Genomic DNA, 72,089 nt, shown 5'->3' on the forward strand with positions numbered 1-72,089 from the left:
CATCACAGGACTGTTAAACGCCTCCCGGCCCCTTGCCACGCCTTGCTCTTGCTCTGCAGACCTGGACACCCCTCTCCCGGCCTCTCGCCTGCAGCGACGCGCCCAGCCCCCGACACGGAAGCTCCGCCTCGGAATCTGCGCGTGCGCAATTTCCTGCGGAAGCGGAAGGCCGCGAGAGAAGGTCGCCGGGTGGCCCTTGAGTGTTTTTTCTCTTAGAGTAAACGGGTGCTGCGCGCCCCTCGCCACGCCCATCTTCAGTGTCCCGCTGGTTCTGGGGCAGTAATATCCCAATACCCCGCCGACCGCCCCAAATAAACCCAGAGGCCGCGGTTGCAGGTCGAGTGTTCGAAATCCCCCTGAAGCTTGTCCTTGCCGTTTGCTTTTTGGCCTTCGGCCCCAGAGACACCGCCTTTCGGCATATTTTTCCTGATAAAACTTAACCATTAGTACCTACGCCCGTTCCTTGTAAAGTGCCCGGGCGCGATGGGCATTCGGGCACGCCCACCTCCACCGCCTCACCCGGTCGGCCCCTGGAGGTCGCGTGGACAGCCCCGCTCCCGGAGAAGCCGCGTCCTCTCCCCGGTCCTGGGATTCTGGAGAGCCCGCCCGGCCCGAGACCCCCTGGCTCCCAGCCTCTCTGCCCTCGCGTCTCCTCAGGCCGATCGCTCTGCCCCGCAGGCCTCCCTTCCTGGTCAGTCCCTTTTCCTCACCCCTGGGCTGGATGTGTGACACCCAGTGTTTTTCCGTCACGAGTCCGTCTCGTTGGAAAAGGGGCTCTTTTGATAGGCGGGCGTTTCATTTACTCATCGTTTCTGTGGATACGTGGGCGAGGGGGATCAGAAGAAGCAGTGACTGAGAGTGAAAGGCAAACTCAGAAGTGGAAAACAATGAGAGAACCGACGGGGTCGCCCAGGATGGCTGAGGCAGTTGCAAAGGGATGGTAAAATGAAATAGAGTTAGCTCTTAACGTAGCGGGTGGGTGAAAGAATAATGGACAAAGGCGTGGGATCTCCAGGAGTTGGAGACAAGGAGACAGGGGCCCCGCGTCTGCGGTAGGAGGGCTGACAGGGGTGATCCTAGGAGAGAAAGAGGGATAGGTGTTGACTAGAAGAGAAGAGAAGGAAGTAAGCCTAGACACCTGGAGTGCCCCAGAGTGGGAGTGTAACAGGCAGAGAAGGGGTGTGACTAGAAGGCAGAGAGGGAGCAGAGTTGGAGAAAGAAAGAGACAGATGTATAGATGTTTAGGACAATTAGAAGGGTGGGGGTGGGGAGAAGAGCAGCAAGAGGAGAAACAAGTTGTCGAGTGGGGCAGGACAGGTGTGAGGGAAGAAATAGGAGGGCAGAAACAGCATCCCACCTGAGGCAACAAAGGACTGTTCCACATAGTGAGGTCTTCCTGTTTTTGTGGTGTGGCAAACGAAGGGGGAATGTTGATTCTAAGACTTAAGCAGCCTGTTTTCCACTTGCAAGATCAACTTCTAAAAACTTAGATTGTCTGAGGAAGAAGCTGGGAAGAGGAGGAAAAAAGGCAAGAAAAGAGGAATGGCTCTTTCTCAGGTAAAATCATATTCTCAGTTGATTCTCAGGCTGTCCTTCGTGAAATCCCTTCTTTGGACTTACTAATCATCTCTGACTCTGAAGTATCCTTCCTGACCCTGGTACGTGCACACACACCAGGGAACTTCCCTCAGGTCCTGTCGTCTCACTTAGATCCTATCTCCCCATGACCCAGTGTCCTGGACCTTGTGTGGAGGGCACCATCCTGGGCAGGGCTTCACACCCACTGGTTTGAGAAGGGGGTCTCAGTGCTGTTGGGCAGCAGGGATTGCCTGGGGTCCTTCTGGCTGTGCAGTCTGCTCTCTGTCAATCAGGAATAAGAAGCTGTAGGTGGAAGTCAGGTATTAACATGCACAGTATCTGGTAAAATCCGGAAGTAGAACTGAAGAGGGAAATTTGTTCTAAGGTAATTGAAGCGAAGTGAGTGAGTCACTGACTTCAAAATCTTGATTGGAAATGGGATGGAAAGTTCAGAATCAGGTATCAGTTATAGTGTGTGCTGTTCCATCATCTGCTTGAAACTGACATGAATCTAAATCTCTGAGAGCTGGAAATTCACTTTCATTGCCTTCATTCTTCAGATTTTGTCTTTTCACTGTGTTCATTTTGTGGTTTGGCACAGAGATGTTTTTACTTTTGATGCAGGTGAGGTTTCCTCTTCATTGTTTAACCCATAGATTCACCATTTGTTATGGCAGCTGTCTTTTTTCCACTGGGTTTTCTTAGCATCCTTGTCATTAGATTTTAAATACATGCAAATAGTTATTTCTGAACATTCTCTTCTGTTCCCTTGATGTGTAAATCCATGTTTATGCCAGTACTACACCATCTGGATGGTATTGTGATATGGCTTGAAATTTTAAAAAGGGTGGCCTTCATCTTTCATCTTTGTACTTATTGAAGAGTATTTTTGCAGTTTATGGTCCCCTTGAGATTCTTTATGACTTCTGGCAAGTTTTTTCTATTTCTGCAAACATTTCTATTGTAAGTTTCATAATGAATTCATTAAATCTGTGGAACACTTTGAGTAACTTGGAAATATAGAGTACTGGGATTTCCAGTCCATGAGTACTAGATTTATTTGTTTATTCTGGATTTCTTTTAGAAATGGTTAAATAGTTTTCAGTGTATATGTTTCACGTCCTTGGTGAATTATTCCTAAATATTTCATCCATTTTTAATACAATAGTAAATAAACTTGTTATGTGATTTTCTTTTAACATTCTTCAGTGTGTATAGAAATGCAGCTGATTTGCACGTTGACTTTTGTATCCTGCAGGTTTGCTAAAATTGCTATTTGATATGGCAGGAGGTTTTTTGTGTCTGTGTGAAATCTACAGTTTATACACAAAAGACCTTGTTCTCTAGGGAAGAAGGTAACTTTCTAATTTTTCACTTTGGGAAGCTTTGATTCCTTTCTCTTGTCTAATTGCTCTGGTTAGGGGTGTCAGTCCTTTGTTGAACAGTGATGTAGAGTGCACGTCCTTGCCTTCTTCCTGATCTCACTGGAAACGTTTTCAGTCTTTCACCATTGAGAACAATGTTAGGTGTGCTCTTTTCATACATCATATATTTTAGTTTAACATACTTGTTTTGAAAACAAAACAAAACCCCCAAATGGACGGGAATGTATCAAAAGTGTGAACAGAGATGAGATCTCAGGGCAGAAAGGATGTTCAGTTCAGATCAGTCGTGCAGTTGTGTCCGACTCTTTGCAACCCCATGAATCGCAGCACGCCAGGCCTCCCTGTGCATCACCATCTCCCAGAGTTCACTCAGACTCACGTCCATCGAGTCCGTGATGCCATCCAGCCATCTCATCCTCGGTCGTGCCCTTCTCCTCCTGACCCCAATCCCTCCCAGCATCAAAGTCTTTTCCAATGAGTCAACTCTTCTCATGAGGTGGTCAAAATACTGGAGTTTCAGCTTTAGCATCATTCCTTCCAAAGAAATCCCAGGGTTGATCTCCTTCAGAATGGATTGGTTGGATCTCCTTGCAGTCCAAGGGACTCTCAAGAGTCTTCTCCAAAACCACAGTTCGAAAGCATCAACTCTTCGGCACTCAGCCTTCTTCACAGTCCAACTCTCACATCCATACATGACCACAGGAAAAACCATAGCCTTGACTAGATAGACCTTAGTCGGCAAAGTAATGTCTCTGCTTTTGAATATGCTACCTAGGCTGCTCATAACTTTTCTTCCAAGGAGTAAGCATCTTTTAATTTCATGGCTGCAATCACCATCTGCAGTGATTTTGGAGCCCAAAAAAATAAAGTCTGACACTGTTTCCACTGTTTCCCCATCTAGTTCCTATGAAGTGATGGGACCAGATGCCATGATCTTTGTTTTCTGAATGTTGAGCTTTAAGCCAACTTTTTCACTCTCCTCTTTCACTTTCATCAAGAGGCTTTTTAGCTCCTCTTCACTTTCTGCCATAAGGGTGGTGTCATCTGCATATCTGAGGTTATTGATATTTTTCCCAGCAATTTTGATTCTAGATTTTGTTTCTTCCAGTCCAGCGTTTCTCATGATGTACTCTGCATAGAAGTTAAGTAAGCAGGCTGACAATATATAGCCTTGACGTCCTCCTTTTCCTATTTGGAATCAGTTTGTTGTTCCATGTCCAGTTCTAACTGTTGCTTCCTGACCTGCATACAGATTTCTCAGGAGGCAGGTTAGGTGGTCTCTTATTCCCATCCCTTTCAGAATTTTCCACAGTTTCTTGTGATCCACACAGTCAAAGGCTTTGGCATAGTCAATAGAGCAGAAATAGATGTTTTTCTGGAACTCTCTTGCTTTTTCCATGATCCAGCGGATGTTGGCAATTTGATCACTGGTTCCTCTGCCTTTTCTAAAACCAACTTGAGCATCAGGGAGTTCACAGTTCACATACTGCTGAAGCCTGGCTTGGGAGAGAGGAAACCACAGTATTAATAGTGGTTGGAAACCTCTTGTAATGGTATATAGAGATGAGAGCTTATGGTGTACAACGTCAGATTCATCATCTCCAGAGAAGAAGATATAGCTTTGGGACCAGGGACCAGGCTTGATCACTCAAGAGCTTTTGTGTAGCAGAGTTTTTTTAAAGTATGAAATGGGACAGAGAAAGCTTCTGACATAGACATCAGAAGGGGGATGGAGGATGCCCCCCTTGCTAGTCTTAGCAAGGGAGCTATATACTTTCTCAATTGGTTATTACAGGAAGTTAAAAGAATATCTCAAGTTTGTAAAGGATTTACGAGACCCATGCCCCAAATTTACATTTCAAGATCACAGGATTAGTCAGAAGGTTCTCAAGAAGGAGAAACCTGTCCTAAAGCAGGAAACATTGTTGTTATATTATCTTCAGTTCAGTGCAGTGGCTCAGTCGTTTCTGACTTTTTGCGACCCCATGAATTGCAGCACGCCAGGCCTCCCTGTCCATCACCAACTCCCAGAGTTCACTCAGACTCATGTCCATCGAGTTGATGATGCCATACAGCCATCTCATCTTCTGTCATCCCCTTCTCCTCCTGCCCCCAATCCCTCCCAGCATCAGAGTCTTTTCCAATGAGTCAACTCTTTGCATGAGGTGGCCAAAGTATTGAAGTTTCAGCTTCAGCATTGTTCCTTCCAAAGAACACCCAGGACTGATCCTTTAGAATGGACTGGTTGGATCTCCTTGCAGTCCAAGGGACTCTCAAGAGTCTTCTCCAACACCACAGTTCAAAAGCATCAATTCTTCAGCGTTCAGCTTTCTTCACAGTCCAACTCTAACATCCATACATGACCACTGGAAAAACCATAGCCTTGACTAGACGGACCTTTATTTGCAAAGTAACATCTCTGCTAAGTACACAGTTTAAGCGGAGTTGTTTTGTTGTGTAATCATCAGCTCTGGGCTTAAAGAAAAAAGTTTGTCCTTTTCTCCTCCTTGATAATTCCAGACCGCTTTCTATCCACCTCGAGAGCCCCAGACCTTTTTCTCCTCCTTGGGTACCCCAGACTTCTCCCCGACCCCTACCTAGGAATGAATCTATCAGATCTTTGGCCAAAGAGAACTTTGTTTATTAATGTCCCAGAGGAAGCTTAACCTTTCCCCGAGTCCTCAGCCTGTCCTTCAACATGTATTGTGTATTCTTTCACCTACCAGTGTTGCTGCAGCTCCATCAGACACAAAGGCAAGGTTTGTATCCTCAACACTGGCCATCTCCCTGCTGTGAGCTGGTTGTTCTTGAGTGTGAGGAGCATGAGGTGGGCTGCCTTGCCCCCTCTTCTCTCTTTGCGGGCTTGGATGTATTGGCTACTCAATTCTTAGTCCATGTAGATCAGAGCTGATGCCCCAAACGTCTAACCCCTGAGCTAGTGCTGTTTTCATCACAGTTGTCATATTTGGAAGATAGAATCGGCAAATGGGAAAGTACTGGCTGCTCTTTAATTTTATCTGCCACCTCAGAACCTGTAATGAACTGTCTTAGTTCCTGTCTGCCTCTTGAGATCGCTCAGCCGTTTCTGCTGTTCTCCTTTTGCTGCCATACATGTCAGGGTGTGTGGAATAGGCTGGTGGATTGGATCTTCTGTGCCTCTTACTTAGGAAAACTGTAAGGACAGCAGTCCAACAAAGGGAATACGTGTGAATCTTTCAGGCTCTTAGCTTGGCATCTCTGGGTGGACCAAATAGTCCCATCTCAAGGTCTCAGGATATGAGACGCCGACATCTCATAGTTTTCCACTTTTGTACTGGTCTCTCTAGTCTGGGAGTGTAGACTCTTCCTGACTTTGCTTTCTCCTTAGTTTGTAAATTTTTCTTTTAAATTTGATTTTGAAGTATGTGGCTCTAGGGTCTGAAGTCAGGTCCAGTTTCTTTGCTGTGGTAATCCGCCTGTGTTTAAGGGATAGCTCCTCATGGACTCTCTGTGGTGTGGCTTTACTGCGTAGGAGAAAATTTTTAAAGGAGAATACTTTCCGTTATTGGTTGTAATATTTTCCTGCTGCATACAGAATTACCACTTGAAGCTACTTAGTATAGTGGTCAGCGTGTTCTGTGATATGAGAAAGTATCCGAAGACCTTGACATGTACATCTTTTTCTGGGTTTGAGTGATGTCAGAAAAGCCTGCGTGAAGGGCACTGTGATAGTGTTCACGTGTACTATCACCATGCCCTTTGAGCCTCACCAAGAGGTGTAGGAACTTCTCCTGACAAGCGTACTGTCCAGGTTTACACCCTCATATTTGTGAGGCTGTTGACTAAACTGTTGCTGATGCTGCATGCTTGTCACCTGGGTGCTATTGATCATTCTTCCTCCACACTTAATTTTGTAGCAACTTAATGACAGAACTTATGTAGCAGAGTGATAACTTCAGTGATGAACCATCATTTGTTTTTTTTCAAGGCATAGCTACTTTCCTTTTTTTAATATTTGTATGCATTATAAATGATGGTCTTTTATTTTTGTCATTAAGTTTCTATTTTATGTTACTCTTTGTATTTTAATTGCCATATGTGGGATGGTTGGTTAAGAAAGCTCCCCCACCCCTATGGTGGAATTGGTGATCAGTACTTTTTAGAGTTTTTTATGTATTCTTGATGATTTAAACTATTTAAACTATTTTCTTTATGTATTCTTGATGATTTAAACTATTATTGAATATATGCTTGGCAATTTTTTTGTATTATAGTGTACATTGTTTTTTCACTGCTGAGGATGGTTTACTGCACAATATTTGATAATTAGGATGTGTGCAATTTACCTCTTTTTATTTTGTTGGTGTGAGTTTTTGGTTTGTATCTGATGTATCATTGGTGAATCCACTGTCAAGAATCACTTTTAGGTTATCTATTGAAATTATGAATGCTAGGCAAACATTGTGATAATCGTTTCACAGTATACGTATCAGTTAATTTTTTTCTCTGTAGCTTAAACTTACACAATGATATTTGTCATTGTAAGAGTTGTTTATACAACCCCCTTTATGTCACTGTTGAAAGAGTTGGGTTTAGAAAGGGGAAATAATTAAAACGCGTTGGATTAAAGAAACAATAATGCAGTTTATGATCATTTAAAGTGTCTTGCTCTTAAAAGGCTGTGGTTAGTGACCCAAATGATCACATCCCTTAAGTCCTCCATCTCAGACACCCAGGTATGACCCTGAGTTTATTGAACTCAGCACTATGCTAAGTTTGCTGTTTTGTAGGGTATGAGTAGGGAATAGCCCATTTCTAAGTTATGAGCAGCCTAGATAGCATATTCAAAAGCAGAGACATTACTTTGCCGACTAAGGTCTGTCTAGTCAAGGCTATGGTTTTTCCAGTGGTCATGTATGGATGTGAGAATTGGACTGTGAAAAGGCTGAGCGCCAAAGAATCCATGCTTTTGAACTGTGGTGTTAGAGAAGACTCTTGAGAGTCCCTTGGACTGCAAGGAGATCCAACCAGTCCATTCTGAAGGAGATCAACCCTGGGATTTCATTGGAAGGAATGATGCTAAAGCTGAAAGTCCACTACTTTGGCCAGCTGATGCCAAGAGTTGACTCATTGGAAAAGACTTTGATGCTGAGAGGGCTTGGGGGCAGGAGAAGAAGGGGGCGACAGAGGATAAGATGGCTGGATGGCATCACTGACTCGATGGACGCAAGTCTGAGTGAACTCCGGGAGTTGGTGATGGACAGGGAGGCTTGGCATGCTGTGATTCTGGGGTCGCAAAGAGTCGGACACGACTGAGCGACTGAACTGAACTGAACCCAGGCAGAGTTTTGTATTTGTAATACAGAGACTAGTCCCATTCTTCTTTCTTAAAACTGCCCAAGTCCCCAGATCCCTGAATTGCTTCAGCCTCACTAGCAGGATCTGAGCACAACATGCTGTGAAAAACTCCTTTTTATTGAGAATAAGCCCTTTTACTCTTAAGAGGAAGTATTTTGGCTTCCGACATAACTTGAAGCGTTTACCTGAGCAGTGTTACAGAGGGTAACTTAATGCTGTGAAGGTAGCAGGCCCCGCCCCCTCCGCGCCCCGCCCCTCCCACGAACTCTGCGCACAGCGGGTTCTCGCCCCGCCCCTGGTCGGAAGCCACGGCGGTAAATCCAAGAGCATTTTCACTCAGAGCCGGAAGTTGGAGAACGCGGAGCAGAGGTCCCCGAGCGGCGCCTACGCTTCCTTCTAGTGTAAGTTTGCAGAGCTTGCCACCCCTCCAGTCCCCACCTCCGCGCCCGCTTACTCGTCCTCATGGTGTGGGAATTGCCAGCGACCTGAAAACCCTGGCACCCGGTGCTCGGCCCCGAATAGACGCTGCCGCTGCTGTTGCGGCCCAGTTATCTTTTCGTTTGGGTTTTACGTGTTGCTGAGGCGGTTTCGGCCCTCGGTTCGCGTAGACACCGCCTCTGGCTACATACTCCTGCTTAAAACCCTTTTTGACCTCTGGCCTCGCCAAGTAAATCCCTCTCTCGCGAGTTGGAGTCGCGCCCGCCGCGTCGCCTTCTCGACCGCTGGAGGCAGAGCCCAGATAGGCCGCGCGCCCTCTCCCCGGTCCTGGGATTCCGGCGAGGCCGCCCCGCTCCTGAGCCCCCTCCCTCCCAGCCCCTCTGTCCTCGCGTCTCCTGAGCCGAAATGGGGGAAGAAAGAGGCAGACATAGGTACGGATTTTTGACAGACTCAGGAAGGTTGGGGAGAGAGAACATTTTGAGGGGCAACGAATTGCAGCAGCGTGGGGCAGGACACCTGTGAGGGAGGAAATAGAGGAACAGCAGGAGAGCAGAGGGGGAGAAAGAGACACCGAGACCCAGATGAAATAGGGAGCTAGGTGAACAGAGGGGTAAGCTCGATCCAGGTGTGGCCAGTTGTTTGGATACAGATGATTTTTTTGGTTGTACAGAGGAGGGTGAGAATTTCAAAACTCCTGTCTATAAGGCTTGGGTCTTTTTTTATTAGTTGTGGCAGAAGATGACTTTCATTTGCAAACCCTGTTGAGCCTGGGGCAGTGGCTTCATTCACTGAGTTGTGAGTGACCCCCTTCCCTTGTCCTATCATGAGATAGAGGTCAGGAAAGAAGAGACCTGGGGCAAGAAATGACTGAGTCTAGAGTGTCACTCTGTGGTAGCTTTTCTTTTTTAATGTATTTTTTTGGCTGTGCTGTGCCGTGGGCTCAGGAGTTGTGGCTCCCAGGTTCTAAAGCACAGGCTCAGTAGTTGTGCACAGGCTTAGTTGCTTGTACTTGTGGGATCTTCCTGAACCAGGGATAGAACCCATGTCCCCTGCATTGTCAGGCAGATTCTTATCCACTGTATCATTATTGGATGGCATTTTTAAAGGAACACTTTTAAAAAAAATCGGATTCACATTTTCTCCTTTCTTTATGTATGGTGCTTTTTGTAGCTTGGAATAGGTCTTAATTCATTCAGTTTCTGTACTCATTTTTAAGTTCAGAAATAAGCTTTTTTAGTTTCCAGTATTCTACTCTTATCATCCTTTTCTAAATATGATTATTCTGCACATTTTTTTAAACTTTGACACCAGATTTTTAGATTAAAAATAATTCTCAGGTTTTTGTTTCAAATTTTTTTCAGATTCATTCCTTGCCTGAGTGCTTTCTTCCCTTCATCTCATACATTTGAAATTTTCTTTGGTAAGTAGTAAGTCATCTTAGACTATTTTGTGCCATACTTAGCAAAAGTGTCTCCTCGTTTAACAGTTCTAATGAGGTCGATGAACCTAGAGCCGATTATACGGAGTGAAATAACTCAGAAAGAGAAAGACAAATACTGTATATTAATGCATGTATATGGAATTTAGAAAGATGGTACCAGTGATCCTACATGCATGGCAACAAAGGGAGACACAGATGTAAAGAACAGACTTTTGGACTCAGTGGGAGAAGTTGAAGGTGGGATGATTTGAGAGAATTAGCACTGAAACATGTAAATTACAATATGTAAAATAGAATGATCAGTGCAAGTTCAGTGCACGAAGCAGGGCACCCAAAGCCAGTGCTCTGGAACAACCCAGAGAGATCTGGTGAGAAGGGAGGTGGAAGAGGGTTAAGAATGGAGGGGCTGCTTCTGCTGCTACGTCGTGTCAAGTGAAGTCACTCAGTCGTGTCTGACTCTTAGCGACCCCATGGAGTGCAGCCTGCCAGGCTCCACCATCCATGGGATTTTCCAGGCAAGAGTACTGGAGTGGGGTGCCGTTATAGTCAATAGCACTCTGTTAATGAGGGAAAGGAAGGTTTTAAAACTCAGAATGGCACCAGGCCCCTCATCCATAAAATGCATTTTGGGATAGTCTTTGCAGCAGATGATTCATCCCAGGCCATAAAATCCCAAAGTTTTTATGAGGACCTCGGTTCCTGGCTCAAAGTGAGGCTTGCTTGACTCAGAGGCTGGGTCAGAAGTCGTCTCCCGGAGTTCTGTTAATGCCTGTTGAAAAGCTGAGAGCTGAGTTACATAACTAGTTAATTCCAAGGCTTCAGGGTATATAACGATGTCTGTGCATAAGAAAGGCCTTCCATTTAACTACATTCAAAGGGGGACAGTCCCTCCTTTTGGGGGGCAGTTCAAGCCCTCATTAAAGCTATGGGTAGGACTTTAATCCAATTGTCCTGCGTCTCTTGAGTTAATTTGCACAGATGTCTTTTGATAATTTCATTAGATTTTTCAACCTTTCCTGAAGATTGGGGTCTCCAGGAACAGTGCAAGTGATATTCTACTTCTAGAGCTTTAGATACCCCCTGAGTTACAGCAGCTTTAAATGCGGAGCCATTGTCACTCTGAAGGCTCCGTGGCAGCCCAAACCTGGGGATAATTTCATGGATTAAAATCTTTATAACCTCCTTAGCCTGCTTACTACAACATGGAAAAGCCTCAATCCATCCAGTAAAAGTATCTACCCAAACTTGTACGCAAGAATATCAATTAGCTTTTGGCATATGAGTAAAATCAATTTCCCAGCCCTCTCCAGGATACTTTCCACTTTGTTGTAATCCAGATATTGCTAGCTTCTCAGTCTTTGGGTTATGTTTCTGACGAACCTCACACCTTTTGATAATGTTCTTTAAAGTTTTCATTACATTTTTACCTTCAAGCAAACGAGAAGCCATCTGGTAGGTACTCTCTGCACCCAAATGAAAACTCTGGTGTACACTCTTAGGAATTTTCCATTGAGCATTTTCAGGAATTATTAATCATCCATCCTCAGACTGTAACCATCCTTTATCTGTAATCTTTGCTCGTCTGTTCACATATCTTTCTAATTCTTGCTCAGTATATTGTGGTTTTTCCTGTTCCACAGGATCTGTCCAGATCAAAGCCATCTACAGTGAAGGGGTTTCATAAAGTGCCAGCTTTTCTGGCTTGAGAGTCAGGCAGCTGATTACCTTTGGCTGCTTTACTCCCGTCTCTGCTGTGCCCTTTGCAATGCAAAACAGCTACTTCTTTAGGACAATATATAGCAGTTAATCGGAGAAGGCAATGGCATCCCACTCCAGTACTCTTGCCTGGAAAATCCCATGGACGGAGGAGCCTGGTAGGCTGCAGTCCATGAGGTCACTAAGAGTCGGACACAACTGAGCGACTTAACTTTCGCTTTTCACTTTCATGCATTGGAGAAGGAAATGGCAACCCACTCCAGTGTTCTTGCCTGGAGAATCCCAGGGACGGGGATCCTGGTGGGCTGCTGTCTATGGGGTCGCACAGAGTCAGACACAACTGAAGCGACTTAGCAGCAGCAGCATAGCAGTTAAAACTCTCTCAATCTCTCTGAAATGCTTAATAGATTCTCCTGTTGCTGTTTTAAACTGTCTTTCTTTCTATATTGCACATGAGGATGTATAATCAAATAAGCATACTTAGAATCCATGTAGATATTTACTTGCTGCCCTTTGCGTAACTCTAGAGCTCCGGTCAGAGCCACAAGCTCTGCTAACTCAGCACTGGTTCCCTGGGGGAGAGATTTTGTTTCTAAAACCTGTTCAGCAGTCACCACTGCGTAACCTGCTTTATGCTTTCCATCCCAAACAAAAGAACTGCCATCTGTAAATACTTCCATGTCAGGATTGTCTAATGGGGTATCCATTAGATCCTCTCAAGCTGCATAGTTTAAAGTTAGGAATTGGGAACAATCATAATCAGGTGTTTCATTTTCCTTCTCAGTATGGAAAGTGGCAGGATTTAAATGTCCACAGACTTTAAGCTTAGTTACTGGTCCTTCTAACAACAATGACTGATACTTAAGAAGCCTACTGTCTCCATCCAAATATTAACCTTAGAATTTAAGATTCCACTCACATCATGAGAAGTCAGGACAGTAAGATTTCATCGATTAATTATTTTTAAAGCTTCAGGTGCTAATAAAGCCGCTGCCCCCAATTACTCTTAGGCAGTGGGGCCACCCACGTGAAATTACATCTAATTTACTGCTTAGATAAGCAATAGGTTGCTGGTGAGACACTCGGGCTTGTGTCAAAATTCCCAAGGCCATACCTTTTCTTTCAGTGACAAACAAATTAAATCCTGACCCTTTGGGCAAGCTCAAAGCAGGAGCTTGCAAGAGGGCAGTCTGAAGAACCTTAAAAGCCTTTTGAGTATCTGGAGACCAAAGCAGTCTGTCTGTTTGGGCCTGCTGAGTTTCAACTATAAGTTTATATAAAGACCGCCAAGTTCCCCGTAACCCGGAATCCAAATATGACAGTAGTCTGTGATTCCCAGAAATCTTCTCAATTGTCTTAAAGTCATAGGTAGGGGATGATTTATTTTATTTTATTTTTTTTTAGGGGATGATTTAATATGGGTTTAATTTTCTCAGGGCCCATGGCCCTAGTTCCTTCTGATATGATTAGACCCAGATATCTAACAGATTGTTGACAAAGCTGAGCCTTTTCTCTTGATGCCTTACTGAGAAATATTTGGCTCGTTCAGGAATTTCAGACAATAGAGTATAAGGATTAGGCACCATGAGGTGTAAAGGAACTACAGCGTCAATTATTATTTGTAAATCTTGAACTCGTCTCCATTTACCGTTTGATTTCTTTATGCCCAAAATAGGAGTGTTGCATGGACCATTACAGAGAACTCATAATCCCTGCTCCTTTAAATTTTCAATGATGTGCTTTAACCCTTAACCTCAGGTTTCAGTGGATACTGCTTCTTATGTGGAAATAAGTGGGTCTTTGAGCTTGACAACTACAGGAATAGCATTTTGTGCTCGACCCACAGATTTTCCATCATCCCATACTCTAGGATTTACATTTTGTTAACTAAAGGGAGAGAAAGGGAGGGCTCCATATTTATGAAAGCAGAGGCGTGGACCTTGTTCAGTATATTCCTTCCCAAAAGGGGTGAGGGAGACTGGCACAATCAGAAACTCGTGTGAAAATAGCACAGAATCTCAGTTACAACATAAAGAATAACTGAAATAATACCCTTTGACTTGTCCAGACAGTCCCGTTACAGAAGCAGATCGGGAAGGAAGTGGGCCAGGAGCTTCAGTAAGCATGGAGTAAGTTGCCCAGTATCTAAAAGGAAATCAATGGATTGGCCCCCCACAGTTATTAATACTGGGGTTCCTCAGGTGTAATTAGGACAGGAGCTTGTGTGGGGACCCCTGGGCACCTTCAGTCCTGATTGTCTTGAGAATCTGACCCCAGGTGTCATTATGACAACACAGTATTTTAAGAGAAACCTTTTAGATTTGTATAGTGAAGGAAAAAAATATCACTAGTTTGTTTCCTCCTGCTGCTTAAGAGAGATAAAAATGCCTGACACTTGCAGCCTATTTCTTCCATTTGGAGACCTGTGGCCTTCTTGCCTGTTACCCTCTCAAAATCTTGTAATAAAATAGACATATTTTCGACTGTGGTTTTACCAAAGACATGAATTGTGTGTATGTGTTTATGTGTGCACACACAAATGGATATTTCTGGTCTCAGCTCTTTACCAGAGAATAATGGAGGTATGATATTAGATCTTGTGAAATTAAAGGCATTTCTTTGAGAAATGGGAAAAGAAAAGAACATTTAACACGATAAAACCAACAAAGTGCTTCATTCTTTCCTTTCAAAAAAAAGAAGAAGAAAAAACAAACACCTAGTTTAACTGGTTAGTCTAATGGTCTGCTTTCTCCATTTTCTATGATCAGTGAAAAAAGTGAGCTGTGTGGTGATGTGAAGATGTTTCCCTCAGGTCCCTTTCTGACTTTTCTGTGAAAATGAGGAAGGATGGGCTGGATTGACCTGGAACCTTCCAACAGAGCCTCTCTCTTCATAATGAAAAAGATTGCTCAGATCCTATTTCCAAGCTGACCCGTTACAATGTTTTTTGTACCGGTGGATATATATTTGCAATTCTGTATTTTTAAAATATTTTACTGCAATCGTATAATAAAGAATTACCTGCTTGGTATCAGTTTGACCCAATCTTGAAAAAAAGAGTTTCTTTTGCTCAGATACATTAAAGATGTTCCTGGTCTTAAATGGGATGGGCAATAAGGACAAACTTGGCCCACTTGCCCTTCAGCCTCCCATTTCATTATTCAGTTATACCCGGTTCTCTTCACTCAGCTCAGACCTTCTCATAAATGGCTTCTCTCTGGGCCTGAGGGAGCCCACTTGTAACATGCAGATGAGAGACTAGACCAGAATCTCTTGAGGGTGAGCAACACTGACCCCTGAAATGATTAGCCACATTGGCTGTGTGTCTGTGTGTGGCAGTTCTGGTTTGGAGGGAGTTTCTGGTGGTAATGAGAATTTTAAATAGATCCCAGTCCTCCCTGAATGAAAAACGAAAAGGAAAACTGTAGGATGGAGGCAGGATCACAGGCTGAGAATTAGATGACTTCTATGACTAAGGCTCAATCTGAAGGGAGATTTTTTTTTTTTTAATGTCCTGACGTTCAGACCTCCACTGGCTTTCATTTATTCTTGGGTCAAAAGCTTGACACCTCGCTGTTTCTCCACAGCCGTCTGTCAAGCTCAGGGCCCTGTCAGTGTCTCCAGCCTCATCCTGGGAGTTGACCCTTTGCTCGTGGTTCAGCCTGTCCTGGTCTCATTTACCTTTTCTCTGTTTCCAAATACCCAAACCATTTCTGTCTGACATCTTAGTTTCTTTTCTCACCTTCAATTCACCCTGGCTGAGGCCCTTTGTCACCCTTCAAGTCTAGGCTCAGAGAGGTCTCCCCATGCCCTCCTAACAGTCTCTCTCCTGTTACCCAGGTTTATTGCCTGTGTATCAGTTACCATCAGCAGAAATTAATGCCCTTCTTCATGGGTTATTTTGAGTCCTTCCTGGTTCCTCTCTTTAGGGCTCATAGTGTTCCTCTTCTTCCCAGCATGGCTGCAGTACCTGATACTGGAAATGTCTTATAGATGACAGTACTATGGGTTGGGCTGAAATAATCCTCAGGGAAGACCAAGAAAACAGGGCAGATGATGAAAACGTTTCTCATGTTCTGGACATTTCAGCTGTAATTGATCTTTACCCCATGTGACTTCTTAATTATTTAAAAGAAGAGCCAAGAAATATAGGAAGTCCTGAAAAGCCCTACAGAACTGGTGTCCTCAAGCAGTGAGCTAAGATGTCCCCATGTTTAGTCTGCTGGGTTTCATCCTCTGCAGCCCCCAGATCTAAGCTCTGTCCATCCAGGAACAGTCACCATCATGGACATCAGCTTTGCCATCTAGGAGTTCATGTGCTCTGTGTCAGCGTCGTGATTTCAGTGAGCTGAGGATGAGCAGAAATCCAAAACCTAATGGGCAGGAAGGAGATGCTGCCCCCTGTGCCCCCGAAGAGCTAGAATATCTTCCAAGTAGGTGTGAGTGGAGAAAACAGGAGACAGTGAGACCTGGAGACCCTGGCTTTGATACTTCCTTGTCTCAAATGCCTTTGTACTTGGACTCCAAATGTCCGCAGGTCGTGGCAGACTTTCCCAGGAGGGCCAGTCTCTTGATTTTCATCCTGCATGTGCAGTGTTTGGGTGGTAGCTCGTGGGCACTCCTCTTGTGATCCCCTTTGCCAGGAAACCCCTGTGTTCTTTAGTCTTGCTTAGTCAAGTCATCAGGGAGGAGAGGTAAACAAATGGGGAAAGCAGAGGGAGCCTGGTGGGGTCTTCAGGATGGTTGTGGCAGTACTTGGGGGCATCAAGTGAGCCCAGTGAATGGAGCGTGCACCCATCCCAAGTGTAGTTGCAGGGACAAGGGGTGTATGAATCTGTTGGAAGAGAATGTCTCCATTCAGGCTGGAGCACCTGGAAGCGGGTTTGTTAGAGAGCCTGCATGGCATGGTTTGAGGTTCTACTGCCTAAGCTCGTGTTCCCCGGGACAGTAGTGCTGAGGCTGACATGTGCCTGCACAGGTTTGATTTGACAACTTGTGTGACCACACGTGAGCAGCAATGAAGGACGTGGAATTCAGCCAAGAGAAGTGTTTTCCACTGTTAGAACTGTGGCCTGGGCTGAGCCCGCCGGCACCTGTGGGTGCAGGAGGATGGGAGCCTTTGGCTTGAGGGGCTGGTTCTAGCAGGTGCCCCCAGCATCCACTCCATGCCCTGGCTTTTGTTGGCTCTTTTAGGAGGTAGGCACCGTAGAGTAACAGGGAAAATCTCAGGTCATTTTTTGCATCAGCTTTGGTATCATTGTGTACTTGGAGTTGCCAGTGAAGAAAGTTTCATGTGCATTTGGGAAGATACCAAGAGAATCTGGAGTGTTTCCTTGGAAGATGCTGAGGTCTCAGTGGGCCATGTGCATCGTTCGAATTATTCCTCTTTTTCATAGTCTTTGGAGATTTTGATGTTTGACCTGGATCACTCACTGTAAATGAAAATATGGTGTCTTGTGTCTGTGGATCCTGGGGTGTCCTCTTTTGTATTTTGCCTCATGCATGAGTTATCAGGGCTTGGAATGCTTTGTGTTTGTGTAAGAGGGTTAGAGGCTCATTATGGGCTCTGTGGACACTCTGTTGGACACCATGAAAGTTTGTAAGTTTGTTTGAGTCCCGCTAGGAAAATAGGAGTACTAAGGTTAAGATCACAGAAAGCTTGTTATAAGGTGGTCCTGCTTGATAGGGATCTCTGTCCCCAACCTGAGAAGAGTCATAAAGTTCTGTGACATAGGGGAGGATGGCTCCAAAATATCAGAGGTCAGCGATGCCACAGTGATCTGCAGCCTGGAGGCTTGTCCTCTAGAAGATGCAGCTGCAACTGTCTTGCTGCCAGGCTGGGTTCTGTGTTATCCACTCCTGTCCCTCCCAAAATAAGCACACATACAGGCACAGTACAGAGAACACGGAATCTTAACTGCACTGTTGGTGGTAATGTAAATGGTACTGCTATGTTGGAAAATAAAATGGAAGTTCCTTAACAAATTAATATAGAACAGTCCTACAGTCTGTCAAACCCATTTCTGACAGATATCCAAAGGAAAAGCAATCAGTTTTTCAGGGATATGTCCACAGTCCCATGAGTGTGACTGGATTTGCAGTGGCCAAGGCATAGACACAGCCCAGATGTCTCTTAACAAAAGAATAGGTTACAAAAGTGTGGTATAGAAATGTTTATTATATACTGTATATTCATGAACTATTTTTTCTCTGTATATAAATATAAAAATCAAGGATCTTGCCTTTATGTCAGAATGAATGAACCTAGAGAACATTATGCCAAGTTAAATAAGCCTGACAAAACAGGACAGACCCTATGTGGAAACTAGAATTGTCAAACTCATAGAGCCATCGAGTAATAAGGCAGTTACCAGGAGGTGGGTGGAGGGGGAAATGGGGCACTGGTAATCAAAGATTAGAGATTTTCACTTGTAAAATAAGTAAATTTTGGGGATCTGAGGTACCGCATGCTGCCGGTAGTGTTTCTATATCCTTGAAATTCGCCCAGAGAGAAATAATACAGTGTAGTCATAGGTGGACGTGTAACTTACTCCACTATAATAATTATTCAGTGTATGAGTCTATCACATGATCACTTTGTACACAGTACCTTTATACCATTTTTGTTAGTTACACCTTAGTAAGGCTGGGAAAGAAAAAGGGAATTGGGGGTAGCTTTTCTCCTCAGAATGGTGCTCAGTCCAGGCTTCACGTTTCACTTTTTTGCATACACATGTGCCAGAGTCCAGCTCCAGCAGCCAGGGAATCAGCCTGAAGAGATGAGCCGTGTCAGCAGAGAATGATGCAGCCTCTGACTCAAGGTTCGGTTCTGCATGTTTCTTTCAAGCTTCAGATTCTCTTTTATACTTCGACAAAAGCATTAGGTCAGAGTTTTGGCATTTTCAGTTTCTCCTCACCCAGATTTATTGCCTCCATAAAACATCATTGCTCTTCAAACAGAGTTTCTGCTTCAGCGATCTCTCAGAATCCTGGTTACTTTAACTTGTGATTACATTGTAACTCATCCTTATGTCTGGGCTGCATACCACATTCTTCAGTTTGTTTCTTATCTTTCTAAATCCTGTTTGCCCTTAGCATCTTAAGCTCACTAACTCCTAAAAAGGCTTCTAGCTATTAATAAGGAGAAGGCAATGGCACCCTAGCCCAGTAGTCTTGCCTGAAAAATCCCATGGACGGAGGAGCCTGGTAGGCTGCAGTCCATGGGGTCGCTGAGAGTTGGACACGACTCAGTGACCTCTGTTTCACTTTTCACTTGCATGCATTGGAGAAGGAAATGGCAACCCACTCCAGTGTTCTTGCCTGGAGAATCCCAGGGACGGCGGAGCCTGGTGGGCTGCTGTCTATGGGGTCACACAGAGTCGGACACGACTGAAGCGACTTAGCAGCAGCAGCAGCTATTAGTATCACTGAAATTCGTAATCTGTATAAGCTATAGTAAAACATGCTAGCACTACCACATTCCTTCAATTTTTAGCTTCTAACTATTCTTAATTATTCCTAAACCCTAAATTCAGCAAACTTTCTTTGCCATAAACATTTCCCTCACAAATAGGTCTCAGATGACCTTCCTTCCCAAGGCCTCAAGCTGCAGCCTACGTGATCATCCTGGAACACTCTTTGTAAAGACCCTTGAACAAATATCAGTGGTTAACTTTATGGATTATTCTCTAGGCACAACTGCAGAAGGCTTTGTGCTTTCTCCTGCTCCTCTCAAGGACAATAAGCATCTTAACATTGTTTTCAGACAACTCAACCGAGGAAAGGAAAAAACAAGTCAGAATCGCAAGCCCTAACTCCTTCATCCTGGGTCTGTGCCTGTGGGACAAGAAGAGGGGGTTGGGGCCGTGCCTCCATTTTGTCAGTAATGGGTAGCACGGCTCCCGACACACATGTTTTCTACCCTCTGACTAGAGATTCCACTTCAGATAGTTTGTGTTGGTCCACAGCTCGAGAATGTTTAAGATGGCCAGTTGATTCCAGTCTGGATCCCTCACTGAGCATCAGGACTCTTGAGTCCTCCCAGTTCTGTGGGATGAGATCTGGGCTGAGGATGGGGTTCTCTGTTCTGAGTGGAGATGGATCAGGGCCTGCTGTGTGACCTGAAGGAGACTGCCTGGTCAGTGGAGGTGCTTCCTGCTGCTGTGTACATGAGGCCTCAGCAGGAGGGGAGTGTGATCTGAGGGAAAGTGTGGGAAAGTCCCGTGTTGGTCTCTCTGCGGAAGTTGACTGTCCTGAGTCCCTCCTGAGACAGTGGCCACAGGGGAGTGTCTGTTCCTCATGGGGAGGGCTTCCCTGTGTGTGTGGTTGAGGTTCAGCAAGGGGATGTGTTAACTGTAAGCATTAAACCGCATGTTTTCCACTTTCATGATAGACCTCTGAAGACTCTTATTGCCTGAGGAAGCCCTGAAGTTAAGGAAGAGGAAAGAAAAGTAGTGAGGCATGGCTCTTTCTCAGGTAAGGTCATATTTAGTCTGTCCTTCCTGAAATGCTCTTCTCTGGACTCACTAATCGTGTCTGACTCTGGAGTGTCCTGTGTGACTCCTGTACATGCACACTCACCCGAGGCCTTCCCTCAGGTCCTGTTGTCTCCACTTATGTCCCGTCTCCCCATGACCCAGTGACCTGGCCCTTGTGAGGAGGCTCCCCTGGGCACCATCTTGGCTGGGCAGGGCTTCTCACCCACCAGTTGGAGACGGGGTCTCAGTGCTGTTGGGCAGCAGGGATTGCTTAGGGCCTATCTGGATGCGCTGTCTGCTCTCAACCAGGGTAAGGAAACTGCATGTGGAAGTCAGGTGTTAGTATGCACAATAGCAGGTAAAATCTGGGAATCAGATCAATTGAGCCTGTCCTTTCCCTTTTGTGTATCTTGACATCCTTGTGAATATACCTTACATATATATACACAATTAATTATTTCTGAGTACTGTGTTCTGTTCAGTTGGTTTATTTGTCTGTTTTTATACCAGTACCACATCACCTTGATTACCTTGTAATAGGTGTTGAAATAGAAAGAACCTCCATCTTCCTTCTTCAAGAGTTTTGCTGTTTCCTCTTTGAATAGTTCTATGACTTTCACCATGTTTTATTCTGCTTCCTCAAAGATTGTCATGACAGTTTTGAAAATGAGTTAATTGGTTGATTAACCCTTTGTGTGGTTATTAAAGAATCTTTTTCGATATTACATGTTTCTTTTGTGATCTTTATGATTTTTACTGATGAAACTTTGTCATGTGGGAAAGGATACATTTACTTCTTTTTCACTTTGGGGACCTTTGATTTCCTTTTCTCATCTGATTGCTCTAAGGGTTTCAGTGCTTTGTTGAACTGCAGTGCAGAGTGTGCGTCCTTGCCGCCTTCTTGACCTCAGAGGAAAAGCTTTCATTCTTTCCGCATTGCTGTGCTCTTTTCATAATGGCATTTATTATGTTGATGTTGGTATAATTTATTGTTTGTAGTTTGTTGAGTGTTCCATCTAGAAAGGTTGTCAAATTGTTGTCGAATGTTTTTTTTTTTTCCTGCATCAAGATGATCCTGTTTTTTTCCCCCTTAATCTCTTAATGTTGCTTGTCATATTAATTGATTTTTGTATGTTGACTTCTCCTTGCCTTATATGAATAAAATCCACTTGGTCATGGTGTCAGATCTTTTTATTTATTTATTTTAATTCAGGGATTATTGCTTTGCAGCACTTGTTGTTTTCTGCCTAATACCAACATGAATCAGCCATAGGTATACATATGTCCCCTCCCTCCCATCTTCTTCCCTGTCCCACCCCTGTAGGTTGTTAGAGAGCCCCTGTTTGAGTTCCCTGACTCAGTCAGCAAATTCACATTGGCTCTCTACTTTATATATGGTAATGTAAGTTTCCATGTTACTCTCTCCATACATCTCACCCTCTCCTTCCTCCCCTTCCCTCTCCATCTATTCTCTGTGTCTGTTTCTCCAGATCTTTTTAATATGTGTTGAAGTTGGTTTGCAAGTATTTTAATTTTGCATCAGTATTCATCAGGGGTGTTGGTTTCTAGTTTTCCTTTCTTGTGTCTTTGGGAAATCAGCAAACTATTAGAACCGTGCTTGCTGCATAGAATTAGCAGGATTAGTGGTAATTCTTCTCTAAATGTTTGGTGGAATTTGGTCGTGTATTTTTCTTAGAGGTTTCTGACTACTTTTTAAATGTCTAGTTACAATGGGCTTCCCTGATGGCTCAAATCATAAAGAATCTGCCTACATTGTTGGAGACCCAGGTTCTATCCCTGGGTTGGAAGATTCCCTGGAGAAAGGAATGGCTCTCTAGGCCAGTATTCTTGTCTGGAGAAATTCCATGGACAGAGGAGCCTTGTGGGCTACAGTGCATGAGATCACAAAGCATCAGACACGACTGAGTGGCTAACACTTTCACTTTCAACACTTGTCAATTTTTTTATTTCTTAATAAGTAAAATAGTTTGTATGTTTCTAAGAATTTGCCAGTATCTCCTATATACTGTCACTTATAGGCATTATTGGTCATAGTACTTCCTTATCTTTAGAAACTTTCTTTGACATGAGTTGTAATCACTCCTGTTTCATATCTGTTTTTAGTTTTTTCTCTTGTCCTTAGTCTGGGTGGGGGTTTTCCTATACAGTTTTTTCAAAACATCCACTCTTGGTTTGTTGATTTTTATATTTTTCTACTTTCTATTGTATCTCTGGTTTAATCTTTCTTATTTACATGTTTCCTTCTGCTAAACTTCAGTTTAGTTTGTTTTCCGTTTTCTGCTTCCTAGAGGTCTAAAAATAGATTTCAGGTTTAAGATCTTTTTTCCTTTTTACTGTAAGCATTTAACCTTTCAGACTTTCCTTTTACTACAGTGGTTTCTCTGTGTTATACATTTTGTAATGTTGTCTTTTCGTTTTGATCCATGTATTTTAAAATTTCCATGTGATTTTTTTCTTAGACCCATTTGTGGTGTAAGAGTGAGTTCTTTAATGTCCACATGTGAGGAATTTTCTTTTTTTGTGTTTATTTCATTGTTGTTAGGGAAGATACTTTTATGGTGTCAGTGTCTTAAAATGGTTAATTTTGGCCTAACATGTGGTCTCTCATAGAGAATGTTTTTTGTGTCCTTGAGATACATGTGTTTTCTGCTTTTGTTGGGCCATGTGATCTGTACATGCCTGTTCAATGTTTGCTTCATTTTTCTGAGAGATCTAATGTTAGATGTATATATATTTTTACTTGTTACAGCTCTTTGGTAAATTGACCATTTTATCATTATATATTATTTATGTCATTGCACTTTTTTTTTCTTCAGTTTATTTTGTCTGATATAACAGTCTCCCCTGCTCTCTTTAGGATGAACTGTCTTTTTCCATCCTTTCACTTTTCACCTTTCCATGTCCTTAGGCTTGTGAGTACTACCTGTTTCAAGTCTCTGACAAACTCTGTGTCTCTTACCCTGTGTTTTACCTCCTCCTCTTCTAGTGACCCCTGCTCCTGTGCATCGTATGGTGGTGAAAGACAGGCACCCTGGACAGCTCCTTTTGTGCCACTGTAATTTCAGAAGGAATGTATTGAATATTTCCTTCCTATCCTGATGTTTCTTCAGATAGTCTTTCTTAATAACTGTATTTTTTTTTCCATATTATTTTTTGCCATGATTTTTAATTCTCCGAGAAGTTTTTTTACTTTGCTGTTGTGATAATTCTTTTTTGATAATCTAATGACTCTTCTAATTTCAAATCACTGTTTTATTAATGGAAAAAAAAGCAAAGAAAGTCTTTGGCTTCTGTCAATGCCTTGCTATGTAAATTTAAGTGGATAAAATTGTATCTTTGTATATGGGAATTTTATTATGAATTGAGTTCAAGTATTTTTTTTTTTTTTATGTTTTTACCAATTTTCTTTTGGTAGCCTAGTATAGAATCCTGTTGACAAACTCAGCTCAGTACAAAGGATACATATTTATCGTCTGAAGGATGCTGAAATACATGTGAATAAAAGAATGATATAAAATTGTCCAAAAAATCTGTCAAAAGGTGAATCCTCTCATGTCAATTTTTTCTAGATAAGTATGCATGCATGTGCAAGTCTGTGGTTTAGATAGAAGACATCATGATTTAAAAACTACATATCACCTTTTTTTCTCAGTTGAAATTATGTTAGTATACTCTGTGGCCTTGAAATTTTCTAAACAATCCTGTTAGTGTTTTAAGTAGTAAATTACTAACAGTTGTGTTTCTGTATCCACGTCTATGATGACCTTTTTCATGCCATTCCACATTTTTCACCTTGGACTTTTTTTTTTTTTTTCATATTAATACAATATTTCTTTGTTTTCCTTCCGTCAAACCCTGAGCCCAGCACTTTCCCCAGGCTGCCTGGGGAATTCCAGGAAAGGGAACATACTTGTCAGACACAGGAGAAAGAACTGTGGGAGGTGGAAACAGCTCCTTCATATTGTGAAGAAGACAAGCTAGACCACCATCAGGCGAAAGAGCCCCCTGGCCTTTGAGAGGGCCAAGCCCGTGGCATAGAAGAGCTACTGTTTCAGAGAAGGGTTCCTGGCATAACAGTGATGAAGCTCCCGAACACAGTCCCACTTCCAGCCCTGAAGCCAGCCACCCTTGCTGTGGCAGCTCCAGCTCCAGGGAACTTGGTTGCTGTGCCAGAGTCCTTTGAAATGGCACTGGTTTGGAAGCTGTGGGTAGGAATAAGTGAGATGGTCCGGGGACCTGGGGCTGCCAAGCTGCTGTGGCTCTTATCAGTCAGTGTCTCCGGTCCTTCACCACCACTGTACACAGTGATCACTCAACAGGGGGGAGGTTCTCCCAATCAGGGAGGGGGTAGGGACTAATTTGGCACAGGTATCCATTTTCAAGGAATGAAGGCCTGAGGCCCAAGAGCTGCTCCCCCTGCAGAGAAGACAGAGGGGCAGGGAGGAGGCTCACCTTGGACTTCTTTCAAGTTTTCTTTAGGAGCCCTCTGTCAAAGGACTTGTAATGTTCTCTGTATTAACTGTTAGATGTTTAAGCTTCAGTTGCTGAGCCCAAGCTTCTGAGTTCAGGTGCTTCATGTAACATTTCTTACCTTCTTGATCTGAGTCGAGTTTCTCAGAGTGTCTGTGACAACAGGTTTTCTTCTCTAAGGTGGGAACAGAAGGTTCTTTAATGAGCTATTATATTGATGATAGGTTCTTGCCTGTAAAGTAGTTATTTAATGTTTAGAGTAATACTGCAGTAATTTAGAGCAACAGGAAGCCTTCAGACACTTTTGGTCCTTGCTGCTATTATCAACATCATACCTGAAAATTTTGGCCTTTGCATTAAAAGTGCTCTGGACTTTGTCATCTCTGAAGACACCACTCATGCTGTACCTCATCTAGATAATGAGTTGCACTCACTGGGTAGAACATAATATCTGACACTTCTGTATAGCCAAAACAGTGTTGAGCTTTATTTTTATATATTTCATGGATTTTGAACAATGATGAAAAATCCATATTAATTGGAGGATCTCATAAGTTCTTAGGAAAAAGCATAAGAAATTAAAATTAGAGATCCATAGTTTCTCCAGATACCCCTGCAGGGGTCTGTTAGAACACATACTTCAACCAAGTCAATCCTTGCCCCTTACCACCCTTTCTCTTTTGCATGAAAATGAGAAGTTTTCATGGCCCTTTTGGTGACATGTGGTTTCATTTCAGGAACGACTGACCTCTGAGGATGTGGCCATCTAATTCACTCAGGAGGAGTGGGAATTCCTGGACCCTGCTCAGAGGGCCTTGTACAGGGACGTGATGCTGGAGACCTACAGGAATCTGCTGTCTCTGGGTGAGGATGACTTCCTTCCAGAGCTGCCCTTGGGTATCTGCATTTTCCTTGTGTGCCTCATGGGAGGCCCTGATGTCTTTCATCTGAGAGTTCTGGTGACTGGGGCATGACACAGCTTCACAAGGTGAAACTGACCCTCTTCAGATGCTGTGTCTGTTTCATGTCATATCTAAGGTTGTCTACAAAGCTCAGTAGCAAATGTTAAAAAAAAATACCTAAAAACCCGATTTCCTATTTTCTACCTTTTGACTTTTGGCTCAGTGTTATAGAAAATCCACAGCACTTTAGATTTCTTTCTTCTGATAACGCTGAATATCTACTTGTTTGTTTTTGCTTGCTTGTTTACTTTTTCCTGGCTGCACCATGCTGCATGTGCGATCTTAGTTCCCTGACTAAGGATCAAACCTACACCCCTTGCATTGGAAATGCAGAGTCTTAACCACTGGATCACCAGGGGAGTCCCAGAATTTCTGTGTCTGATCTGAATATTATCTCCACATTGGAGCCTGAGAAAAAGCTCTGGACAGTGGGGAGTGATGTAAAAGTAGCCAAAACTACAACATATAAAGAAAAACGAGTATTTCAAAAGGGCTGTTTTTTTCTGTTTATGAGTGGGACAAGTTGGTGGATTGGATCCTCTGTGGTTGTTACTTAGGAAAATATAAGAGTGGGTAGAGAGATCGTCTTTTTGATCGTAGATCCTACGAGGGGAGCATATGTGAATCTCGCAGGCTCTTAGGTTGCATCTGTAGGTCGAGTGCATGGTCCCATCTCAAGATGCTGTAATGTCTGACCTTCATGTTGTATTATTTTTACTCTTGTGCTGCTGTACCCAGTCTGGGAATGTCAACTGTTCCTGATGTTCCATTCTCCTTACTTTGTATCATTTTACCTCTTCAATGTCTTTGAAATGTATTCTTGAGGGTCTGAAATTTTATCTGGTTTCCTTGCTGTGATAATCCACCTATGTTTAATTGGCAGCCTCTGGGGAGTCTCTGTGGAGTGGATTTAGTAGGTAACAGAAAACTGATGGAGGCACTATTCCTAATGTTATTTTCTTGCTCTGTACAAGTCACCACTTGAAGCTGTCCAGTAGAGTGTTCATTATGTTCTAGGATGATGAGAGAGAAAGTATCAGGAGAGCCTGATACATCTTTCCAGGTTATCTTCTGGCTTTGGAGACTCTGTCAAGGGCACCATGACGGTGTTGTTGATGTGTATCAAGGACCATATATTTTAGCCTCTGTAAATGGTACGGGAATTTATCCCAGGACAACTGTGTCCAAGTTCACATTCTCATATCTATGGGGCTATTGGTTGCACTGTTGTTCTGTGCATTGTAGGTATTTTTTTATTTTATCATTGCATTCATATTTCTGTGTTACTCTTAGTGTTTCTGTTTTGTATTTGCAATGCGTTGGATGATTGATTGGGGAATGGTCCCTATGGTGGAACTGGTGATCAGTCCCTCTTAAAATTCTTTATATATTCTTTGTACTCACTTACTATCAGATGTATGATTTCCACATATTTTCCCTTTTACTCTTGATTGTCTTTTCAAACTCATTGCACTTTAATGCAGAGTAGTTTATAATTTTAATATAGTTCAGTTTATTAATATCTGGTGTTATTTTGTGGCCTGTGCTTTTGGTGTTATGTCTGGTAAATCGTTTGTGGATCCAATTTTTAGAAACATTTCCTGCACGTTTACTTCTAGGAGTTTTATGCATGTGGGACTTAGGTTTAGGTCTTTGAACCATTTTGAGTTCGTTTTTGTCTGTAGTGTAAAATAATGTTCCAAGTAAATTCTTTTGCTTGTGAGTATTCAGTTTTGTCAACATGTCTTGTTTCATAGACTACTTCCCCCATTTAGTAGTTTTTACACCCTTGTGAAACATCTTTTGAACATCTCTGCAATTGGTGTTTTTGTTTTAACCATTCTTTCTAGGTATACTGCTGATGCTAAGTCACGTCAGTCATGTCTGACTCTGTGCGACCCCACAGACGGGAGCCCACCAGGCTCCTCTGTCCCTGGGATTCTCCAGGCAAAAACACCGGCGTGGGTTGCCATTTCCTTCTAGAATGCATGCATGCCTGCATGCCAAGTCGCTTCAGCTGTGTCTGACTCTGCGCGACCCCATAGACGGCAGCCCACCAGGCTCCTCTGTCCCTGGAATTCTCCAGGCACAAATACTGGAGTGGATTGCCATTTCCTTCTCCACTTTTTTTAAGTATAGTTAATTTACAATGTTGTGTTTCAGGTATACAGCAGTTTACAAGATACTCAGTATAGTTCCCTGAGCTAATTCCTAGGTTCTTGTTGTTTTATCTATTTTGTATATACATTAGTTTGTAAATATACAGACTCCTAATTTATCTTTCCATTTCCTGCCCCCATCACCATCCTGTACTATCCCCTTTGGTAACCATAAGTTTGTTTTTTATTCTGGTGAGTTTATTTTGTGAAAAAGTTAATTTGTATCATTTATTTCAGTTCAACATATAATATCCTATGATATTTGTCTTTCTCTGTCTGATTTCACTTAGAATAATTCCTAAGTCTGTCTATATTGCTGCAAAAGGTGTTACTTCATTGTGTTTTATGCTGTGGAGGTGGCAACCCACTCCAGTGTTCTTGCCTGGAGAATTTCATGGGCAGGGGAGTCTGGCAGCTGCAGGTCATGGTGTCTTAGAGAGTTGGACATGGCTGAGCTACTTTCACTTCACAATATTCCCTTGTATATATGTACCAGATATTCTTTATCCCTTTGTCTGTCAGTGAACATTTAGGTTGCTGCCATGTTGTGGCTGGTATAAATAGTGCTGCTAAAACTATTGGGGTGCATGTATCATTTTGAATTAGTTTTCATCCTTTCTGGATATATGCCCAGGATTGGAATTGCTGCTTCATGTGATAGCTCTATTTTTAGTTCTTTATGGAACTTCCATGCTATTCTCCAAAGTGGCCGTACCAATTTATGTTCCTTCCAACAGTGTAGGAAGGGTCTCTTTTCTCCACACCCTCTCAAGCATTTATTGTTTGTAGACTTTTTGATGGTGGTCATTCTGACCAATGTGAGGTGATACATTTTTGTGGTTTTGATTTGCACTTCTCTCATAAGTAGAGAAGTCAAACATCTTTTCAGGTGACTATTGGCCATCTGTTTGTCTCCTTTGGAGAAGTATCTGTTTTGATCTTCTGCCCAGTTTTTGATTGGGTTGTTTGTTTGTTTTGATATTAAGCTGTATGAACTGTTTGTATATTTTAGAAATAAATCTCTTATAGTTAGCATCATTTGCATATATAGTGTCCTAGTGCAAAAGTTGAATTTTTGTTCCTTTTTTTGGTTTCCTTTGCTTTGCAAAAAGCTTTTAAATTTAATTAGGTCTCATTTGTTTGATTTTGCTTTTATTACCATGACTAAGAGATAGATTCAAAAAAAATTTTGCTGACATTTATGTCAGTGTTTTACATTTGTTTTCCACACTGAATTTTATAGTATCTGGTCTTGCATTTAGATGTTTAACACATTTTGAGTTTATTTTTGTATGTGGTGTTAGAGAATGTTGTAATTTCATTCTTTTTCATGTAACTGTCCATTTATCCCAGCATCACTTACTAAAGAGACTTCTTCATTCTTTATTCTCTCCTCCTTTGTTATAGAATAATTGAATCTAAGAAATTGGTTTATTTCTGGGTCTTCTCTCCTGTTCTACTGATGTGTGTTTCTCTTTTGTGCCATCATCATACCACTTCCCTGGTGGCTCAGACGGTAAAGCCATCTGCCTCCAATGCAGGAGACCCAGGTTCAGTCCCTGGGTCAGGAAGATCTGGTGGAGAAGGACATGGTGACCCACTTCAGTATTCTTGCCTGGAAAATCCCATGGACAGAGGAACCTGGTAGTCTACAGTCAGTGGGGTCACAAAGAGTTGGACATGACTGAGCGACTTCACTTTGACTTTGTTGACTGTCAGTTGGTAGTATAGTCTGAACTCAGGGAACATGATTCCTCCATCTCCGTTCTTCCTTTTCAAGATCATTTTAGATATCAGAGTCTTTTGTATTTTGGTACAAATTAAGTTTTTCTTTGTTTTATGTAATATGTCATTGTTATTTTGATAAGGGTTACATTGAATATGTAGATTGCCTTGGATAGTATGGTCATTTTGACCATGTTACTTCTATGCTCAAAATTCTCCAAGCCAGACTTCAGCAAAACGTGAACAGTGAACTCCCTGATGTTGAAGCTGGTTTTAGAAAAGGCAGAGGAACAGAGATCAAATTGCCAACATCTGGTGGATCCTGGAAAAAGCAGGAGAGCTCCAGAAAAACATCTCTCTCTGCTTTATTGACTATGCAAAAGCCTTTGACTGTGTGGATCACAAGAAACTGTGGAAAATTCTGAAAGAGATGGAAATACCAGACCACCTAACCTGCCTCTTGAGAAACCTGTATGCAGGTCAGGGAAGCAACAGTTAGAACTGGACATGGAACAACAGACTGATTCCAAATAGGAAAAGGAGGATGTCAAGGCTGTATATTATCACCCTGCTTATTTAACTTCTATGTAGAGTACATCATGAGAAACGCTGGACTGGAAGAAACACAAGCTGGAATCAAGATTGCCGGGAGAAATATCTCAATCACGTCAGATATGCAGATGACACCACCCTTATGGCAGAAAGTGAAGAGGAGCTAAAAAGCCTCTTGATGAAAGTGAAAGAGGAGAGTGAAAAAGTTGGCTTAAAGCTCAGCATTCAGAAAACGAAGATCATGGCATCTGGTCCCATCACTTCATGGGAAATAGATGGGGAAACAGTGGAAACAGTGTCAGACTTTATTTTTTTGGGCTCCAAAATCACTGCAGATGGTGATTACAGCCATGAAATTAAAAGACGCTTACTCCTTGGAAGAAAAGTTATGACCAACCTAGATAGTATATTCAAAAGCAGAGACATTACTTTGCCGACTAAGGTCCACCTAGCCAAAGCTATGGTTTTTCCAGGGGTCATGTATGGATGTGAGAGTTGGACTGTGGAGAAAGCTGAGCACCGAAGAATTGATGCTTTTGAACTGTGGTGTTGGAGAAGACTCTTGAGAGTCCCTTGGACTGCAAGCAGATCCAACCAGTCCATTCTGAAGGAGATCAACCCTGGGATTTCATTGGAAGGAATGATGCTGAAGCTGAAACTCGAGTACTTTGGCCACCTCATGTGCAGAGTTGACTCATTGGAAAAGACCCTGATGCTGGGAGGGATTGGGGTCAGGAGGAGAAGGGGACGACCGAGGATGAGATGGCTGGATGGCATCACGGACTCAATGGACGTGAGTCTGAGTGAACTCCGGGAGATGGTGATGGACAGGGAGGCCTGGCTTGCTGCAATTCATGGGGTCGCAAAGAGTCGGACACAACTGACTGACTGAACTGAACTGAACTTCTTTCAGTCCAAGAACATGGTATATGTTTGTGCCATCTGTTTGTGTCATCTTTGGTGTCAGTTATAAGCAGCTTATAGTTTTATGAGTACAGTTATTTTGACTTTTTAGGTAGGTTTATTCCTTAGAGTTGTATTCTTTTCTCTGAGATGGTGAATGGGATTGTTTCATTAATTTCACTTTCTGATATATCATAATTAGTGTATAGAAATGCAACAGTTTTCTATATATTTTGTATCCAGCAAGTTTACTCTGTTCATTGATGAGGTCTAGTAGTCATCTGGTGGCATCTTTGGGATTTTCTGTGTGTAGCATCATAGTGACAGTTTTGCTTCTTCTTTATTTTTTTTTTACCTTGAATTCCTTTTATTTCTTTTTCTTTTCTGACTGTTGTGGTTAGGACTTCCAAAAATATGTTCAGTAAAAGTGCAATAAGTGAACATTCTTGTCTTATGCATGTTGTTAAGGGGAGTGTTTTCAGTTTTTCCCTGTTGAGTATGATGTTAGCTGTGTGTTTGACACATACAGTTTTAATTATGTTGAGGTAGGGTCCATCTGTGCTGACTTTCTGAAGGGTTTTTATCATAAATGGCACTTGAATTTTGTCAGAACCTTTTCTGGGTCTATTGATGATCATACGGTTTTTAGTCTTCAACTGTTACTGTGGTGTATCATAGTGATTAACTTGTGGATATGGAGAAATCTTGCATCCCTGCAATAAATCCCACTTGATCATGGTATGATCCTTTAATGTGTTAGTAACTGTTTGAATCTGCTCCTTTGAACTCAGGGAAGGTCTAGGAGAATAAAGCCTTTTTCTACAAAAAAGAGTTGGATGCCTCAGAAAGGCTTTTGTAACTAGGAAGGTCTTCCAGAGTCAGTGTCAATCCCTGCTTTCTTTTGATACTCCTCTATCTTGAGATGACCATGTGTGGAAGAAGAAACGAAGTAAATGTCCAATAGAGTGGTTAATCATACTTGGCAGAGGAACCCAGGTTTAGATAGCCTTTTCCTGGATTTTCCTTCTGATTTCTGCTAATAAGATTCTTACACAATATCCTGGAATATTGTGTATGTTTTTCTTGAATATAAGCATTCCTTTGTAAGTTACAAAATCAGAGTTGGGTACATTTCATTGTAAATAGTATAACAGGTATTATCCTGCTTTCTCCATATATCACACTTTTAAAAATCTCTCTTGTTTCTGTCCCATACCCATAGTATAATGCCCATAAAGTTGCTGAACCAGTTCTTTTCTTTTAAGGTCAGTATATTAGTTTGCGCTCTCAGTTATTTTCACAAAGACATGCAGTCACAAGCTGATATCTGACATAAACCTGTGTACCCTGTGCTCCACGCAGGCCCTTTCTTAGTCCTGACCAGTCCTCACATAGTACCTTGATATGGATGGAAACATTGTTCTTACCTATCATGTCCCTCCACCTTCTACATATTCTCACTGTAAAGATAATCTCTGATCATTTATTGAACACGTTTCTCAGGACATGACCTAAATCACTCTGTGTATCCATGATGACTCACAACCCATTTCTACATGGGATGTTTGAATAATAGTTAGACTACTTCTGTCTTGTATCTTCCTTGATATTTTCCTTCTAAGTTTCTTGTATTTTTTTTTGTTTCTAATATTTTCTAGTCTATTCATTCGGTGGGTGGTCATGTTTACAAATAAGTTTTTTCAGTCGTCCCAGTAGGTTCAGATTCATATCCTGGTTTTCGTACCACTTTGTGGGCCAACTGCGTGTGTGTCCTGCTCTTATTAGAGAAAAACATGTTAATTTACCTCAAGCCTTTTAAAGCAAATTAGTGCTGTCAGTAGTACATGTTTTATCGTAAATGCTCAAAATTTATTTGTTTAAAAAAGGTAATATCTATATTCTGTCATGTTCTTTATGATATGACTTTATCTACATTATATCTTTTATTATAAATTTATTTATTTTCATTGGAGGTTAATTACTTTACAATAAGTCCACCACAGGTATACACGTGTACCCATCCTGAACCCCTCTCCCTCCTCCCTCCCCGTACCATCCCTCTGGGCCATCCCAGTGCACCAGCCTCAAGCATCCAGGATTATGCATCGAACCTGGACTGCTGATTGATTTCATATATGATATTTTACATGTTTCAATGCCATTCTCCCAAATCATCCCACCCTTTCCCTCTCCCAGAGTCCAAAGGCCTGTTCTATACATCTGTCTCTGTTTTGCTGTCTTGCATACAGGGTTATCGTTACCATCTTTCTAAATTCCATATATATGCACTAGTATATTGTATTGGTGTTTTTTTTTCCCTGGCTTACTTCACTCTGTATAATAGGCTTCAATTTCATCCACCTCACTAGAACTGATTCAAATGAATTCTTCTTAATGGCTGAGTAATACTCCATTGTGTATATGTATCACCACACTCATCCATTCATCTGCTAATGGACATCTAGGTTGCTTCCATGTCCTGGCTATTATAAACAGTGCTGCGATGAACATTGGGGTACACGTCTCTTTCAGTTCTGGTTTCCTCGGTGTGTATGTCCAGCAGTGGGATTGCTGGGTCATAAGGCAGTTCTATTTCCAGTTTTTTAAGGAATCTCCACACTGTTCTCCATAGTGGCTGTACTAGTTTGCATTCCCACCAACAGTGTAAGAGGGTTCCCTTTTCTCCACACCCTCTCCAGCATTTATTGCTTATAGACTTTTGGATCGCAGCCATTCTGACTGGCGTGAAATGGTACCTCATTGTGGTCTTGATTTGCATTTCTCTGATAATGAGTGATGTTGAGCGTCTTTTCATGTGTTTGTTAGCCATCCGTATGTCTTCTTTGGAGAAATGTCTATTTAGTTCTTTGGCCCATTTTTTGATGGGGTCATTTATTTTTCTGGAATTAAGCTGCAGGACTTGCTAGTATATTTTTGAGATTGGTTGTTTGTCAGTTGCTTCATTTGCTATTATTTTCTCCCATTCTGAAGGCTGTCTTTTCACCTTGCTTATCGTTTCCTTTGTTGTGCAGAAGTTTTTAAGTTTAATTAGGTCCCATTTGTTTATTTTTGCTTTTATTTCCAATATTCTGGGAGGTGGGTCATAGAGGATCCTGCTGTGAGGTATATCAGAGAGTGTTTTGCCTATGTTCTCCTCTAGGAGTTTTATAGTTTCTGGTCTTCTGTTTAGATCTTTAATCCATTGTGAATTTAATTTTGTGTATGGTGTTAGAAAGTGATCTAGTTTCTTTCTTTTACAAGTGGTGACCAGTTTTCCAGCACCACTTTTTAAAGAAAGAGATTGTCTTTAATCCATTGTATATTCCTGCCTCCTTTGTCAAAGATAAGGTGTCTATAGGTGAGTGGATTTATCTCTGGGCTTTCTATTTTGTTCCGTTGATCTATATTTCTGTCTTTGTGCCAGTACCATAATGTCTTGATGACTGTGGCTTTGTAGTAGAGCCTGAAGTCAGGCAGGTTGATTCCTCCAGTTCCATTCTTCTTTCTCAAGATTGCTTTGGCTATTCGAGGTTTTTTGTAGTTCCATACAAATTGTGAAATTATTTGTTCTAGCTCTACATTATATCTTCTTAAAATTTTATTTATTTTTTAATTGAATAAATGGCTTTTTTAATTTTTCAATTGGATAATGGCTTTACCGAATTTTGTTTTCTGTCAAACCTCAACTACATTATATCTTGTATGCATTTCACTTGGAACATTTTTCAGCAATATTGTGTCTGACCCTAGTTATTAAATACACACAGCACTCACTTTTTATTTATTATATTTTGGTGCCATTAAACTAGATAATTAAGAATAGTGCATGGCTAGAGATTAGCCTTCCTTGGTGGCTCAGTGGTAAAGAATTCACTTGCTAATGCAGAAGATCCAGGTTTGATCCCTGAGTCAGGAAGATCCCATGGAGAAGGAAATGGCAACCCATTCCACTGTTTTTGCCTGTGAAATCCCACCTGGAAAATCCCATGGATGGAGGAACCTGGTAGGCTGCAGTCCATGGGGTCACCAAGAGACTGAGCGACTTCACTTTTACTTTTCACTTTCATTCATTGGAGAAGGAAATGGCAACCCACTCCAGTATTCTTGCCCAGAGAATCCCAGGGACAGAGGAACCTAGTGGGCTGCTGTCTGTGAGGTCGCACAGAGTCGGACACGACTGAAGCAATGCAGCAGCAGCAGCAGAGATTAGCCTTCCTTGGTGGCTCAGTGGTAAAGAATTCACCTGCTAATGCAGAAGATGCAGGTTTGATCCCTGAGTCAGGAAGATCCCATGGAGAAGGAAGTGGCAACCCACTCCACTTTTCTTGCCTGGGAAATCCCATGGACAGAGGAGTCCGGTGTGCTACAGTCCACAGTGTCAAAGAGAGGCAAACACGACTGAGCGACTGAACAACAACATAGGTGGGGGTTGCATTGTTTATTGGCTGTTAGAAAACCGGTGAATATTTTACATCTTAATTTATGTGTAATTTACAGATGATGGTCTTTTAGTGTGTATTCTGCAATACAGCTGACACATACTACCTGTTAACATTGTACAATGCCTTTTCTTTTTGGGTATGTAGTTCTATAGCAAATTTAGAAAACTATGTTGTTTCAAAAAATTGTTTTAGTCATATTCTTCATTTTCTCATTTGTTTTCAATTGTAAACAAGCAATTATGACTAGTTAATTATTAATTGGGTAAGCGTGGTTTTGGATTAGTTACTGTTACAATATATAATATATTGTTTAGAATTTATTTATGTACAGTAAGTTTGCAGAATAAATGATAGTATAATATTTTCCTTTTCAATTTGAGACAACTGTTGATTGATACGTTCTTAAGGGCCCTGGTAGAAAAACACTGTTTTTGAGAGTTAGCATAAGATTGTCCAATGTGAGTGTATTTGGCATATGGTTTTTAAAAGTAGGCTACCTTAATGGTGAATTTATGTTATGCTTTCTTAAGTTAAGAATTCTATTCCTTTAGTGTTTCTAAACACTTAAGGTGATCATTGTGGTGTTTCATAACTTCATGTATTAGTTTTTGTGTAGAATATATTCAACATGAAACATTTATTTTTGAATTATTGTGAGCAGGATACCTATGATTCTTTTTATCTTGTAGATATCTCTCCTACACATGTGATCAAGCTTTTACAACCCAAAGCGAACAGTGATACACGAGCAACATTCCCAACATTGATGCTGGGAAGCCGTGAAAGCTGTGAAATCAAACATGTTCATCTTTTGGAAAGTCAGGAAAATATGTGTGACTTTGAGTGTCAGCGGAGAGATGACAAAAGAAATTACAAAGGCACACCTGTAAGCTTTAATGGAAATGTGCCTGATGGAAGAGATTCGCATGATAGAAAGGATGCAGGCATCAAGCCCTTTGCAAAGAGGTTTGGATTTAACTTTCAGTATAAACTGCAGATATTTCAAACTGGCAGGATAATTTCTGAATATAATGAAGTTATGAGTTCTGTCAGCAACAGTTTCTCATTTTCATCAGTTCAAAGAATTCCCCCTTGTGTTCAGACCAGTGTTTCTAATATATATGGGAATGATTTTATGAATCCTTCAGGAATAACACAGGAACTCATAGCACACAGGGAAAAACCTTACAGATGTGATGAGTGTGGCAAGGCCTTTACTCACAGCTCAGACCTCAGGAGACATAAGAAAATTCATACAGGAAAGAAATTATTTAAATGTGATATATGTGACAAAGTCTTCAGCAAAAATTCAAAACTTGCTCGTCATCACAGGGTTCATACTGGAGAGAAACCTTACAAATGTGATGAGTGTGGCATGGCCTTTCGTGTAAAATCAACCCTTTTAAGTCATCAGACAGCTCATACTGGTGTGAAACCTTACAAATGTGATGAGTGTAGCAAGGCCTTTACTCACTGCTCATACCTCAAGAGACATAAGGAAATTCATACAGGAAAGAAATTATTTAAATGTGATATATGTAACAAAGTCTTCAGCCAGAATTCAAACCTTGCTCGTCATCAGACGGTTCATACTGGAGAGAAACCTTACAAATGTGATGAGTGTGGCAAGGCCTTTCGTTTAAAGTCAACACTTTTAAGGCATCAGACGGTTCATACTGGTGAGAAACCTTACAAATGTGATGAGTGTGGCAAGGCCTTTCGTGTAAAGTCAACCCTTTTAAGGCATCAGACAGTTCATACTGGAGAGAAACCTTACAAATGTGATGAGTGTGGCATGGCCTTTCGTGAAAAGTCAATGCTGTTAACTCATCAGACAGTTCATACTGGAGAGAAACCTTACAAATGTGATGAGTGTGGCAAGGCCTTTCGTCTAAAGGGAAACCTTTTAAGTCATCAGACAGTTCATACTGGAGAGAAACCTTACAAATGTGATGAGTGTGGCAAGGCCTTTTCTGTAAAGTCAAACCTTTTAAGTCATCAGACAGTTCATACTGGTGAGAAACGTTACAAATGTGATGAGTGTGGCAAGGCCTTTCGTCTAAAGGGAACTCTTTTAAGTCATCAGACAGTTCATACTGGAGAGAAACCTTACAAATGTGATGAGTGTGGCAAGGCCTTTTGTGTAAAGTCAACCCTTTTCAGTCATCAGACAGTTCATGCTGGAGAGAAACCTTACAAATGTGATGAGTGTAGTGAGGCCTTTTGTGTAAAGTCAACCCTTTTAAGTCATCAGACGGTTCATACTGGAGAGAAACGTTGCAAATGTGATGAGTGTGGCAAGGCCTTTCGTGTAAAGTCAACCCTTTTAAGTCATCAGACAGTTCATACTGCAGAGAAACCTTACAAATGTGATGAGTGTGGAAAAATCTTTCGTCAAGAACTACATCTTCAACTTCACTGGAAAATTCATACTGGAGAGAGACCTTTCAGATGTAATGAGTGTGGCAAGTTCTTCAGTCAAAATTCCCTCCTTAAAAAACATTGGAGAATACATATAGAGAAACCTTTCAAATGTTTCGAGTGTGGAAAATCCTTTACTCAGGTCTCAGCACTCACTAAACATCAGAAAATCCATACATGAGAGAAACTCATGTGAATGTGGTATATGGTAGAAGTCTTCAAATTTCAAAGTTCAAAATTCACACCCTACAGTTGCTCAGAGAATTCATCCTACTGAAAAACCATACAAATATCATGAGTGTGGTAACATTTTAGGCTTCATGAGAAAATTCATACTGGATAGAAGCCAGATATATATATATTTATTAGTCAGGTCTTTAGAACATGAATTCATTCTAGAAAGATTCCTCACCAATTTCACAAGTGTTTTAAAAAAATAAATAACCCTATCGTTAATCTTACCAATAATATCAGACTGTTTATCCTGGAGAAATCACACAGCAATGTAATGTGTGTGGCAAAGATCTTACCCCAAAGTCACAAAAAGGAACTCAGTGGAGCCCTACTTCCCAGACTCAGTGGTTGTGGCAAATCCTTTACCTTTTTCACTATATGTATTCTCTGATGACTTTAGTTCAGGTACTCAGCAATTGCAGTAAGTCCATATTTGAAGAGAAGCTATAGAGATCTTTTCGTGTAAAAGAAACCCGAATTCTAACTCAGCAAAGATGATTCTTTGGGAGAGTAATCCACTATCTTTTTGGTCTCCTGGCTTTCTGAATAAAGTCACTATTTCTTGCCCAACAAGTAGTCTCTCAGTTTATTGGCCTGTTGTGTCGTAAGCTCTAAGAGCTTGGCTTTGGTGATACATTGATCAAATGCATTTGCTACATGCGTTTCACAATGGTCTCTGGGAAGGAATCAATGAGATGAAGGGACTGACTTCATTAGATAGAATTCATTCACATCCATGTTCCCTAGAAAAACACACAGCCTGAATTACAAAATTCAATAGTGACTGTGAATTAGCAACAGGTAGGGAGAAAATAATGTAAAACTAGGACATGACTCATGGTCAGTAGGATCAGGAAGCCCTTCTGTACATAGTCCAGTCTGTTATAAAACATAATGTTCTACCAACTGACCTTGAACAGAGTACGCAAGATGTTAAAAGGCCTGGGCTTTTTGTAGGAGGAGAGGGACAGTTAGCAGGGACTGATGGTATGCTAGGAACAATGCGTAGGAATAGGGTCATATTCTCCATTGGATAGAAATAACTGTTGTATGTATGATTAAAGAAGAGTTACTCTTATTTGTGGAAATTGAAGACAGAGCTGTCATTGTCTTTGTAGACCGGGACCTGAGGAATGGATTTGACGAGAAGAAGGAAGCAGGGGACCCAACTCTCGAGTGAAACAAGGGTGCTTTATTTGCAAAAACGCATGTTTATATATCTTTATACAAGGCAGCTTTAGGCAGTAAAAACATGGAGGAAAAACAAAGCGAAGCAAATAACAGTCTTGAAAGGGCCAGAAAGCATTCCGTATCCTGTGGAAGAGGGGCATAACTGAACAGATTACCTTCAAGTAAAAGGTCACTGAAGGGAGTCACTGAATGGATTCCAAGCGATGCTTTCTCATGACCTCAGTCCTGAGAACTGCGTGCAGCTCTGCTCGTTCTTGTTTTCCAGGAACTGATAAAGAATAGAGTCCTTGAGAATCGGCACACAAAAGAAGGAAATATCATGTTGGATCCTTTAAAGTTGAATGTCCCCTGACAGTTCCCCCTTTTTTACTTTTTCATAATTGGGGATGACTGTAGATACTTGTGTGAAAAAGGCCCTGAGCAAGTGAGTTTGTTTAGTTTGGACAATTTTCGTTGAAAGGCATTGGTATGTTACAATTATAATCACCAGGATAATTATCAGTGTTATAGTTCCAGATCCAATACTATGTGTAATGCCTTGAAACCATCTTTGAGTGTCTAGCCCAGATTATTGATCAGCTAGCTGTTCAGCTAAGGTTTCCAAATTGTTGGAAGAGGGTAGACTCTTATAGAAGGTTTCAAGGATTTCCTTTTACAACAGTTGTACATTTAAGGAAGCATTATTATGCATATCTTGCAAATGAAATTTTTTTTTTCCCAATTGTAAGCACTATGGTTGAACCAAAGAGGAGTGATACAAAATTGAGTAGAATTCCAATCACAATTTAATAATGCTTGTTTTTGCAAATCTATTAATTGATCTCCAACACATTGGATGGCTGTTTTTTAATTCCTGAATTTTATCTTGAACTTTTTCATCTTTCTGAACCTGAGTGACTCATATAGTATGAACATCTTTAGTACAATTTTGAATAAAGTTTTGTATATGAATTGAAGTTTGTAAAGCAGTGTCTGTGACAGTGGCAGTGGTGCAAATGGCTATTAACCCCAAAATGCCAAGAATCAAGCATCTAATTAATCGCTTAGATCGTCAGAGTAATTTAGTTAGTAACTGGGACGCAAGTCTTGCCATAGGATCCTCTTTCCAGGGTCATTGGAGATCTGCTGGCAATCACAGAGTACGTCGAGATTGAAGACTCAAAAGGGATTTGTGTTTTTAGAGAAATAGAGGAATTAAGACAAGTATACAATTTGCAGTCTATACAAGTCACAAAATGTAAAGTCTTATTAAATTGTAAGTTTCCTATGGTGATAACGGAAGGGGAACGTAAACATAAAATATGAATGATTATAATGGAAGAAATAGTTACTATGACTATGACTGGTCCCTGTGAAATATCTAGTCCAGGTTCCGAGTGTTCAGTATTTGTAGCAAGTTTCCAGATGTCCCGTTGTTCAGGGCCAATTTGTTTATTAAGGACAATTTGAGGGCGAGGAGGTGCCATTCCACCATCAAGCCAGCCAAGGAGTCCTTTGTCGTGGAAGTGTTCCATTGAACTGTTGATAATCTTCCATGTTACTTGAGTAACATAATCACACATAGTTAATATCATCTGAGCAGTTCGATAACCAGCATACCATAGGGTCCCCAATCAACAATGGTGTAATTGGGCACAAACATGAATTTCCATGATTTAGCTTGACATCTATCTCAATAAACAGGAGTACATTTAAAGTCTTTATAAGTAAACCCCTTGCATTCCAACTTTGTCCTTGTCCTAGAGTGCTGGTAGTATTGACATGGTTCTCATAAAAGGACAGGCCAGTAAACAGTCTAAACAATGTGTGGAAGTTCTTTTTTGGAGGCAGGATGAAAGCCCACGTTTGTCGACTAACATTAATACATAATTCTGCTGGGCCCATGCATAGAGGAAGGATTTTATAGCCTAGAGGAATGTTAATCTTCCTTCATCCTCAGGATGAGAGGGCCCCTCCAAGCTCCAAAGAGGAGGCATATGTACTGAGTCATTAGTGGATACAACCGGTCCTATATCTGTCCATTTGACAACCTGCAGTAAAGGGGGGTTAGGTATATAAGCCCAATAAGTGTGATTAATCAAGTCAGCCTGAGCGGGGGAAGCAAAAGCAAGCATAACTACAAAAATATTTTTAGGATTCCGAGGCATTCCCTGTTGAGAAACCAGATTTTCAGCTTGATTAGTAACGGTTTTTATCTGTCCCCAAGTGGGGCAGTACATAAGGTTGATGACCTTGAGTGCAGCGTTTCTTGGAAATTTTCAAATCGCCTTGGCTTGTACTGGAAACTCCTCCTCCTTGGGATTTCACCGTTTCTTCTCTATCTTGAATGCTGGTGGCTCCCCTGGGGCAGATCTTCCGAAGAGGGAGCCAACTGACTTCGTTGGGTCCATCTGGAGAAATCCAAGCATACCTCTTTCCCTGTAATATTAATTTTCCATATTTCCATTGTTTAGTCAACCTGTCTTGATACCAAATGGGCAGAGGAAGAGAGGTATCCTTCAGTGCCTCAAAATGATTTTCTGCTTTGTCAAAGTATCCCCTTGTGGCAAGTTTAAAAATTTTAAGCAACTAAACCTGTATTAACTATAATTATAGGATTAAAGAGTATATTGCGTTGGAATCTGTTGGGGTCCTTTAATGGACCGAAACCTGCAGTCCAGAGTTGTCGATAAAAAAGAGAAAGAGAAAGAAAGACACAGGCACCCAAACTCTGATGGAGCAAAGGTGCTTTAATGATCTTTCTGTGAGTGTATATATGCTGTTGTACAAGAAATTTCTTTTGATAGAAATCAGAAAACCAAATGTACAGCAACCATTACCAAGGGAACAAGGGATTAATAATGGTCACAAGGTCAGGAGACAATCCATATCTCAAGAAAGAGGATTGAGACTAAGCAGTTTTGTTGTAAGGAGAATGTTTACTGAAGGCGTTTCAAGCCTGTGTCATCCTATGACCTCAGTCCTGGGAGTGGTGTGCTGTTCCACTGGTTTCTGACAACAGAAACTGATAAGGAACAGAGGATTTATGAGGAACAGCACGTTGGAATCCTGTTAAACATTCGCTGACAATTCCCACTTATTTATAATATTTGTAAAAGGGTTCTTAGCATTTGAGTTTGTTTAGTTCTAACAATTTTGCATGAAGGCAATGGTGAATGACAAATATAATTGTCAAGACAATCACCAAAATTACAGTTCCAGACCCAGTGCTGTGAGTAATGCTTTGAAACCATTTGCGTGGGTCTAACCCAGATCATTGATCAGCTATTTGTTCAGCTAAAGTTTGCAAATTAGTGGAGGAGGGCAGATTTTTAGAAAAGGTTTCAAAGATTTCTTTTTGTAATAATTGTACATTCAGAGAGGCATTATCATGTATGTTTTGTAAATGAAATTTGACTTGTTCCCCGTTCTAGGTACTATTGTTGAATTGAACAGGTGTAACACAAAATTGAGTAGAGTTCCAGTCACATTTTAGCATCACCTGTTTTTGTACATCTATTCATTGATCTCCAACCCAGTTGATGACTAATTTTAGCACCTGTATTTCATCTTGAATATCCTCATCTATCTGAGCCTGAGTGGTGCACATAGTATGAGCATCTTTAGTCCAATTTTGGATAAAATTATGTGTTTGAATTGAGGTTTGTAAAGCAATGCCAGTGATGGTAGCAGTGGTGCAAATAGCTATTAATCCCAAAATACCAGGAATCAGCCATCCAATGAATCGTCTAGATCACTGGAGCAGTTTAGTAAGTAACTGGGAAGCAAGTCCAGCCATGGGGCCTTCTTCCCAGGGCTGCTGGAGATTTATTGGTAACCACAGACTGTCGAGATTGAAGAATCAAAAGGGATTCATTTCTTAAGGAAACAGAAGAGTTAAGATGAGTAGTCTTATTGAATTGTAAACTTCCTATAGCTAGAACAAAAGAAGGGGAACGCAAGCTTGTATGAAATATGATTGATTATAACAAAAGAAATAGTTTCTGTGACTACGAGTAGTCCCTGTGAAATGTCCAGTCCAAGTCCCAAGTTCTTAGGTGCTCGGTGCTTGCAGCAAATTTCCAGGTGTCCCATTGTTCAGGCCCAATCTGGTTATGGAGGACTGTTCGAGGACACGGTGGGTTCCATTCCACCGTCAAGCCACCTAAGAAGTCCTTTGTCATGGTATTGTTGCACTATAGTGTTACTAACCTTCTATGCTACTTGAGTAGCATAGTCACACGCATTGCTGTTAATATCGTCTGAGCAGGTAGATAACCACATACTGTGGCGTCCCCAATCGGCAATTGTATGATTAGCCACAAACATTAATTTTCCTGATTTGGCCTGACACTTGTCCCAACGATCCGGAGTATATTTAAAGTTCTTATTAGTAAACCCTTTGCATAATGTTCTTTGTTCTTTCTCTAACTCTTTCCGTAAAGTTTCATTAGTATAAACATGGTTCTAGGACAAAGAAAGGGCAGTAAATAATCTAAGCAACATCCCAAAGTCCTCTTTTGGAGGCAGGGCAAAAGCCCAAGTTTGTCTGCTATCGTTTATGCATAATTTTGCTAGGCCCATAGACAAAGGAGGGGCTTCCCCCGTGGCTCAGAGGTTAAAGCGTCTGCCTGGAATGCGAGAGACCTGGGTTCGATCCCTGGGTCGGGAAGATCCCCTGGAGAAGGAAATGGCAACCCACTCCAGTACTCTTGCCTGGAGAATCCCATGGAGGGAGGAGCCTGGTAGGCTACTAGTCCATGGGGTCGCAGAGTCGGACACAACTGAGCGACTTCACTTTCACTTTCATACACAAAGGAAGGACTTCATAACCTAGAGAGATATTAGTTTCCCTTCTTCAGGGTGTGAGGGCCCTTTAAGGCTCCAGGGAGAAGGCATATGTATGGAGTCATTGGTTAATACAATGGGTCCTTTCTCAGTCCATTCTACAACCTGAAGTAAAGGGGGGTTGGGTATGTAAGCCCAGTGTGATTGATTAGTTCAGCTTGAGTTGGGGGGCACCAGCAAGGAAAGCAAGCAGGGCTACAAAAATATTTTCAGGACTCTGAGGCATTTCTCTTTTGAAAAACCAGATTTTAGCTTGATTAGTAAGGGTTTTTATTTCTTCCCCAAGACAGGAGATGATAAGTTTGATGCCGCCGAGGGCGGTGCTTTCTGGGGATCTTTAGAGCCACCATGGTCTGTATTGGAATTTCTTCCTCCTGGGGTTTTTGTTGTCTCATTTCTATGTTGAAGGCCGGGGCCCCCCTTGGGTCAGCTCTTCCAAAGAGGAAGCCATGTGAGTTTTTTGGATCCATCTGGGGAAATACAAGCATACTCCTCTTTCTATAACATTAATTTCCCATATTTCCATTGTTCATTCAACCTGTCTTTGTACCAAATGGGCTGAGGAAGAGACGAGTCCTTCAATTCCTCGAAATGTTTTTCTGCTCGTGTCAAGATATCTCCTTGCAGTCAGTTTAAAAAATTTAAAACAAAGCTATATTAACAATAGTTACAGGCTTAAAGAATATATTGCGTTGGAATCTAGTAAAGTCTGCTCTGGATAAGGAAAATAAGTGTCCTGTGTATTCCCCCGTATTTAATTTTTCATTTGTAGTTTCCGTGTGTAATGTGTTTGTTTAACTGTGTCTTGTGTTTGTGGATTATAAGAAATGTCTGTAATCTGTTTAATAGAGAATGAATGTAAAAATTGTTTGAAATGCTTAGAAATACAGGCAGGGTCATTGTCTGTTTTTATAGAATTAGGTGTTCTCATTATTGCAAAATAAGCTAACACGTGGGTTATAACGTGTAGTTTCATCTCCGAGAGCTGTGGCCCATATAAAAGAAGAATTTGTATCGATTGAGACATGCAGGAAGTAAGAGGAAGAAAGTTCAGAGCAATGAGTTCCATCCATTTGCATAAAATTCTCTTTCATTTGTCAGAAACCTTTTTTATATGTTTGTATTCATCATTATGGCAAATATATATTTATTAATAGTGTAAAATCTCTTCAGCTTTTCTGTAAGAAAAACTTTTTGTAAGAGGAAGTTAGTGTTCAGTAATTAATGTTCTAAAATCTTAGTTTATTTGGAAATGACCTACTATTTAATAAACTTTTATTATTTCATTTCGTACAATTTTATGAATTTAAGTTAACCCAGTCCTAAGAGATTACTTTAGGTAGACATTTTGAAAATATAATTATTTTTATTAGAGTTTCATTTATATATTTATATATATATACAAAGAGTTACATTTTTGTTGACAGTTTACCTTAAATCTAGGCACAATGAAAGTATTATATAATGATGATTTAAGACATGTCTTAATTAGATTAGCAAACAATTATATTTAAATAAACATATTTAATATTGAATATTTTTCAGTTCACATGAACTTGAATTTAAATAGAGCTCATTAATTTCATATTATCCAAAAACAAAGACATACGTTGAGACATAGATAATTTTAGATAGAGTTTTCCACTTGACGTTTAAAATATCTTTTTGATATATATATGTGTGTATGTGTGTGTGTATATATATATATATATTTTTTTTTTTTTTCTTTTTCCTGAGTTTCACCAATTTGTTTATGGCTGGAGTCCCAGATAGAGTGGGCTGTGTATCCCAAGGACATGATAAGAGTTAACTTTAGATTTTTTCTTAGGCCCGTTTTTGTTTCTCAGGCAGAATTGGAGCTCCAAAAAAGTATTTTAACAAGTTAACCTTTTCCTAACTGCACATGTAAGAAGAACCAGTTTTGCAATTTCAAAAAAGATTTTATTTTAATCAATTTTTTTCTGGAGTCTAAAGAATGAATATCATGGCCATTCAGTGTCAAAAATATCACTTCTTTTTGTAGTTACAGTATATTATTAATGATATATGCATGAGGGAATTGCTGTCACATTGGATGTAAAGTCTTGGCTACAAAATTTTGACAACTAGGACTGTTAAGTATACCTTGAGGTAACACAGTCTATTGAAATCTTTTATGAGGCCCGATGTGATTAGGAAAAGGGAGAGAGAAAGTAAATCTCTCTTGGTCTAAAGGGTGTAAAGTGAAGTCACTCAGTCATGTCTGACTCTTTGTGACCCCATGGCTGTAGCCTACCAGGATCTTCTGTCCATGGCATTTTCCAGGTAAGAATACTGGAGTGGATTGCCATTTCCTTCTCCAGAGGATCTTCCTGATCCAGGGATCGAACCCAGGTCTTCCTCACTGTAGGCAGACACTTTACTGTCTGAGCCACCAGGGAAGTCAAAAGGTGTAAAACGGTGTAAAGGTATATTTAAAAATCAATTTTGTAAATCAGTAATAATGTGCCAATTTTGAGGAACAGTAGTAGGGGATGGGATCCCTGGTTGTAGTGCACCCATGGGATTCATAGATGCATTAACTTTTCTAAGGTCTATTAAGAGATGTCTATTAAGGATTATGGCAAATGAATGTAACTCATTTCCCTGAACTTTCTCCATCTTCTTTCCTACATGTCTGTATCAACACAAATTCTTTTATATGGGCCACCCCTCTTCGAGGTGAGGCTACACGGCACGTTATAATCCACCCATTAGCTTGTTTTGCCATAATGGGAAGTCCCAACTCTATAAAAACAGACAATTGCCCTGCCTATACTTCTAGGCAATTCAAACAATTTTTACAATCTTTTTCTATTCAACATATTACAGGCATTCCTTACAATCCACAAGCACAGGGCATAGTTGAACGAGCACATCGAACACTGAAACTACAAATAAAAAAATTAAAAAGGGGGAATACACAGGAACATTTCTATCTTCCTTATCCAGAGCAGATTTTACTAGATCTCAACACTGTATACTCTCTAGTCCTATAACTATTGTTAATGCAGCTTTATTTGTTTTAAATTTTTTAAACTTACCTCAAGTAGACATCTTGACACGAGCAGAAAAACCTTTCGAGGAATTAAAGGATACCTCTCTTCCTCTGCCCATTTGGTATCAAGATGGGCTCACTAAGCAATGGAAATTTGGGAAATTATCTTACAGGGAATGGGGTATGCTTGTATTTCTCCAGATGGATCCAGCGAACTCAATTGGCATCCTCTTCAAATGATCTGCCCCAGGGGAGCCTCCAGTGTTCAAAATAAAGACGAAAAAACAAAACCTCGGGAGAAAAATATTCCAATAAATGTCATGGCGGCTCTAAATATCTTCAAGAAGCATCGCCTTTGATGTCATCGACCTCATGATCTCCCTACGTGGGGACAAATAAAAACCCTTACTTATCAAGCTGAAAATCTGGTTTCTCAACATAAAATGCCTCGGAATCCAGAAAAGATTTTTGTTGCTATGCTTGCTTTGCTTGCTTTTGCTTCCCCTGCTCAAGCTGAATTAGTTAATCATACTTATTGGGCCTATATACCCAACCCCCCTTTACTGCAGGTTGTAGAATTGGCAGATAAAGGACCGATCGTATCCACAAATGACTCAGTACATATGGAGGGCCCCTTTCATCCTGAGGAAGAAGGGAGATTAATTAATAATTCTCTAGGGTATGAAGTCCTTTCTCTCTGCATGGGTCCAGCAGAATTATGCATTAACATTAGCCGACAAACATGGGCTTTCATTCTGCCTCCAAAGAAGAAGTTTCAGACATTGCTTGGACTGTTTACTGCCCTTTCTTTCTATGAGAACCATGTCAACACTACTGAAACTCTAAGAAAAGGACAAAAATCATTATGCAAAGGGTTTACATGTAAGAACTTTAAATATACTCCTGTCCATATATATATATAAATATATATATCAAAGGTGATGCTTCTTGAAGATTTTTAGAGCCACCATGACATTTATTGGAATATTTTTCTCCTGAGGTTTTGTTTTTTCATCATATATATATATACATATATATATATATATATATGAATATACAGATATCAAGCTAAATCAAGGAAATTAATGTTTGTGGCCAATTACACCATTGTTGGTTGGAGACCCCATGGTATGTGGTTGTCTAACTGTTCAGATGATATTAATAGCACTGTCTGTGATTATGCTATTCAAGTAGCATAGAAGGTTACTGATACTATGATGGAACATTACCATCAAAGGACTTCTTGGCTGGCTTGATGGTTAAATGGCACCCCTTCACCCTCGAATCGTCCTCAAGAAACAGATTGGGCCTGAACAATGGGACATCTGGAAACTTGCCACAAGCACCGAAGAACTTGGACTTGGACTGGATATTTCATGGGGACCAGCTGTAGTCCTAGTAACTATTCCTTTCGTTATAATCATTCATATTTCATACAAGTTGTGTTCCCCTTCCTTTTGTTATAGCTATAGGGAACTTGCAGTTTAATAAGACTTTATGTTCTGTGACTTGTATAGATTGCAAATTGTATACTTGGCTTAATTCCTCTATTTCTCTAAAAACACAAATCCCTTTTGATTCTTCAATCTCGACATAATCTGTGGTTGCCAGTAGATCTCCAACGACCCTGAGAAGAGGGTCCCATGGCAGGACTCGCCTCCCGGTTACTTACTAAATTACTTCGATGATCTAAACGATTTATTGGATGGTTAATTCTTGGCAATTGGGGATTCACTGCCATTTGCACTACTACAGCTGTTGCAGGCATTTCTTTACAAGCCTCAGTTCAAACACACAACTTTATTCAAAATTGGAGCAAAGTTGCGCATGTTATGTGGACCACTCAGGCTCAGATAAATGAGGAAGTTCAAGATGAAATACAGGAAATAAAAACAGCCATCCAATGAGTCGGCAATCAATTAATAGATTTACAAAAACAAGTTATACTAAAATGTGACTGGAATTCTATTCAATTTTGTATTACCGTGTTTGGTTCAACTATAGTGCCTACTATTGGGAACAAATCAAATTTGTTTTGCAAGACATACATGATAATGCTTCCTTAAATGTACAATTATTACAAACGGAAATCTCTGAAACCTTCTCTAAGAGTCTACCTTCTTCCAACAATTTGGAAACCTTAGCAGAACAGCTAGCTGATCAATTATCTGGGCTAGACCCTCGAGGATGGTTTCAAAGAATTACATGTAGTATTGGATCTGGAGCTATAATGCTGGTAATTATCCTGATGATTATATTTGTAGTATACTGATGCTTTTCAACTAAAATTGTTCAAAGGAAACAAACTCAATCGGTCAGGGCCTTTTTCACAAAAAGTATCTACAGTCACCCCCAAATATGAAAAAATAAAAACGGGGGAATTCTCAGGGGACGTTCAACTTTAAGGGATCCAATATGTTGCATTTTCTTCCTTTGTGTGCCATTTCTCAAGACTCTGTGTTCCTTATCAGTTCCTAGAAAACAGGAACGAGCAGAGCTGCACACAGTTCTCAGGACTGAGATCATCAGAAATAGCACCTGCTTCAATTCCCTTTAGTGACCTTTTACTTATAGGACTATCCATTTTCTTGCAACTGATGGAATTTCATTCTTAATGGCTGAGTAATCATTTTTATTGAAGATATATAAGCATGCGTTTCTGAAAATAAAGTACCCTTGTTTCACTTGAGACTTGGGTCCCCCGCATCCTTCTTTTGCCTTCTTTTCGTCAACTCTAGTCCCCAGGGCCCAGTCTGTAAAGTTATATGTAGTTTCAGTGTGTGATGTGCTCATTCTGCTATGCACTATGCTTGTGGATTATAAGGAATAACTGTAATATGTTTAATATAAAATGATTGTAAAAATTGAATAGCCTAGAAATATATGTAGGGCCATTGTCTGCTTTTATAGAACTAGGTGTTCCCATTATTGTAAAGCAAGTTAATAGGTGGTTTATAACATGTGTAGCTTTACCTCGGGGAGGTGTGGCCCATATAAAAGAAGAATTTGTATCGATTGAGATACGTAAGACAGAAGAGGGAGAAAGTTCAGGGCAATGAGTTACATGCATTTGCCATAGTTCATTGGGTTGTAATCCTCAAGAACTGATACTTTGTGCAAAGGGTCGAAGATGTAGGGGCCTACAAGTAGAGATATTATTAATGATTTCTTTAGCAAGTCGGTATGGAATTTTCCAAATTTGATGAAATGAGCCAGCATTATTGTATAATAGAGCATGATGCTCTTCAGGAGTAACAGACAATTTTATCAGCTTGTTCATTATCATGAACCATCAGGCCAGGACGACAAGAATGTGTTTGAATATGGGTCCTTTGAATAAAAGTTATGACCAACCTAGATAGCATATAGAAAAGCAGAGACATTGCTTTGCCAACAAAAGTCCCTCTAGTCAAGGCTATGGTTTTTCCAGTGGTGACATATGGATGTGAAAGTTGGACTGTGAAGAAGACGGAGCACCGAAGAACTGATGCTTTTGAACTGTGGTGTTGGAAAAGACTCCTGAGAATCCCTTGGACTGCAAGGAGATCCAACCAGTCCATTCTAAAGGAGATCAGTCCTGGGTGTTCTTTGGAAGGAGTGATGCTAAAGCTGAAACTCCAGTACTTTGACCACCTCATGCGAAGTGTTGACTAATTGGGAAAGACTCTGATGGTGGGAAGGTTTGGGGGCAGGAGGAGAAGGGAACGACAGAGGATGACATGCCTGGATGGCACCACCTACTCAATGGACATGAGTTTGAGTGAACTCCAGGAGTTAGTGATGGACAGGGAAGTCTGGCGTACTGCAATTCATGGGGTCATAAAGAGTCAGACACGACTGAGTGACTGAACTGAACTGAATATAAATGGGGTATGTGTGGTTCTTAACAATAATTGTAGTTCAAGAAAACGTTGTTGGATAATAGATTGATTAGAATTTATGGTAGAAGTTTCTATATTTCTTAATACAAAAACTAAATATAAGGAGTCAGAAACTATATTAATAGGATAGGTATGTAGGTGAATAACCTGAATGAGAGCATCTAATTCGTTCTGTTGAGCAGAGTGAAATTTAGTGTAAAAGATTTTATATTCTTTGAGAGAACAAAATGAGGCTTCAGTGTTTTTAGTCCCATCTATATATAAAACATCAGTTTGAGGTATAGGTTGTGATATGACAATGTGAGAGAGAATAAATTCAGTATTTTTGAAGAAATTCCAGAGTTTGTTAGAAGGATAATGAAATGAAATTTCTCCAAATTATTCCAGAAAGGCTATTTTGAAATCAGTAGTCGTTTGTACTGTGTTTTCGAATTGAGATTTATTAATAGGTACTCCAATTTTATGAGGATCAGAGCCAATTAGAGTCTTAGCTCTCTTTCTTCCATTGATAATGATTAGCATGATCAAATCAAGACAGGGTGAAAGTGACTTTGTCCCTCTAAAATGAATATGGATCCATTCTATTGTGTATTCTTGTTGGGTAAGAAGTCTTGTGGGAGATTGAAGAGAGGGGAGTATAAATAATTCTAGAGGGAAATTAAGTGTAATATGAGTAAGAAATTGCTTTTGCAATTTATTTTGTATTAAACAGTTTTTCTCATGCCTCTTGTGAAAGTGAATGAGGGCTATTTAAATCGGGATCTCTTTTTAAAGTGTTCAGTAAATTAGTTGATAATCTGTAATGTCTAAAGAGGGTCTAATCCAATTTATATCACCTAAAAGTTTTTGAAAATCGTTCAAGGTTGATAACTTATTAATATGAATCTGTGTTAGTTGGGGAGTAATATGTTGTCTATTAACAACAAATCTTAAGTAATATTAAGGTGTTGATGTTTGAATCTTTTCAGGGGCAATGATTAATTTAGAAGGTTTTAAGCATTGTTGAGCTATGTGAAACATCTGTTGAGTTTCTAAAATAGATGGAGCTGAAGACAATATATCATCCATATAATTAATAACAAGAAAGTCAGGAAATTGTTTTCTCACAGATTCAAGGGCTTTGGCTACATAATATTGACACATGATGGGAAATTCATCATTCCTTGAGGCAACACAGTCCATTAATACCGTTTATGACGCCTGATATGATTATGATAGGGAAGAGAGTGTCAGTTCAGTTCAGTCGCTCAGTCGTGTCTGACTCTTTGCGACCCCATGAATCGCAGCATGCCAGGTCTCCCTGTCCATCACCAACTCCCAGAGTTCACTCAGACTCACGTCCATCGAGTCAGTGATTCCATCCGGCCATGTCATCCTCTGTCGTCCCCTTCTCCTCCTGCTCCCAATCCCTTCCCAGCATCAGAGTCTTTTCCAATGAGTCAACTCTTCGCATCAGGTGGCCAAAGTACTGGAGTTTCAGCTTTAACATCATTCCTTCCAAAGAACACCCAAGACCGATCTCCTTTAGAATGGACTGGTTGGATCTCCTTGCAGTCCAAGGAACTGTCAAGAGTCTTCTCCAACACCACAGTTCAAAAGCATCAATTCTTCAGTGCTCAGCTTTCTTCACAGTCCAACTCTCATATCCATACATGACTACTGGAAAAACCATAGCCTTGAATAGATGGACCTTAGGAGCCTCTGATTTCTATTTTGTAAGAGGCCACTCTGTTCATCTCCAAGGCAAACCATTCAATATCACAGTTATTCAACTCTATGCCCCAACAAGTAACGATGAAGAAGCTGAAGATGAATGGTTTTATGAAGACCTACAAGACCTTTTAGAACTAACACCCAAAAAAGATGTCCTTTTCATTATAGGGGACTGGAATACAAAAGTAAGAAGTCAAGAAACACCTGGAGTAACAGGCAACTTTGGCCTTGGAATGCGGAATGAAGCAGGGCAAAGACTAATAGAGTTTTGCCAAGAAAATGCACTGGTCATAGCAAACACCCTCTTCCAACAACACAAGAGAACACTCTACATATGGACATCACCAGATGGTCAACACCGAAATCAGGTGGATTATATTCTTTGCAGCCAAAGATGGAGAAGCTCTATACAGTCAACAAAAACAAGACTGGGACCTGACTGTGGCTCAGATCATGAACTCCTTATTACCAAATATAGACTCAAATTGAAGAAAGTAGGGAAAACCGCTAGACCATTCAGGTATGACCTAGCTTAAATCCCTTATGATTATACAGTGCAAGTGAGAAATAGATTTAAGGGCCTTGATCTTATAGATAGAGTGCATGATGAACTATGGAATGAGGTTCATGACATTGTAGAGGAGATAGGGATCAAGACCATCCCCATGGAAAAGAAATGCAAAAAAGCAAAATGGCTGTCTGCAGAGGCCTTACAAATAGCTGTGAAAGGAAAAGAAGCAAAAAGCAAAGGAGAAAAGGAAAGTTATAAACATCTGAATGCAGAATTCCTAAGAATAGCAAGGAGAGATAAGAAAGCCTTACTCAGCGATCAATGCAAAGAAATAGAGGAAAAGAACAGAATGGGAAAGACTAGAGATCTCTTCAAGAACATTAGAGATACCAAGGGAACATTTCATGCAAAGATGGGCTCGATAAAGGACATAAATGGTCTGGACCTAACAGAAGCAGAAGATATTAAGAAGAGGTAGCAAGAATACACAGAAGAACTGTACAAAAAAGATCTTCACAACCCAGATAATCACGATGGTGTGATCACTCATGTAGAGCCAGACATCCTGGAATGTGAAGTCAAGTGGGCCTTAGAAAGCATCACTATGAACAAATCTAGTGGAGATGATGGAATTCCAATTGAGCTGTTTCAAATCCTGAAAGATGATGCTGTGAAAATGCTGCATTCAATATGCCAGCAAATTTGGAAAACTCAGCAGTGGCCACATGCCAAGGTCCAGCCCCGGTGAATCCAGGGTGATTCGAAGGTGGGGACAAAGCCAGCGTCCTTGCTAAAATACATATTTAATTTCAGATATATAGAGAGATTAGAAATGGATAGTGTAGTAGGAAAATTAGTGGAGAAAAAGAGGCTGAATAACTTGGTTTATGTGGAATACCAATCACCACCTACGTAGGCCACAGGTGTCTTTCTGTTCTCCCGAAGGAGCGGAGGCACTGAGGCCTCCCCTGTCCAATCTTAGAAGGAAGCCCAGGCAAAATTAGCAGGCTTGGTGAGTACCCACATTCCAGATGGGAATTCAGCCAGAAAAACGGGGAGCAAGAAAGAAATGACATGGGGGAATCAGTCTTTCCAGAAACTGATCCCATTTCTTTATTTTTTAGGTTTGCTTATATACCTTTTATTATACATAGGGATGAATACAGAGGCACGGGGGGGTCAGCAGTCCTGACCTTTATCAAAATCAGGTGCTTTACATAAAAAAAGGTCTTAGGGGTTTTACATCATCTTCTGGCCATGAGGCCTGCTGACATTTATGACCCTTTCTTTCTGATAACCAAAAAACTTATTTTTTCCAAGGGTGTTTTTCTTAAACTAGGCACTACCCTCCAAATAAAGTTGCATTCCTATAGGGTGAGGGTGTAGTGAGTTACAATCAAGAAAAGAATTTATTTAACCCAAGGTTAACATGATTAATCTTAAAGGTTAATACTTATTTCTCCTATATACTAGTTATATTCTTTATAAGAGCAGGGAATATGGAGATTTAGCAGCAATCATCAGCCCAACAAATGAAAATCCTTTTACTAATGTTCCCCTTAAGATCTGTTTAGTCTTAGGATAGTGATAAAGTTATATTTTTACATAGCAAGGACACAGTGATTTATAACAAAGTACAGTGATCTATAACAAAAGAGAAAATTCAGTAACTCAAAATGTCTAGTATTGCTAACCTTAAAAACTACTATATTTCCTTTTCTATATTCCAAATACATTGATTAATATATTCCCAGGTGCCTAAGGATATGGAGGCCTGGCAGCAATCATTGACTCAACAATGAGAAAAGCCCTATGCTAATTAAGACTCTCAAAATACTCCAAACTCTCTGCTGTTTATGGTTGAGAGGTAGTAAACAATCACATGTGGCCAGAGTGGCAGGAGTATGGATAATCCTGTCACACAAGCTAGTTTGCCAGAGAGGTTTGACCTGAGACACCCTTGTCACAGGCAGGGCAGGGAATTAGCAGCAATTATTGACACAACAAATGAAAAACCCTTCACCAATATAATTCCTAACCAACCCACTATACTAATAATTTCTAACTTCCCAAAAGAATTTGCCTTTAGTAAGTCTAAAACATCTCATGCCTCTCAGGTTGGGAGGCTGTGAACAATCACATGTGACCAGATGAACCTGTACAGGCGGGCCAGATAACCTTCAGAGGAGTTCATAAGTTGAAACACTCTTGTCACGCCCAGGAATTTTTATTGACTTGGAGCTGCATGTTTACTCCTTCTCCGAGAGAACCAGTGGGGAACAGCCCCCCATAAAGTCAGAGGTGTAGGCGAGAGCATGAAACAGTAAAGTAGATAGACTCTGGTTTGGGGGGTAGATGCTCAGGAACAGGGGGTTTCCTGAGGCTTGATCACGCCTTTGCGTATGCCAAGCCTCCTTCCTCATGACCTTTGCCATGGACGGAGTTCCTCACACTGGCTCCCGGCAGTGTGGGAAGGAGCAAGTGTGAGCCTCTGGTTGAGCCCCAGTTTAGTGGTGTGACCAAGTTCAAGCTCACTCTGTTCCCCGTAAGACAAGCCAGTGATTCAGAGTGACTGTCATGGTCCGTGCACAGCTTGAAAAAGGATTTCCAGACATGAGGCCGAAAGGGAGGAGAATAAAGTTTATTAGACTGGATGACAGTGTTAGCACTGCAGGTCAGCTCAAAGGAGAGTGGAACGCTTTCCCAGGCTTGCAGCCCTAAGTTTTATAGCCCTAAGACAGAGAAAATTCCTACTGGAATGGTAGCATTAGGTGATTGCTTATGAGGCTGTTGTTATTCAGTCACTCAGTCATGGCCCACATTTTGCAATCCCATGGAGTGCAACAAGCCAGGTTTCCCTGTCCTCCACCATGAACCAGAACTTGCTCAAACTCTTGTGCATTGACTCAGTCTTGCCATCCAACGATCTCATTCTCTGTTGTCCACTTCTCCTCCTGCCTTCAGTCTTTCCCAGCATCAGGGTCTTTGCTAATGAGTCAGCTCTTTGTATCAAGTGGCTAAAGTATTGGAGTTTCAGCTTCAGCATCAGTCCTTCCAATGAATATTCAGGACTGATTTCCTTTAGGATGGACTGGTTGGATCTTCTTGCATCCAAGGTACTCAAAACAGTCTTCTCCAACACAAAGTTCAAAAGCATCAATTCCTTGGCTCTTATCTTTCTGTATATTTCAACTGTCACATCTATGTATGACTACTGGAAAAACTATATCTGTGACTATACTGATCTTTGTTGGCAATATAATGACTTTGCTTTTTAATATTCTGTCTACGTTTGTCATAGCTTTTCTTCCAGTGAGCAAACGTGTTTGAATTTCATGGCTGTGGTCAGCATCTACAGTGATTTTGGAGCCAAGAAAATAAAGTCTGTCACTCTTTGCACTGTTTCCCCATTTATTTCCCATGAAGTCATGGGACCTGATGCAGTCAAATCAACAAATGTCTTTAAAAAAGAACTCAGAAGTGTTTGGGAGAAGTCAATGGCACCCCACTCCAGTACTCTTGCCTGGAAAATCCCATGGATGGAGGAGCCTGGTAGGCTGCAGTCCATGGGGTCACAAAGAGTCGGACATGACTGAGCGACTTTCCTTTCACTTTTCACTTTCATGCGTTGGAGAAGGAAATGGCAACCCACTTCAGTGTTCTTGCCTGGAGAATCCCAGGGACAGGGGAACCTGGTGGGCTGCCGTCTCTGGGGTCGCACAGAGTAAGACACGACTGAAGTGACTTAGCAGCAGTAGCAGAAGTGTTTATTAGATGCTGAGTCTGTGGTTCTTTTGTTCTAACCATTAGGTGCTTGAGCCTTTCTCTTGTGTGTCACTGGGGTCTGGGAGACTTCAGCTTTTCTATCAACAAGAGACAGAAGAGAAAGACATATATTATATGGTATCACTTATCTGTGGAATCTAAACAAAGGGAACAAATGAACTTCTCTACAAAACAGGAATAGAGAGGTGCTTACATACAAAACAACGTATGGTTATCAGGGCGTGAGAGGTGAAGGAATAAATTGGGGGATGTGGATTAACATACCTTTCACTTCATCTCACTACTATGGACAAAGTGAATAAGGAATGAGGACCTATAGCACAGGGACTTCTATTAAATACTCTGTAATGAGCTATATGGAGAAAAGAACCTTAAAAAGAATGGATATATGTATATGTATTCTGTTGTTCCCTTGCTCAGTGGTGTCCAGAGTTTGCAACCCTATGGACTGCAGCATGCCAGGCTTCCCTGTCCTTCGTTGTCTCTTGGAGTTTACTCAAATTCATGTCCATTTTGTCAGTGATGCTATCTAACCATCCTCTGTCACCCCCTTCTCCTCTTGCCCTCAGTCTTTCCAGATCATTGTCTTTTCCAATGAGTCTGATATTTGCATCAATTGGCCAAAGTATTGGAGCTTCAGCATCAGCATCAATCCTTCCAGTGAATATTTAGGGTTGATTTACTTTAGGATTGACTGGTTGATCCCCTTGTTGTCCAAGGGACTCTCAAGATTCTTCTCTATCACCACAATCCAAAAGCATCAATTCTTTGGTCAACTTTGTTTATGGACCGACTCTCACATCTCTACCTGCTACTGGAAAAACAACAGCTTTGACATTAGGGACCTTCGTTGGCAAAGTGATACCTTTGCTTTAAAATACACTGTCTACTTTTATGATACCTTTCCTCTCGAGGAGCAGGCCGTCTTTTCATTTCCTGACTGCAGCCACCTTCAGCAGTGAGGCCCGGCCGTCGCCCCCCGGCCACCTCATCCTCCCACTATCCCTACGCAGGCCTGACTTCTCTCAGGCCCGCGCCCCTGACCGTCGGGCTCCGCTCGGGCCCGCCTCCAGGCCGGTCCGCCTTTTCACTGCGCGTGCGCAGAACGTCACACACCCGGAAGCGGAGAGCAGCGAGCAGAGGTCTCAGCGCAAAGTGATTTTCTCTTTTTCTAGTCAAGTCTTCCTCTCGCAGTTGTCTTTCCTCTGTACCGTGGGTTGAGGGTCCCTGCTGCATCTAAATCTCCGCTCCCGTCCCACCACCCCCAGCAAATTCAGATGTCCCTGTGTGGCGAAGAGGCGCCTCCATTTTGCTTTAAACTCGCTCTGAAGCGGATGCCTGCGTTTGAACCCTGAGACGCCTCGTTTCGCAACTCTTTGCTGCTTAAAACCAATTTCTGACCTCAGTGACTCCTCTGCCCTTCCTGCACCGCGTGAAATTCTCTTGGGCGATGTGGGTGTATTCGCTCTGCGGCCCCCAGGCTCGCGCTCTCGCTCCCAGGAGGCCGCGCCGGCCCCGCTCCTGGAGAGGCCCGGTTCTCTCCCACGTCCTGGGATTCTGGAGAGCCCGCCGCGCTGCTGAGACTCCCAGCCGCTCAGTCGTCGCGTCTCATCTGGCCGGTAGTTCTGCCCCTCAGGCATTCGTTTCTTAGACCGTTTCCTCCGACCCCGTGTCGGGGGAGGTGCCTGGGCCAGTCACGTCACACCCATGGTTCTGTGTCCCAAATAAAACCCGCTAGAATTTGGCTCTTGCGGGAGGGGGCTTCTTATTCATTCGCCATCCCTGCAAATAGGAGGCCGGGCGGTTCAGGAGAAGCAGAGACGGCGACCTCGAGAGAAATAGAAAATTGAAAATATCATGAGGGAAAAGCGACGACAATGAAGAGGATTGGTGAGGGACTTGCGAAGAGATAACCTTGAAGCATCTTTTAATTTCATAGTTGCGGTCACCATCTACAGTGATTTTGGAGCCCAGGAAAGAGCCTTGAAGGTAACGGTGAATAAATGAGAAATTTAGAGAAAAGCAGAATCTCCAGAAAGTTAAAGGTGAGCAACACATGGAAGTGGTGGTGTTGAGTGTGAGTCTTTGCGACCCCTGTATCTCCCAGAGTCTGCTCAAATTCATGTCCAGGGATGCTGTGTAACCATCTGACCCTTTGCCCGCTCCTTCTATAGCCTTCAAGGGAGAAGGGCTGTAAACCATGGGTCCTAAAGGGGGTGATAGGGGAGAGGCAGTTCACACAGAGAGCCGGAAAAGGAGATACAAGAGTTGGAACCTTGACCTGCAGACAATATCATGCTGGCAGAGAAAGGGGAGTACTAGTGAACAGAAACAGTGACAGACTTTATTTTCCTGGGCTCCAAAATCACTGTAGATGGTGACTGCAACTATGAAATTAAAAGATGCTTGCTCCTTGATAGAAAAACTATGACCAACCTAGACAGCATATTAAAAAGCAGAGACATTACTTTGCTGACAAAAGTCTATAGTCAAAGCTATGGTTTTTCCAGTAGTTACGTGTGCATGTGAGAGTTGGACCATAAAGAAAGCTGAGCGCTGAAGAGTTGATGGTTTTGAACTGTGGTGTTGGAGAAGACTCTCGAGAGTCCCTTAGACTGCAGGGAGACCAAAGGGCTCAATCCTAATGGAAATGTGTCCTGAATATTCATTGGAAGGGCTGATGCTCAAGCTGAAGGTTCAATACTTTGGGCTCCTGATGAGAAGAACTGAGTCATTGGAAAAGACTGTTGCTGGATAAGATTGAAGGTGGGAGGAGAAGGGGCCGGCATCACTGGCTGGATGGACATGAGTTTGAGCAAACTCCAGGAGTTGGTGATGGACAGGGAAGCCTGGCATGCTGCAGTCCATGGGATCCCAGAATCCGACTCGACTGAGCAGCTAAACTGAGTGATTGATTGGAGGAGCCGAGAAAGAAAGTGAGCTGAAAGGAAGCATTGCACTTGGAGGTGCCAGAGAGTTGGGAAGAAGGGAGAGCAGATGTGGAGGAAGAAAGGCAGAAATACAGGGAGATTTTGGATTATCAGGGAGGTTGGAGAGAAAGCATCTTTATGGGGAACAGATGGCAGAGAGAGGCCAGATGGGAGTCAGGAAAGAAGTAGGAGGAGAGGCACAGCAGGAGAACCTAGGAGAAGACAAAGGGAGACAGAGAAAGAAAGAAATAGGGAAACAGATAAACCAAATGAAGTGGAAACAAGTAGTGCGCAGGTGGTGGTGAGGACTAAATCCAGAAGAGTGTTGAATCAATTGAATAAATAATTAAGTCATGATATATTGATTTTTAGCTTTACAATCTAATAAATTTGAATCTTGCTCCTTTATACAGAGGAGGATGAGAATTGCAGTACTTCTGTCTGTAAGACTTGTGGTTGTTGTAATTATTTGTATTGAAAGATAACATCCATGTGCAGAGTCTGTTGAATTGGGGAGTAAGGCAGTGACTTGACTCACAGAGGTGGGTCACCCGCTTCCATTTTCCTGGTGTGGAGTAGAGGTTGTGGGAGAGAAGTGGTTAAAGAATTGACAGTCTGTTACTCATGGTACCTTTTCAGGTAACTTTAAATATGTTCTTAGTGATGGTTTTCCTTTTTGCTGTCTCCTTTGTTTACATTTAATTCTTTTTTAGCTTGGGATAAAGATAAGCTTATTTAAATATCTACTTTGTTGTAAACAACTATTCACATCTGAAAAGATTTGGTGGTCTCCTGAAATTAGTTCCTGTTATTCTTTTGTAAATATGCTGTCTTATCAATTGGTCTTTATTTTTTTTCCACTTTGCACCAGAGTTTTTCAATGAAAAATTTTAATAATCTGATTAACTTAGGTTTGTTTCACATTTCTTTGAAGCCTATTTCCTGTCTTCTCTTTACATTATATGTTGGAAATATTTTTTTTGTAACTAGTAAATAGTTGTAAACTATTTTGATGAGTACTTAGTAAGGATGTCTGTGATCTCTTTTCTTGAATCAGGACCAAATTTAACCAGTTAGTATGATGGTCCATTTTCCTCTCATGTGGTCTGGTGACTAGTGAGCCATGAGTTAATCTGATGATGTTTACTCAGGTCCAGAAGCTGAGCAAAAGTGACTCCTGAAATGAGTGGCCAAATTGGGTGTGTGACTGTGTGTGGCAGTTTTTCTGGGAGGGAGTTCCCACTTGTTATTAGAATTTGAAATGAATTCCAGTTTTCCACAATGCAAAGGACAACTATAGGATGGAGGTGGGCACATGGGCTCAGAGTCAGAGAGAATCATGAGCTGTCTTCTGTGAATAAGGTTGATGTGCAGGGAGGCCTCCCACCTCCACTGGCTTCCCCGTGTCCTCAGGGCAGCATCTTGACCCCTCAGGTGGCTCCACAGCCCTTTGTCATCCTCAGGTCGCTGCCAGGGTCTCCAGCCTCATCCTGGGAGCGGACCCCATTCTCATGGTCAGTCTGTCCTGGTCACAATTACTGAGTCCTTGTTCATAGACACCAAAACCTTCTCTGTCTTGGATCTTAGGTTTTTATTCTACCTTTGGTCATTAAATTGTGACCGTGGCTCTCTCTTTCTGTTCCTTCAGCTCTAGGCTAGCGAGCTCTCCGCATCTCCTTCTGATATTCGCTGTCAAGTTAGCCTTGTTTACTGCGTCTGTATCACCCTCATCAGACATGCCCTTCTCTTTTAATTATTTGGAGTGGCTCCTGTTTTCCCTTCATGGAGGGTGCACCGTGTTCCTGTTCCTCCCAGGATGCTTTCAGCATTTCACTCTCGGGGTGAGGACTAGGACTGTGCGATGGGCACTAGGACTGTGGGCTGGGCACACACTTCTTATTCTAGCTCCACCTTGCTGCAGCAGGAGTCAAAATAAAGCCTTCCCTGAATTTCTCCTTTGGTCTCTTAACTAATGCAGTTGATTAAAGAGCCCAGGTTCCAGGTCAGTAACATGCACACAAGCGAACACACACATATATAATGACATAATATGCACCCATAAAAATGACGATTTTTGTCACTTGGGACAATTGGATGAATGTAGAAAACATTGTGCTAAGTGAATTAAGACAGACCGGAAAAGACTGATTCTATATGTGCTTCCATTATGTGAAATGTGAAAAAGTGAAAATCACCGCTACTAGTCATTATCTGGGGCTGGGAGGTTGGGAAGATGGGGAGATGTTAGTCAAAAGGTACAGATTTGAGTTGTAAAACGAATGCATCCTGGGGAGGTATGTGCAGCATGCTGACCGGAGATAATCCTGTGTTACTGGAAATTTGACAGGAGAATAAATCGTCAGTGTTGTCACCACACACAAACCATGGGAATTTGGAGGTGATGGATGTGCTGGTTCGTGGTTTCTGATAAATATTTCAAAGTGTATACCTGTGTCACATGGTTACAACGTGCATGGAATGTATACACAACACCTTCTTGATAGGCTGTTGTATGTCAGTAAAGCTGGTAAAGAAGAAAGTGGGATGTAGGCTGGACTTGAATCCTTGTGTGGTGTTCAACCCAGGCTTCACATGAGATTATGAGGCATTTTGCCCAGGCATGTTCTCTACCCTCCCCCCATCAGGCACGCTCATCAGGTTCTCATGTGGGGCCTTGCCCCAGGAATGTGCACAGGCCACAGATGATTTTGATCTACATTGAGCCCAGGGCTCTTCCTTCTGAGACTGAGATCAGGCCCTTGGGGAGGGGAGAGCGCTCTGCTCTGAGTGGGGCTGGACTAGGGCCTGCTGTGTGACCTGAGGGGATTGTGTGGTCAGCGGAGGTGCCCTTTGCTGCTGTGTACATGAGGCCTCACCAAGAGGGCAGTGTGATCTGACGGAAAGTGTGGGAAAGTCCTTTGTTGAACTCTATGCAGGAGTTGACTATCCTGAGTCCCTCCTGAGACAGTGGCCACAGGGGACTGTCTGTTCCTCATGGTGGGGGCTTCCCAGTGTGTGTGGGTGGGGCTCAGGAAGGGGGTGTGTTGACTCTAAGCATTAAACACCATGTTTTCCAACATTTTGATACGCCTTGAGGATTTGTGTTACCTGAGGATGAAGCCCAGAAGAAGAGGAAGATGAAAGAAAACAAGTCAGGCCTGGCTCTTTCTCAGTTCAGGTCAATTGCTCAGTCGTGTCCAAATCTTTCTGACCCCATGAATCCCAGCACGCCAGGCCTCCCTGTCCATCACCATCTCCCGGGGTTCACTCAGACTCACGTTCATCGAGTCAGTGATGCCATCCAGCCATCTCATCCTCTGTCGTCCCCTTCTCCTCCTGCCCCCAATCCCTCCCAGCATCAGAGTCTTTTCCAATGAGTCAACTCTTCGTATGAGGTGGCCAAAGTACTGGAGTTTCAGCTTCAGCATCATTCCTTCCAAAGAAATCTCAGGGCTGATCTCCTTCAGAATAGACTGGTTGGATCTCCTTGCAGACCAAGGGACTCTCAAGAGTCTTCTCCAACACCACAGTTCAAAAGCATCAATTCTTCGGCGCTCAGCCTTCTTCACAGTCCAAGTCTCACATCCATACATGACCATAGGAAAAACCATGGACTTGACTAGACGGACCTTAGTCGGCAAAGTAATGTCTCTGCTTTTGAATACACTATCTAGGTTGGTCATAACTTTTCTTCCAAGGAGTAAGCATCTTTTAATTTCATGGCTGCAGTCGCCATCTGCAGTGATTTTGGAGCCCCCCAAAATAAAGTCTGACACTGTTTCCACTGTTTCACTATCTATTTCCCATGAAGTGATGGGACCAGATGCCATGATCTTCGTTTTCTGAATGTTGAGCTTTAAGCCAACTTTTTCACTCTCTTTCACTTTCATCAAGAAGCTTTTTAGCTCCTCTTCACTTTCTGCCATAAGGGTGGTGTCATCTGCATATCTGAGATTATTGATATTTCTCCCGGCAATCTTGATTCCAGCTTGTGTTTCTTCCAGTCCAGCGTTTCTCATGATGTACTCTGCATATAAGTTAAATAAGCAGGGTGACAATATACAGCCTTGACGTATTCCTTTTCCTATTTGGAACCAGTCTGTTGTTCCATGTCCAGTTCTAACTGTTGCTTCCTGACCTGCATACAGGTTTCTCAAGACAGAAGTCAGGTGGTCTGGTATTCCCATCTCTCTCAGAATTTTCCACAGTTTCTTGTGATCCACACAGTCAAAGGCTTTGGCATAGTCAATAAAGCAGAAATAGATGTTTTTTCTGGAACTCTCTTGCTTTTTCCATGATCCAGCGGATGTTGACAATTTGATGTCTGGTTCCTCTGCCTTTTCTAAAACCAGCTTGAACATTAGGAAGTTCACGGTTCTTGTATTGCTGAAGCCTAGCTTGGAGAATTTTGAGCATTACTTCACTAGCATGTGAGATGAGTGCAATTGTGCAGTAGTTTGAGCATTCTTTGACATTGCCTTTCTTTGGGATTGGAATGAAAACTGACCTTTTTGCAGTCTTGTGGGCACTGCTGAGTTTTCCAAATGTGCTGGCATATTGAGTGCAGCACTTTCACAGCATCATCTTTCAGGATTTGAAATAGCTCAACTGGAATGCCATCACCTCCCCTAGCTTTGTTTGTAGTGATGCTTTCTAAGGCCCACTTGACTTCACATTCCAAGATGTCTGACTCTAGTGATCACACCATCATGATTATTTGAGTCATGAAGATCTCTTTTACACAGTTCTTCTGTGTATTCTTGCCACCTCTTCTTAATATTTTCTTCTGTTAGGTCCAGACCAGTTCTGTCCTTTATCGAGCCCATCTTTGCATGAAATGTTCCCTTGGTATGTCTAATTTTCTGGAAGAGATCTCTAGTCTTTCCCTTTCTGTTCTTTTCCTCTATTTCTTTGCATTGATCACTGAAGAAGGCTTTCTTATCTCTTCTTGCTCTTCTCTGGAACTCTGCGTTCAGATGCTTATATCTTTTATTTTCTCCTTTGCTTTTTGCTTCTCTTCTTTTCACAGCTATTTGTAAGGCTTCCCCAGACAGCCATTTTGCTTTTTTGCATTTCTTTTCCATGGGGATGATCTTGATCCCTGTCTCCTGTATAGTGTCACGAACCTCATTCCATAGTTCATCAGGCACTCTATCTATCAGATCTAGGCCCTTAAATGTATTTCTCACTTCCACTGTATAATCATAAGGGATTTGATTTAGGTCATACCTGAATGGTCTAGCGGTTTTCCCTACTTTCTTCAATTTGAGTCTGAACTTGGTAATAAGGAGTTCATAATCTGTACCACAGTCACTTCCTGGTCTTGTTTTGTTGACTGTATAGTAAACATGATCAAAGAACTTGGGAGAAGAATGCACGACCTGAGAAATGAGAAGTCTTTAATGAAGACTTAGAAAATATAACAACCAGCTGAACAGAACTGCGGAATGTAGTAAATGAAATGAAGGGAAAAAAAAACAAAAACAGAACAAAACCAGAAACTAAAATGAATCAGAATAGGCTAAATGAGGCAGAAAACACATCAGTGAGCTAGAAGAAAGAGCACTGAAAATTACCACTCTTGAACAGAATTAAAAAGGAATAAAAGGAGGACATTTTAAGAGATGTCTGGGCCAACAAGCCACTAATATTTGCCCTGTAGGAGTCCCAGAATAAGACAGGAAAGTTAGAAAACAGCTGAAACCACTCTAATCTGGGAAAGTAAACATTCACCCAAGTCTAGAAACACCGAGAGCCCTTATCTAAATAAAACCTTCATAGTAAGCACAAGCCAAAAATCTGTAATAGATACACAATCAAAATGCACATGAAAATACCCTCAACATCCTGAGACTGTCCACTGTGTCAGGCTCCTTGGTGCACCCATTTACCAGGTTGAATTCTGCCCAATGCATCAATCATTGAATAAAGCTAATAGGGACTTCCCCAATGGTTCAGTGGTTAACAATCCGCCTGTCAATGCAGAGGATACAGGTTCCATCCTTGGTCTGAGAAGATCCCACATGCCACAGGGCATTAAACAGCGTGTGCTGCAGCTACTGAGTCCATGCTTTGGAGCCTGCGAACTGCAACTACTGAGCCCTTGGACCCAGAGGCTGTGCTCTTGAACAAGAAAAGCCAACACACACAGCAACTAGAGAAAGCTTTTTCATGCAGCAACGAAGACCCAGCACAGCCAATAAAAAGAAAGAAAAAAGCAAATTAGCCCTTCAACTTTATTTGATGCAATTTTTGTACATTAATGGAAGTCGGTCTAAAATGCACTGCTGTGCTATTTGGATTACAGTCATATGAATGTTCTGGTATAGAGTGTAGAGAGAGTAACTTTAGTTACAAATTATGACTATGTAACCCCCAAATTTTATGTTATTTGATTCCATAGTGACCAGAAATTGTTCTAGATTTATTTAAACCTGAGAGCCTAATGCTGGCTTCTTCACTGCTGTTATAGAGTACTGAAGTGAGACAAAACTGTTTTGATGTAATAAAATCAATTCATCCAGGGCTTTGACACAAGTGTTTCTATTTTATTCATGGAAACAGGAAACCTTGATACATTCAGGATGTTTCTTTGAATACAACAGTAGCAAATGGTAATGACAGCTGTTAAATGTGATTCATACACATACACATATTACCCTGGTTCTGTCCAACTTTGATGCTCAAAATAATTGCTCTGTGTCAGGGAACGTTCAACTTTAAGGGATCCAATATGTTATTTTCTTCTTTTGTGTGCCATTTCTCAAGGACTCTCTATTCCTTATCAGTTCCTGGAAAACAGGAACGAGCAGAGCTGCACGCAGTTCTCAGGACTGAGATCATGAGAAAGTGCATCTGCTTGGATTCCTTTCAGTGACTCCCTTCAGTGACCTTTAACTTAAAGGTAATCTATTTAGTTATGCCCCTCTTACTCAGGATATGGAATGCAGGGGGCGCATGCGGCGGTGGTGGCGGCCGGTGCACTGAGCGCAGGCAGTGATGGTGGCGGCCGGTGCACTGAGTGCAGGCAAGAGCTACCCCACATCCGAGGTCAGGGACAGCGGCCTAGAGTGCCAGGCTGCAATGGCGAAGGAACGGCTGAGAGGAGCTACCCTGTGTCCGAGGTCAAGGGCGACGGCCGGGGAGGAGATACCCTGTGCCCAAGGACAGGGTCGGTGGCTGGCAGGAGCCACCCCACGTCTGAGGTCAGGGGCGACAGCCGAGGGGAGCCACCCTGACTCCAAGGCCAGGGGCGATGCCTGAGGCCAGGGCAGCGACCAGGGGAGCAACCCCACGCCCAAGGCCAGTGGTGGCAGCCGGGAGGAACAACCCCAAGTCCAAGGAGTGGTGGCTGCTGGGCGCAGGAGATCCTAGAGGAGCCATCCCATGCTCAAGGTCAGGATGGGCGCCGGGAGGAGATACGCCTCATCCAAGGTAAGGAGCAGTGACTGCGCTTTGCTGGAGCAGCCGTGAAGAGATACCCCACGCCCAAGGTAAGAGAAACCAAAGTAAAATGATAGGTGTTGCAAGAGGGCATCAGAGGGCGGACGCACTGAAACCATACTCACAGAAAACTAGTCAATCTAATCACACTAGGACCACAGCATTGTCTAACTCAATGAAACTAAGCCATGCCCGCGGGGCAACCAAAGACGGGCAAGTCATGGTGGAGAGGTCTGACAGAATGTGGTCCACTGGAGAAGGGAATGGCAAACCACTTCAGTATTCTTGCTTTTAGAACCCCATGAAAAGGCAAAATGATAGGATACTGAAAGAGGAACTCCCCAGGTCAGTAGGTGCCCAATATGCTACTGGAGGTCAGTGGAGAAATAACTCCAGAAAGAATGAAGGGATGGAGCCAAAGCAAAAACAACACCCAGCTGTGGATGTGACTGGTGATAGAAGCAAGGTCCGATGCTGTAAAGAGCAATATTGCATAGGAATCTGGAATGTCAGGTCCATGAATCAAGGCAAATTAGAAGTGGTCAAACAGGACATGGCAAGAGTAAACATCGACGTTCTAGGAATCAGCGAACTAAAATGGACTGGAATGGGTGAATTTAACTCAGATGACCATTATATCTACTACTGTGGGCAGGAATCCCTCAGAAGAAATGGAGTAGGCATCATAGTCAACAAAATAGTCCGAAATGCAGTACCTGGATGGAATCTCAAAAACAACAGAATGATCTCTGTTCATTTCCAAGGCAAACCATTCAATATCACAGTTATCCAAGTCTATACCCCAACCAGTAATGCTGAAGAAGCTGAAGTTGAATGGTTTTACGAAGACCTACAAGACCTTTTAGAACTAACACCCAAGAAAGATGTCCTTTTCATTATAGGGGACTGGAATGCAAAAGTAAGAAGTCAAGAAACACCTGCAGTAACAGGCAAATTTGGCCTTGGAATGCGGAATGAAGCAGGGCAAAGACTAATAGAGTTTTGGCAAGAAAATGCACAGGTGATAGCAAACACCCCCTTCCCACAACACAAGAGAAGACTCTACACATGGACATCACCAGATGGTCAACACCGAAATCAAATTGATTATAGTTCTCTGCAGCCAAAGATGGAGAATCTCTATACAGTCAGCAAAAACAAGACCAAGAGCTGACTGTGGCTCAGATTATGAACTCCTTATTACCAAATTCAGACTCAAATTGAAGAAAGTAGGGAAGACCACTAGACCATTCAGGTATGACCTAAATCAAATCCCTTATGCTTATACAGTGAAAGTGAGAAATAGATTTAAGGGACTAGATCTGATACACTGCCTCATGAACTATGAAATGAGGTTTGTGACGTTGTTTAGGAGCCTGGATCAAGACCATCCCCATGGAAAAGAAATGCAGAAAAGCAAAATGGCTGTCTAGAGAAGCCTTACAAATAGCTGTGAAAAAAAGAGAAGCAAAAAGCAAAGGAGAAAAGGAAAGATATACACATCTGAATTCAGAGTTCCAAAGAATAGCAAGAAGAGATAAGAAAGCCTTCAGTGATCAGTGCAAAGAAATAGAGGGAAAAAACAGAATGGGAAAGAGTAGAGATCTCTTAAAGAACATTAGAAATATCAAGGGAACATTTCATGCAAAGATGGGCTCGATAAAGGACAGAATTGGTCTGGACCTAACAGAAGCAGAAGATACTAAGAAGAGATGGCAAGAATACACAGAAGAACTGTACAAAAAGGATCTTCACAAGACGAATAATCATGATGGTGTGATAACTCATCTAGAGTCAGACATCTTGGAATGTGAAGTCAAGTGGGCCTTAGAAAGCATCACTTCGAGCAAAGCTAATGGAGGTGATGGAATTCCAGTTGAGCTCTTTCAAATCCTGAAAGATGATGCTGTCAAAGTGCTGCACTCAATATGCCAGCAAATTTGGAAAACTCAGCAGTGCCCACATGACTGCAAAAGGTCAGTTTTCATTCCAATCCCATGCAAAAGTATGCTCAAACTACCGCACAATTGCACTCATCTCACATGCTAGTAAAGTAATGCTCAAAATTCTCCAAGCCAGGTTTCAGCAATACAAGAACCGTGAACTTCCTGATGTTCAAGCTGGTTTTAGAAAAGGCAGAGGAACCAGACATCAAATTGCCAACATCCGCTGCATCATGGAAAAAGCAAGAGAGTTCCAGAAAAACATCTATTTCTGCTTTATTGACTGTGCCAAAGGCTTTGACTGTGTGGATCACAATAAATTGTGGAAAATTCTGAGAGAGATGGGAATACCAGACCACCTGACCTGCCTCTTGAGAAATCTGTATGCAGGTCAGGAAGCAACAGTTAGAACTGGACATGGAACAACAGACTGGTTCCAAATAGGAAAAGAAGTACGTCAAGGCTGTATATTGTCACCCTGCCTATTTAACTTATATGCAGAGTACATCATGAGAAATGCTGGACTGGAAGAAACACAACCTGGAATCAAGAATGCCAGGAGAAATATCAATAACCTCAAATATGCAGATGACACCACCCTTATGGCAGAAAGTGAAGAGGAACTAAAAAGCTTCTTGATGAAAGTGAAAGAGGAGAGTGAAAAAGTTGGCTGAAAACTCAACATTCAGAAAACGAAGATCATGGCATCTGGTCCCATCACTTCATGGCAAATAGATGGGGAAACAGTGTCAGACTTTATTTTGGGGGGCTCCAAAATCACTGCAGATGGTGTCTGCAGTCATGAAATTAAAAGACACTCCTTGGAAGAAAAGTTATGTCCAACCTGGATAGCATATTGAAAGGCAGAGACATTACATTGCCAATAAAAGTCCGTCTAGTGAAGACTATGGCTTTTCCAGTGGTCATGTATGGATGTGAGAGTTGGACTGTGTGGAAAGCTGAGTGCCGAAGAATTGATGCTTGTGAACTGTGGTGTTGGAGAAGACTCTTGAGAGTCCCTTGGACTGCAAGGAGATCCAACCAGTCTATTCTGAAGGAGATCAGCCCTGGGATTTCTTTGGAGGGAATGATGCTGAAGCTGAAACTCCAGTGGGACCTTTTATACTTCTCAACTAGCTGCTGAGAATAGATAAAAAGAATATCTCAGTGTTGTAAGAGGTCTATTAGGCCCTGTCATAGGCCACTACATAATGATCAAAGGATCAATCCCAGAAGAAGATATGACAATTATAAATATATATGCACCCAGCATAGGAGCACTGCAATATGTAAGACATGCTAACAAGTATGAAGGGGGAAATTAACAATAAGACGATAATAGTGGGAGACTTTAATACCCCACTCACAACTGTGGATAGATCAACTAAACAGAAAATTAACAAGGAAACACAAACTTTAAATGATACAATAGACCAGTTAGACCTAATTGATATCTATAGGACATTTTGCCCTAAAACAATGAATTTCACCTTTTCCTCAAGCACACACGGAACCTTCTCCAGGATAGATCACATCCTGGGCCATAAATCTAGCCTTGGTAAATTCAAAAAAATTGAAATAATTCCAAGCATCTTTTTTGACCGTAATGCAGGAAGATTAGATCTCAATTACAGGAGAAAACACAGGAAACAGGCAACACAGAAATACAAAGGATCATAAGAGACTACCATCAGCAATTATATGCCAATAAAATGGACAACTTGGAAGAAATGGACAAATTCTTAGAAAAGTACAACTTTCCAAAACTGAACCAGGGGAAAATAGAAAATTTTAACAGCCCATCACAAGCACAGAAATTGAAACTGTAATCAGAAATCTTCCAGCAAACAAAAGCCCAGGTCCAGATGGCTTCACAGCTTAATTCTACCAGAAATTTAGAGAAGAGCTAACACCTATCCTACTCAAACTCTTCCAGAAAATTGCAAAGGAAGATAAACTTCCAAACTCATTCTATGAGGCCACTATCACCCTAATACCAAAATCTGACAAAAAAGAAAAAACTACAAGCCAATATCACTGATGAACATAGATGTAAAAATCCTTAACAAAATTCTAGCAATCAGAATCCAGCAACACATTAAAAAGATCATCCATCATGACCAAGTGGGCTTTATCCCAGGGATGCAAGGATTCTTCAATATCTGCAAATCAATCAACATAATACACCACATTAACAAATTGAAAAACAAAAGCCATATGATTATCTCAATAGATGCAGAGAAAGCCTTTGACAAAATTCAACATCTATTTATGATAAAAACTCTCCAGAAAGCAAGAATAGAGGGAACATACCTCAACATAATAAAAGCTATATATGACAAACCCACAGCAAACATTATCCTCAATGGTGAAAAATTGAAAGCATTTCCCCTATAGTCAGGAACAAGACAGGGTGCCCACTTTCACCACTACTATTCAACATAGTTTTGGAAGTTTTGGCCACAGCAATCAGAGTAGAAAAAGAAATAAAAGGAATCCACATTGGAAAAGAAGAAGTAAAACTCACTGTGGATGACATGATCTTCTACATAGAAAACCCTAAAGACTCCACCGGAAAATTACTAGA

General features: G+C 41.6%; 1 protein-coding gene, 2 long non-coding RNA genes and 1 pseudogene across 3 annotated transcripts; 3 read left to right on the plus strand and 1 right to left on the minus strand.

The window, feature by feature from the left end:
• Positions 1 to 8,635: 8,635 nt before the first annotated feature.
• On the plus strand, positions 8,636 to 14,940 carry LOC120872084. Its single transcript, XR_005723164.1, has 3 exons — positions 8,636 to 8,701; positions 10,100 to 10,158; positions 14,664 to 14,940. It is a non-coding gene; the product is annotated as an uncharacterized LOC120872084 (long non-coding RNA).
• Positions 14,941 to 24,370: 9,430 nt separating this feature from the next.
• On the minus strand, positions 24,371 to 24,769 carry LOC120873052 (annotated as a pseudogene).
• Positions 24,770 to 25,801: 1,032 nt separating this feature from the next.
• LOC120872102 lies at positions 25,802 to 26,275 on the plus strand. Its single transcript, XR_005723183.1, has 2 exons — positions 25,802 to 25,889; positions 26,112 to 26,275. It is a non-coding gene; the product is annotated as an uncharacterized LOC120872102 (long non-coding RNA).
• Positions 26,276 to 36,229: 9,954 nt separating this feature from the next.
• LOC120872001 (zinc finger protein 415-like) lies at positions 36,230 to 37,461 on the plus strand. The gene is given in 2 exon segments (XM_040252141.1): positions 36,230 to 37,353; positions 37,355 to 37,461. Coding segments are annotated over 2 exon segments (1,197 nt in total). The 5' UTR covers positions 36,230 to 36,234; the 3' UTR covers positions 37,433 to 37,461.
• The last annotated feature ends 34,628 nt before the right edge of the window (positions 37,462 to 72,089 follow it).

The sequence above is a fragment of the Oryx dammah genome, unplaced genomic scaffold (assembly GCF_014754425.2).
Source record: "Oryx dammah isolate SB20612 unplaced genomic scaffold, SCBI_Odam_1.1 HiC_scaffold_13, whole genome shotgun sequence".
NCBI classification, from domain to species: domain Eukaryota; kingdom Metazoa; phylum Chordata; class Mammalia; order Artiodactyla; family Bovidae; genus Oryx; species Oryx dammah.